The sequence below is a fragment of the Diplotaxodon limnothrissa genome, linkage group LG18, assembly GCF_057381915.1.
Source record: "Diplotaxodon limnothrissa isolate DT_005_m linkage group LG18, D_limnothrissa_male_GT1.1, whole genome shotgun sequence".
Classification (NCBI taxonomy): domain Eukaryota; kingdom Metazoa; phylum Chordata; class Actinopteri; order Cichliformes; family Cichlidae; genus Diplotaxodon; species Diplotaxodon limnothrissa.
This window is the reverse complement of record NC_140613.1, coordinates 25,065,573-25,126,340: the sequence shown is the minus strand read 5'-3', so window position 1 is coordinate 25,126,340 and position 60,768 is coordinate 25,065,573. Positions and strand designations below refer to the sequence as shown.

Below are 60,768 nucleotides of genomic sequence, written 5' to 3'. Positions count from 1 at the left end.
GGTAAAGTCAGAGAAAGAGAATGAGACTGAGAAAAGGGCGCAGCGTAGCGGTCCTGTAAGCACCGCATCCACAACTACACTCCGGGGAGGATCTGGGGAGCTGGGTGAATGCAAACATACCTCTTGTTCTTTTGAGGATTTGGGTTGAATGGGGCGGCGAGAGCCCTCATCACAGCTGAAGACATGAGAATGTGGAGGGGAACAAAAAGCTCGGCTGCGGTGCTCCGTGGTTGAGTCTCCATCCATCCATCCATCCATCCACTCCACTCCACTCCAGGTCTACACACCTTTATTCATGTTGCAAAAGCCTGGTTTATGACAATGGATTACTTGCTGTGGGTGTGCAGCCTCGTTGTCCCTGTGGTCCTGGCTGTAGAAGGTAGGTCGTTTGATATTTTTCATCACTACTTTTTTGCTCCCCGCGGATGAACAATGGGCTGTTTGTAGGCGCTATAAACTGACAGCGAACCATGTTATTGTCAGGCAGAGGGATACAAAAATCAAAAACATACAATTACACACACTGTGCCTCCTTTTCATGACAGTGTGAATCACGCTGAGGTCAGTTTGAACACCACATCAGTGATGCACGCTGTCTACACCGAAGAGATTACATGCAACACGGCATCCGTGTGTTCCGTAATTACGGCTGTAAATATAAGGCGGGCTCCTGGGCTGAGCGTCAGTCTGCAATTCATGCACACATGCATCAGAACGCCCCAGTCCGTGTGTGTGTGTGTGTGTGTGTGTGTGTGTGTGTGTGTGTGTGTATTTGTGTATGATTACTCCCCTGTGTTTCCATTGCGGCTGAAGGACTGCCCTGTTGCTATTGTCCTTGTTATCACACCCACGAGCCCGGTGAGGATGCCCACCTGCCCCACCTTTCTTCCCCCCCCCACAGCTCCACAGAGGTTAGAGACGGACTCCACGGAGGAGAAAAAGAAAGGGCTCCTCCTGTGATGCGTGCGAGAGGTGCAGACATGCTGTGGGTCCTGTTAAGCGGGGCTGCTTTAACAAGTCCCGGTGTGGCTCAATCTCTGGCCCCCGGACAATGCCGCTGGGACGCTCATGTGAAACGTTTTCAGATGACAAGTGTGAGTTAAAGGTCAGCGGCTTAACAAGTGCGCTGCGAGCCCACCCCGGAGCCCCACCTCCCCCGGGGGGAGAAGCCCACCATCGCCCACATCCCTTGCTCCCTCGCCCGTGGGCTCTTCTCTCCGAGCTGTAGCTACATTTCTCTGCTCTGCCTCGCCTCCCTCTCTCCCCTCCCCGTCCAATCTGCCTCTCCTGGACCGTGGCCAGCCCCTGATCCCTCATCAATTCTGGTGTCAGCAAGTAAATCAATGCAGCGGCAGCAGCACTCCCCGAGTCCCAGTGGGCTCTGACGCCAAAGGTGATCAGCCCCGCTTTCCCCCCTCAGCCCGACCACTAAGTGTTACTCAAAGCACGGGGGTTAACTAATGTTTGTCCTCTGAGGGTAAACATGAAGGGCAGATCATCACTCGGGTTTAAATGAGAAGTCGTGGTGATGATGGTGTGGGCGGGATTACATGTGCCTTGAACAGTGGGTCTCTTGTTGTTGTTGGATCCACCTTGGCAACTTGAAAGTGTGCGCTTTAATTGCCAAAGTGATCAGGATGACTTATCTCCGGTTCGCGCCAGCAGATTGCAGTAAAAGCCTGGGCCAGCTGTGACGTTTTTACGTTCTAATGCTCTCATTTACAGTCGGCGTTTACTGTACTCTTTTTAAAAAAAACTCGTAAACGAGATGGATGAGCGCTCAGAAAGCGTTTTACAAACGCGCCCTGCAAGACTGCGGTGCAAAACGCTCGAAGGGAGGACCGGGGGGGGGGGGGATTTTCATATTAAAAGCGAGCCTCATTCACATTTGTTTTTCCTTCCCTACTTCCTACACACACGAATGTCAACAAGAATCGTTATTTGTTGACCTGTAAAAGCAGCTGCATGTGTTTAAATTAGGTCAGCAGCACAAAAAGGTGCTCATCATCAGGCGTCAAACTGAGCGTCGCACTCAGCTGTGAGCCTGTAGAGAGAGAGAGAGAGAGAGAGGTGCACTGTGAGTGAAGTTCTTATTATTAACACCTGCAGCATTTACAGATCTTCACGGCGACGACGACGATGATGATGTTTTGGGCTTTTAATATTTCATGTGTTTGCTTGTCGGCAGTGTCTTGTGTAGTACAAGGGGGAGGGGGGGGGGGGGTCTCTTTCATGATGCGGCCGCTCGTACAAAGTGAATAAAACATCAGCGTGTGTGAGCTCCCAGAGCGCAGAGCTGTGTGGCATTTTGGCGATTATAAAAAATACAAAAAAAGGGAGAAAGAAAGAGCCTCAAATGCCACGGGGGTGGTGGTGCTCTAAAGTTCCCACTGCAGAGCATTGTTTTTTTTTTACCCCTGGGGGCAGAACGACTCCACTGCTGCTGTAGTTTTATGGGAGAGGTGGTGGTAACGGTGGTGGAGGGGAAGAGATTTCTGGATTTGAGTTATAGCAGTTAGGGGATCTCAGAGGCATTGTAAATTTAACGGGAGAAGGGGTGGGGTGAGGAGGGGCAAGAGGTGTGGAACAAATGGGATCTTTTTCAGCGGGTTTCTGGGAGTCAGTGGTTTGATGATGAGGAGGAGGAGGAGGACGTTGACACACTCCGGTGAGGAACGAAAACCGTGTTCACGCTGCAGCTTTACTGTTTCGAGCAGCACGTGAGCCCAGACTGCACAGGAGTCCACGTCTTTAAGATCTCGGTAGACATATTGTCTTCCTCCTGCTCCGCATGGAGGTCAAAGGTCCACCCACTCCCCTCTTAACCCCCCCTCCCTCACATCAGCTGGGTGCAGTCCTTGCCTTCACAGAGGGGGCTTTTACAGATATGAGCTGGTCACCTTGCTGCCCCTGCTTGTTGCGCCGTGTGAGGTGAAGCCTGTTTTAAAGAGGCATGAGCTCGAGGCTGTGGTTAGCTGAGGCTGAGCGGATCTGTCTCCTGTTGCCTCTGGGTACAGGGGATAGAGGGAAGGGGAGGTGTGGGGGGTGGATCAGACACTCTGGAGACGGGCCTGCATCCACGGATCAGCAGCGAGCCGTCCAGTGCTCACTTGGCTGTACGCCGCGAGGGCCCGCGTGTAGCCAAGCAAAGACAACAGGCGCTGATTTCACTGATTAGTCCCTCCTCTCTCTGGCTCGAGTCGTGCTAATCAGTAAAACAACCTTGTACACGAACGTGCATTCGGGCTCGACAAGTGAAGTTATTAACCGCTGTCGCTCATGCCCTTTCGCACGTAAAGCTCAGAAAACTGAGAATGCATTTGCCCTCTGCGCAAATGTTACCTATTAATTATCATGCCCAGGTAAATGGGATTTCTATTGTCAACACGCAGACACACAAAAATGGAAGCAGCCACTTATTCCTCCTTAAATTAAATGATTTTTTCTTTATTGCAGAACCACTCGTATGCTTATTCCAACCTAGCAGCCTACTTTTCATTTCTGAATGTACTGTACATTAAATAAATTCTGCTTAAGCACAAATCCCACACTTAAATGTGGCCTATTATGCTAATTTCCCGCACTTTGATTTTTATTCTTGGACTGGGTTGGAGTACTTCCTAGCTTTAAAAAATCCTAATTTTCCTCTTTCTGGGTCTTGGTCCAGCTCCTTATTTTCTCAGTCTGAAACAACATGCTTTAGCTCCTTGTCCTTTAAGCCAGCATGCCTCTGATTGGCTGCCTCTGGTATACAGAAGGTTTAATAACAAGGGGGTGGGGCTTTAGTGCTAACCATATTAGGGATATTCCTTCTTGCTGACATCACACAGAGCCAAGAACCAAAAAAAGCTATCTAAGTGATTGGTTCATATAGCTCAGAGGGATTTCCTGCACATGCTCACCTCACTGAACTTTGGCCGTGCTTAATGTGAGCATCTACCACTGTAACAGAATATAAAATTAAAAAAGGGTGTAAAGGAAAACATTTTAGTTCTTCTTCAGCTAATGCACGACGCACGACTCCTCTTGCTCTCCATTATTTCAAAATTATCAATTAATTATCATTATGAGTTTATGTGATTAGTGAATGCCTAATTAACCATCGTTTAGCGACGGCTAATGCACAGTTACGTCTTACATGTACACGGCTAGATTAGCTGGATCCCAGTCAGAAAGGGAAAAGCTGCTCCCATAAGTGTCTAAAATGCTGCTACGTGTCCCGAGGATCACAGATGGCGACTGATCAATCAGGGAGCATAAACTCATTACATAAACTCTTAGTGGCTGGATCCGATCACACGGGTGACCTACAGGAAATCGTGATGCATGGTTGCACTGAATCATCATGAATCATGCTTTAGATCAAACTGAGACACAGCACACCCACCCCGGTTTCAAGCTTTATGTTAAACTTGCGTGCTTCATCTTCACTGACTTTTTGCAGTCTCAAGCATTTTATTAGTGAAGCCTTATAGGATTTAACTCTCAGTTTATCGCTGCACATCAAGCGGCTGTTATCATTTACACACACATCCAACGTTACCTAGCATAAAAACGCCACATCGGGATGTCTGTTTGCTTCCCTTTAACCACGATGTGAACGTAACTGTATGAAAGAGATCAGTGCAGGGGCGGATCTACAGGGGGGGCAAGGGGGGGCAAGTGTCCCCCTGCTGTGGAGCCTTCTATTAGTCCTGTACAGTAATTTAAGTTGTTTTCTGTATTTATTTATTTATGTATTTATACTGGAGAACCTTTTTGCGTCTCATTTATTGTCTCTTTGTTTTCTTAGAAGAGATAATGATACAAAAGTAGTTTTAAAGCGTTTTTTGTTGGCTTCATTAACATATAGGGGATTTTCAAATACCTTTTTAAAGAGAAATGTGCCACCCTGCCTAAACCCCCACCCCCAGGTAAAATTTCCTATATCCACCAATCACTGTGTGTCTTTCATTCTGAAGTTAGAATGAAAACTAGTGTAATCTTGCATCTCCACTGGCACACTATTGACCACCACTGAAAAGTAATCCATCCCCGTGCATGTATAGATCTATGTCCATTATCTCCCATGCTCTGAAAAAGAAGAAGAAGAAGAAGAAAAGCCGCTGTGGTTTTGCCTGAATAACACACATCGCTCATATCAGCAGCCACAGATGGACGACCGATTTAGACACCCAAATGCAACTTATTTTAGTTAGTGATACTCAAAAGCCAAGGACACACTGTGGTGTAACCACTGTCTTCAGCGGGCTCCACCGGAACAAAGCCACCAAGTGCTACTGTTGCTCCACACAGGACACGCTATTTGTTTTAGCCTCTCACACCCTTCTCCGGCGCTGTTATCAACAACTTGTGAGCAAATGGTGCACAGCGGGAGTTGTGTCATTGAGTCTCCGTGAAGAAAAGTGTAATTGTTTCAGTAATTAGCAGCAGGGGAACAATGGGAGCCTGCACGGCCACACAGCTGTAAGAGTGAGTGAGGTATCAGATGAACTCAGCAGATCACCCCCACTCAGGTAAACGTGTGATTGACAGCCAGACGACAGAGCTCATTGATCCTGCTGTTTATTCTCAACTTCTCCTCCCCCCCCCCCCCCCCCCCCCCTAAAAGATTGTCGACTTGGCTCTCACCAAAGTTGTAAACAGCCAGGTGACGTAAGCATCTGCTCACCTGAGAGAGGTCACAGTTTTTTGTGTTTTTGCCTCAGAGAACAATATATTCCTGCTCATGTGACCCCCCCCCCCCCCCCCCCCCCTTCAATTCCCCTGGGATATTTCCCCTCTGACGAAAACCCTGAACAGGCTTTGTTCTTTTAGTCCACAAGTGAATATTTGAAAGAAGTGCATCTGTGGGTGCCAAACGCAGAGAAAGCCTTAATTAGGCAGCAGCACAGATATGCCACGATTGTCAGAGCTTTCAAAAAACTGAACGCATGTGGGTGGAGGTTATGGAGCGAGGGGTGTGTGTGTCATTTTTACCTGCATCCGTTTCTGGAGAACAGAGAACTGTGTGTGTGTGTGTGTGTGTGTGTGTGGTCTTTAAAGTGTTGCAACACTTTTTGTTTTGTTTTTATCCTTCTTCACACCATTTAATTCCCAGTTTGTGAACCTTACTCCTACTCTTAATTTGCAGAAACCCTTATGGACAGTCGGTGGGCTACCACAGAGCTGGCTTGGACCACATTCCCAGAGAGTGGGGTGAGTTTGCGCATGTGTTTAGCTTAGTTGTGTTTTTTTCTCCTGGCTTTTTAACAGCATTTGTTCCATTTGCTTGTTAATAGAGCCCAGTCTGACTTGAACAGCACACCTCCTGCTGCTTTATGGCTTTGTTTTTGCAGTGTATGTTTGCTTTCTCGGATTCTATAAAGCAAATGAGAAGCACACTGTGAGACATTGTGTGGAGGATATCAAAGATTTTCAGACCACATGAAAAGATCAGCAAAGGAATATCTTTTTTGTGCTTTTTGTGCATATTGCACTTTAAACATACTAATGAGCAAGCGCACAAACAGGAGTCAAATCCCCGCCACGTTTAAGGACTATTAGCTAGACTTTACCTTGAATGTCTCCCTAGGATAGAGTAGCCTGATAACTGAAAGCATGTGTCTTTTATAATGTGGGCCCAAGAGCGCATTACAGACAGAAATTAAGGTTTTCAGCTGATACCCCCTATAGGAATTGTGAGAAAATAAAACAACATGAATTTGACCCCAGGGCTAACAGCCTGACAGACCTCCCCCACACTCGGCCAGTGTAATTTGTCTTCGCTACATGAGCGCAAAGTCAGTCAATGGAAATGGTGGGTTTCCATGGAAACGATCTCCGGCAGCCCCGGCTCCCTTCTTCCCCCCCCAACCAAACAAGGGCCGGCTCTGAAATGTCCCAGCATCCATGAAGTCATATGTCACGACTGGCGAGGCAGCCCCTCTCCTCACGCCTGACAAGCCCATACGTTCAAGGAGGCCCGGCAATTATCATATTTGTCAGGTAGTGCATCAGCGGAGTTGCCGGTGATTTACGACGCCTAATGCTGACTCTTGGGCTCATCGTTTGGGGATAAATTGCACGCGGGGAGCTCAGAGACGTGAGATGAGTTATGCATTATTTTCCTCCGGTTGAAATAATCAATTTCTGGAACGCTCATTTGTTATGGAAACGAAGCATTCAGTCCGACGTGGAATTAGAGGGTGGGGCGGCGGTGGTGGGGAATCAAAACAATTGACTTCTCACAAGGTTATTTCCTAATGGACTAAATTTATTGACCCACCGATACATTTATCATAGCTGCTAATGTTAGTTACCATATAGAGACGCAACTGTTAACAACACATAAAGCCATAGATGGTGCCCGTGTCACACCGGGCCCCTAAATCACTATTTCTACAGCAAGACATCAGACTCGCAGGGACACAAACCGAAGCAGATGCAAATATGTGCTCCTGTATTGTGTGTGTAGGCATAAGAGGATATATATGAGTCCATGTAACCTGAAATGCTCCAGAGTGCTGCCATAGTGCAATCACACTGAAAGCATTGCATTTAGATGGCCGTTTTAATAAATAACTCACTGTTTGCATTATACATATATGGAGGAGAGGAGGTGGTGGTGGTCGGGGGGGGGGGGGGGGGGGTTACAGAAACCGAGTCTTCCTTCGGGGCTGTTTCGATTGCAGCGCAACAGACATCAATGCGAGCGCTGCCTTCTATAGGTGTGTCTGCACCTTGTTTAATAGCTACTGAAGTTGAGCTTTGACGGAGCCCCGCAAGTGACTGATTTGCTGATGATGATCTGAGCTGCGACACACGATCGGTATCAGAACTCGTCAAACAGCCATAATGTGTGAAATTTGTTTTAATGGGAAAATGTTTTCTATTGAAAGTCCATAATAATTAGAATTTTCTGAATGATTCATGCAATTAGAAGCTTTTTAGCTGCAAATTATTCTGCACAGGCCATGTGTACGCGCACACGCACGTCGTGGGAATGTGTGTTGGTGTGCACGTGTTGTATATTCGTGCAACCATGTTTATGCCAGACATCACTTAGCTGTTTTCAACATTCTCTATGGGTGAACAGTTTGCATTAGGATGCACTGCATTTAACACTATTTAATATAAATTATCAGCGTATTAAAAATTGAGCTTCTGCCGCAGCTCGGTCGGTGCTGAGCGAGAAATGGAACTGTTTTTGCGTTGAGAGAAAGCATTAGATAATCACGGGGATTTTTTTCTCCTCATTTAATTCTTAAAGCCGTTCTGCTCCTTTCTGCACAGTATTTACAGTCATTACCTCCCCTCATCGCAGTGTCTCCGTGTTGTCTCCACAGTGGGAGGAGGTCAGCGGATACGATGACTCCATGAGCCCAATCAGAACCTACCAGGTGTGCAATGTCAAACAGCCCAGCCAGAACAACTGGCTGAGGACGGACTATATACCCCGCAAGGGCGTGCTTCGCGTCTACGTGGAGCTCAAGTTCTCCGTCCGCGATTGTGCAAGCATCCCCAACATCCCAGGCTCCTGCAAAGAGACCTTTAATCTGTTTTACTATGAGTCAGATGGGGACATGGCCACGGACACCAGCCCTCTGTGGAGGGAGAACCCCTACGTGAAGGTGGATACTATTGCCCCAGATGAGAGTTTCTCTCTGCTGGAAGCGGGAAGGATCAACACCAAAGTGCGCAGCTTTGGCCCCCTCTCCAAGGCAGGCTTCTACCTGGCCTTCCAGGACCTGGGAGCCTGCATGTCTCTAATCTCAGTCAGGGTTTTCTTCAAGAAGTGCTCCACCACCATTGCCAACTTTGCCGTCTTCCCCGAGACCGCTACGGGAGCAGAAGCCACCTCCTTGGTGATTGCCCCGGGGGCCTGCGTGAACAACGCCATGGAGCTGTCCGTGCCGCTGAAGCTGTACTGCAACGGGGACGGCGAGTGGATGGTTCCCGTGGGCTCGTGCACCTGCAACGCCGGCTTTGAACCTTCCGCAGACAGCACTCAGTGCCAGGGTACGTGTATTTAACAGACATTTCGACTTTTATTTAACCAAAGCTCCTTTATATGCTCGGCGCAAGTCACCTCAGTCTGTGCCCTCTTCCCTGCATTTATTGTGTGGCTCCTGAAAGGAGGGGGTGGGTGAAGGAGGGTGGAGGAGAGTATGAATTAATGAGCTGTTGTAGAGAGGAGCCGCATACAAATATTGTGCGGGCAGGACAGGAGGGAGAGAAAGATAGCGGGAAGGCACAGAAACAGAAAGGCAAGGAAAATGCGCATAATAGAGGCGGAGAGATATTAACAGAGAAAAGGGAGATAGCACGATGTACAGTAAAAAGGGTTGAATGTGCCCAAAAAAAGAAAACGGGACAGAAAATGAAAAGGGAGGGAAGGTGCAGAGAAGTCAAAGACAGACAAGCAAGGCTTCCTCTCACCTGGGTGTGAGAAATGTTGTCTAACATTGGCTGAGAGCTCATTCGTTGCCATTTGGCTGCTCAAGGTTAAAAGCTTGCCGCCAGCGCCTGATAAAAAGCTCTCCAGGGCCTCAGCCAGCGGTTGTGATGAGGAAGTGTAATTTCCTCCGCGGCCTCCTGTTAGTTAATCTACAGGCGGCCACACTCATTAACACCATTCAGACCAACGTGAGCCAACACTGCCACGCTAACATTAATCACTCAGACATTTCATTTCTTACCTCAGTCTTGCCTCTCGCTCACAGCCAAACACGGGATGAGATGGAGAGGAGGGGGAGGCGAAGAAGAGAAAAGAAGAGGGGGATGAGGCACAATAAGAGCGGGGAGAGGGAAACATTAAGTGTATCAAAAACTGGAAAATCATGGTGCCCTCCAAAGAGGTTAATGGATTGGAGAAAAGAGCGCCGGGTGATTCAGCACCCTCTCGAAAAGGAGTGGGGGAAAACAAACAAATAAGAGAAGATGACAATGCAGCCCTTAACACGAAAAAGAATAAATCAGATCACAGACTGTAGAGCCTTAAGGTCTCTTCGGATTGTGAAAGTGTAAAAAAAACACACATTTTCGTCTCGTCTTTGGCTTTTTATTGCACAGCGCCGTTGCGGTGTCATTAGCTGCGCTGATTTTTCCTAAAAGTGTCATTGTTGGGGAATTAGGGTGGAACTTGAGTTCAAAACGAGAGACCACTTAACCCAACTAGTTAATCACAGACTCTCCCTCCTGTCGGAGCCCTCATGCTGACACGACAGATGTTTGCCAGAGACCGCCACTTTTACAGCACCGGTTAGGAATGTGGCAAACAGTAAAACAAGGGGGGCTGATATATCCGGACCTTTTGCTGCTAATCCCCTTTATCTGAATCCTTCTTTAGTCTCGGCTTATGCTGGTTTTATCCTTAAGACTTGATATCACGCAACCTTCAGCGTGACGCTCTGGAATTCAAACGAATCGCTTTGGACACATCGTGTGAGATAACCGTACTTTTCGTATGCTTTCCTAATAACTCCGCTCGGCTAATTCGCGTCTGCTCTGATCATTCTGATTGATTTATTGGCTTATTACGGAGCCTTTTCACATGCGCGTGGAGGCCTTGTTTGTATTCCGCGGCGCGGATTCGGAGAACCGAGGACTGAGCAGACACTGATTGATGGGTTTAGGGTGTATCCCTTTTCTCAGAAGCATTCTCCATCCCCGTTTGTCTGACAACAGCAATCTCCTGTCAGCAGTCGGTCTTCATCTTTATCCTCCTTTTTCCTTCTCTTCAACATGAAACTTTGCTGTCATCCCGACTCTCTTTTTAGGGAGATTAATGTCACCTAGCCGAGAGAGTGAAAATGAAAGAGCAGATGCAAATGTATAGATAAGCCCTCGTGCTTAAGTGTTCGTCATTTCTCACGTACGTATCAGCGCTTCCTCCATAAATATTGAGCTTTGCTGCTACTTCACAGGTACTTTGTTCTCTGACAGATGTGACAGCCCCTGGTCTTGTAGATAAGTGACAGCCCAGCATGTTTATTTTGTTTTTTTTGTTCCTTTATTTACTTATTTAGATAGATCTATATATATTTTTTTGCTTTTGTTCTTATTGTCCTTTTCATTTTTCTCGCCCACTCATCCAGCGTGCATCCCCGGGACCTTCAAATCCAAATTCGGAGAGGGATTTTGCGCTCCCTGCCCAGCCAACAGTCGCACCAGTGCACGAGGAGCCAGTATCTGTCCGTGCCAGAATGGCTTCTACCGCGCTGACAGTGACCCCCCTGACTCCGCCTGCACCAGTAAGTCACTCTCCGCTGCACAGACTGGAAAAATAGTCTGAATTTGGAATATCTTTGGTGCTCGTTGTGACTTGTTTGTAGGGGCTTCATTTTAATCTGTTCATACCAAAAAGAGAAGTAGTGATTGTGCCCAATACACTAGTGCTCCCTGTGGGGTGTAAATCTTTCACTCTGATGAAAGTGTCACTTCATCGGAACAATGTATGTAAATAGGCTTAAAGCCAGCTTGGGGGAAGATGCTAGGATGTTGCCGTTTTCGCTGCTGTGTGCTTCTGCACACTCTGTCACTTTTTAGATTGATGCTGCTTGAAATGATTACATTTTTGGGTTCTGTTTTAGCAGAACGGCACACGAAACTGCACAGCTTGTCTGCACACTTCAGTGTCGATTTGTCATGATTGTAGGAGTGGACTATGTTAACATGTTTTTTTCTCAAATCACGTGATTGTGTTTGGTTTTAGTTGGTGGTTATCACCACAGCAGAAAGAGAAATGGTGAAGCCAGTTAAAGGTTTTGCCAGTTTCCTGCAGCCAAACCTGATCAAGCTGCAGGTTGTTTGCAGACAACTCGGGGTCTCCCATGATAACCACTTCCGGTTGCAGCACTGGTTTCACTTAGCAGCAGCCAGCAACCTCCAGCAAACACTTTGGCAACCTGTCGGGTTGCATTTTTCCTTAACCGAACCGCCTCTATCACCCAGTGCTAGGGCTTGTTCTGCCTTCACGACAAATCCCAGTGCTGGGTTTCAAACATGATTACATCAAGAGACCCAGTTACAGCGCAACACCCTGCTTTGTGACAAGATTTTTAAAAATCTGAGAAACATATTCTTTGTTTTTTAAATCTTCCACTGGCATGGAAAGAGGACTTTAATTGCTGCTGAACTGCAGTGTGTTCAGATTTCTCGTGACGCAGGAGTTGTCCACTGTGCTGTGCACGATACAACCACCAGTCAGGAGAAGAAAAACGTATATTTAATGACCGATAGTGAAGTGGTTTCTGGATGCTGCTGGCAGTCGATGAGTAAAATTGCAAGTTGCAAACATTGATGCTGCACCAAAAACCTCCTTATGCTTGCTGAAGTCAGTCGCCAGCAGCTCGCTCCTAGTTTACATGGAAGGCATTGAAAAGTTCAGTGTTAACCAGAAACAGAAGAACGTTCATCATCATCATCAAAGTAAAAGTTGTGCTCAGCGTTGCAGCTGAGGCCTTTTAAAAGGTGCAACTTTTACTTTGAAGGTAAACAGCTTCTGTTTCACGTTGCATTTGTCACCGTTTTAAATGCTGCTTTGGAAATAGGAGACAAGTTGGCGTCCTCTATGCAAACTAAAGGTGACTGCAGCAGTCTGCTAGTGACCAAAGCATTCGCCTAGAGGTTTTCGCCAGCTGCTTGAGGAAGACATTTTTCCTAGTGATCAATGGTTCAGGGGGTCATTGAACAGTCTCTAATCCCGTGTGACTGAGACGTTATCAGTTTCACAGCGCCTTCCAGCAACCATTCGCCAAGATGGTTGCTGGTTTAATAGGAATGTTAGACTGGGTTTTTCACATGTCTTAAATGGCAGATGATTTATCGCATGGTTAGCAGTCATGTGACCACAAAGTCTTCATAGTTGGAGTGGGAACATAAGGGCGGAGCCATTGGGGGAAACACAAATGGAACAAGAGCTGGGTTACTTTTGGGGCTCTTCTTTATGCACCAGGCAAGCAATATGTATTCAAGTTAGTGGGGATGATCTTTATTCAGTTCTCCCTCAATAAAATTGAAATAGTAACAGGACCAACTCACTTTCTGAGTGGAAAGTAGCAGCAGGTGGGCCTACCTTGGTAGGGATGTAGTAGAATAGTAAAGCAACATAATGTTACGTGCTGAAATTATGAAAAAAGAATGTGTCAACAACGTACAGGTCGATAAAAAGCTCCACTTGGTAACGCGTCAGTAAAATCGTCAGGGCTCTCAAATGTCAAACATTTTCTCTTTCTAGGCTCTGAAGCCGAATACACAATGCTCAAAACTCAGTTTGACATTAAAATGGCAAACACGCGTCTGTCAGCGTTTCAAATTTAACGGTAGTTTGGTGGTAAGTAATCGGGTCTGGTGCTGACCGCGGTGTCGGTGCCTGTTCTGCATGGAAGGGCCTCGGAGAGGAGCCGCAGCCCCAGTCGTGCTAATGGAGAGCGACATGTGCTGCCTTGACCGTGTAAAGTCAGGCCCCAGGGGCCTTTCGCTACGTTAAGTGACACACACGGCTCGCAACTGTCTCCCCCAGATCCTCGTCACAGGAACACTGTGGACTCTGACACCGACCAGTGTGTGCAGACAGGCGGGCAGGGACACAAACACCGCCTTCGACTAAACATGCAAACACACACAAACACACAGGCCTGACAGTTCTGTCCCTGCGGTCTGTCAGGGCTTGTGCCAGGCAGCCTGCGCTTTGTGTTGGAAGCTGTGTGCGTTGCACAAGAGAGGCTCAGCCAGTCAATGGCCGGCAGCTTGGACTCAGCGTGTGTTTTAGATGGGTGTCCAATTAAAAGAGCCTCCACTCTGAACTGTGCCTGCCTAATTAGAAAGGACAGGGTGAGTGAAACCCAGCTCAGGGCGAGCTGGCTGAGCTGAAGTCCGTGAACAGGCGGTTTCAGAGCTGATAGCTTGAGAGAGCCCCCCCCCCCTTCGCTCTCTTTCTGCTGTGAGACAGGTTAGACTTTCTTCTGCTGGAAGCTTAGAGGCAGAGAGCTTCTCTTCTCTCCCTGTAACAGGATGAAAAGCACGTCTGTTGAACCAATCTGTGTTGCCTCCCTCCTGGTTTATCATACTTTATCCAGGTTTTAAAGGCTCTTGACTCAAAAACGTAGCACTGCTTATTGAATTGCGGTGGCCTTGGGTCATACTGGCACGAGAACATGAATTTCTATCAAGAGTAGATTAGCTAAGTTCCATAAGCACCGAGAGTGTGGTTATACATAGGAATGGACTACAGGGCTGCTGGTTTTCTGTTTGTGTTCTCTTAACATGTTGTCTGTTTCAGTACACTTAGCAGCACATCTTCTTCCTGAGATATTAAAGGATTTTTACACCACTGGGGAGGATAATGCCAGCATTGCATAGGGAGCATGACTAAAGCCTCACTGTGTGTTTTTATTCTCTGCCTGCCCACCTGTTTTAACACCTACGTGCGCGTCTGTGTTTGTGCAGCGATCCCCTCGGCGCCTCGCAACGTCATATCCAGCGTGAACGAGACCTCTCTGTCCTTGGAGTGGGAGGAGCCCGAGGACACGGGTGGGCGGAGTGACCTCGTCTATAACGTCGTGTGCAAGAAATGCCTCCGAGACCGGAGCCCGTGCACGCGCTGCGATGACAACGTGGACATCGCTCCACGCCGGCTGGGGCTGAGGCAGAGGAAGGTGGTGGTGAGGAACCTGCAGGCTCACACCCGCTACAGCTTCGAGGTGCAAGCTGTCAACGGGGTTTCCGGGAAAAACACAACCCCACCCAGATACTCCATAGTCAACATCACCACCAACCAAGCCGGTTAGTAGAACATCTGTCAGTGACACTGGATGTTTCCACAAGTTCATTCATAGAGTAGCTCCAATCAATACCACTTAGCATCACGATGAAACAGGCTGGTTAGTGAATCCCACGTTCAGTCAATGTCTATGAGTGTCTTAATGAGCTTTTAGGATACAGAGCGGTGCTAACACCAAGAGTAAACATTGCTGAACAAGCTCATTGAAAGCGACAGATGGACAGACTGAGCAGGAGCTCAGCCTTTCTGAGGGGGTTACAGGAAAAGGCAGATAAAATGTAAAATGTACACTATAACGCCAGTGTCAGCATTCAGCCCACTGTCAACCAGGCGTCTTACGTTACATCACTGCCAATGTCACCTTTCAGCATCTCCACTTAATATTTGCAGTGTCATCATCAACCAAACTGCTGAGCGCTTTTCACACGCTGTAATTACTTTCCCAGTTAACCTGCGCTTAATCCACCTTACTGCAGTTTATGGGCCCAGGACAATGGCTGTCAGTTGAGTCTTCTTCAGGCCTCACAAATCAATAAACTGCAGAGCGGTGAAGGTGAATTGCGTCCCACTGTTCTTTAACCATTCAGGTTGAAGAATTTTGAATAATAATTATCTTACTTGGATGGTTTGTGACTTCAGAAGAGGAAAAATCTTGGCAACTTACTGTGAGGACCTGCCAACTTGGATATGAACACACTTTCCAGTACCAGTGTAATAATATACTGTTCTCTCTGATGTCCACCCACAGCACCTTCAGCAGTGCCAACTGTCCATCTAATGCGCTCCACCTCAGACACGCTCAGCCTGTCGTGGCTGCCCCCGGAGAAACCCAATGGAGTCATCCTGGACTATGAGATTAAATACCACGAGAGGGTAAGCTCTGCCTTTATAGCTGCTGCCTTATGTAGGTCATAGTGGGTGTCTTATTTACTCTGACCAAGATTATATTTTGGACACTGGTGTAATGCTGCGATGGAGGTGGACGTTTATATTATAAGCGTTTATGCAAACTCAGCAACTGGTTGTGGAGATGCTGCATCGCTTGCATTGATCAAATTCCCTAGGGCCATTTTATAAACTCGGATGGCTAAACATCCGAGTATACTGCCACCCCTATATTAAAAGAATAAAGCTCTGCAATGGCTCTGCTAAGTCCAGCGTTTGGTACCAGGCCCATTATTTTTTAAAGCTTTACAGGCAAAAACACCACGGAGCGTTTCTAAGCCTGACAGGGAGAATTTCATGAATATTTCACAGCAGCATCATCTCTCTGTCGTTTAAACCTCCATCTCTGCAATTGTCATGCAAATGTTAGAATTACTCCATTCATGTACACAAAGTGATTTGCATGCATTTGATTAGCTTTGCTGGATGACTTCACATTCAATTGTGGGAAAAGTTGAGGCAGGTCCAATATTTTTCTGGACGGCTCTGAATGTAGAAATGATTGAGCTTCAGAACTTTAATATGCATAGGAATAAATCTTTAGTTAAAAAAAGGATCCAGTAGGTGCTAGGAGTGTTAGCCATAGTTAGCATATTACTTAGTGAGCCGCTGTGCATCAATAAACTAAATCTGTGATTTAAAAGTGTCATTTCTAAAGTGCAGCTTTTATTTTTTTTCTGTGCTAATGCTGAACACTGCCTTCGCCCTTCAGTTAGAGTAAATACTAAACTGTATTGTAACAGAAGCTCAGTTAGAGCTGTGAACTTCATCTGTGGCGTTTGCTAGCAATAGCTAGTTTGCTAATAGTAGCACCATTAGCCACAGTAGCAGGTTTTTTTGGTTAAACTGGAAAATTTCAAACAATGAATTAAAGATGTGTGCTGCCTGTTATTTTTTGTTCAGCAAGATAATCTGTATAAATGAACACACCTTTTATTATTTTTTTAAGCAAAAATTGAATTAGTTAATGTTATAAACATACTACCACTAATCTCCTGTGTTAAAACATTTCGAGTTTCACTTGTTGGTAGATGTTTACTCTCAGATATGTCATGGGTGTAGCACCGTGATGTTACTTGTTTGTCTTGTGCTCCACTACAGGTTACAGAATACATGCCCCAGAATGTATTTTGTAACGTATTCCGTTACGTTCCTCAATGAAAGTAACGTATTCTGAATACTTTGGATTACTTTATATATTATCAAACTTTTTACAACTACATGAATGTACTATTGCTGTGTGATTTATTACTATTACTGAAGGTTACTTGCCATACCAATACCAACTAGATTTTTAAATCGTGATATAAAATGAGTAACAGTAGGGTGGACATTAGGTAAGGCTGCACTTTTTGCTGCGATCTTGTATTGAAAACTATTCCACGCGTATATAAAAAAAGTCCGCGGCTCCGAACCGTAGTAAAGGCACCTCTGGCTAATACTTCGGATTCCGTGTCGGGCTCGTAGCCGAGAAATAGCTTTACTTTGTTGTCCGGATATACTTTCTAGCAAGAGAGAGGCGTTGCAAGGCTGCTCCAACGGAATTTATTGTTTCGCAGAAAAACACGAACACAGTGTACATTCGAGTCTTAATAGCTTACTTACAACTGGGTTACACTGCCCATGAGGCTACATTCTTTAGGGCTATGCCTGTAACACTCTGCCTATTGCCTTCATGTTAAATAATTTTTTGAACAATAATTTTTAAAAATATTTTTTTTAACATCATTATGCGGGCTGCAAGTAGAGGTGACATGTGCTGCGAGATTGATTCCCAGGCATTAGAGCCTCTGCGTGTTTTGTTTGGGTTTTCATCGGCGTGAAATGACCAGAAATAGAGAGAGGGGACAAAAACAGAGAGAGGACAGCCTAACATATGAAACAAGAAAAGACCGCAGTTTAATCCATTTACTTCAACAAAGTAACTGTATTCTGAATACCACCTTTTTAAACGGTAACTGTAACGGAATACAGTTACTCATATTTTGTATTATACTTTATGCCGGTACATGTATTCCGTTGTTGGGGTAGTAGTGTATTACTCATGACTCATTACATTTCTTAAAAGTAATGCTTTGTGCTATCTAATTACTTGTTGGAGAAAGTAATTTGTTACACTACTTAAACCTGCTACATTAATCCATGTAATAACTTAAAATGCATTATCACATAATTACCACATAAAAACCCGAGGCTACACCTCCATACAGCAACACAAATCCCCATCCTAATGAAGAGACATTAACTTTCTATTAGTTTTTATGTATGAACAAGAAACTAACACCACAAAGCAAAGTTGAAACCTAACCCTAAGAGACTTTAAAGGGATCTCCACAATTGCTACTTTAGAATTATCTATAAGGAGATATCAAGGCTAGAGTGCTGGAAACCTGAATGCTCATCACCGCCTTTGTTACCTGTTGAAGTTCAGGGTCTGGCTGCTGGGCTGTGATCAGCACTTACTCAGCTTTAACATCATTATGGGTTCTTGGCTAGCTTTGTGTTAGCTTACTCTCTGTGCACACACTTCCAAGGAGTCGATGTTATGTTAGCGTTTGTTGCTGTCTGGGTTACAGTTTGCATTTCACCATCACGATGTTGTCGCTTCATGCAATAAAAAATTTAATTAAAAAATTAATGCCCATACAGGGAGTGCAGAATTATTAGGCAAGTTGTATTTTTGAGGAATAATGTTATTATTGAACAACAACCATGTTCTCAATGAACCCAAAAAACTCATTAATATCAAAGCTGAATGTTTTTGGAAGTAGTTTTTAGTTTGTTTTTAATTGTAGCTATTTTAGGGGGATATCTGTGTGTGCAGGTGACTATTACTGTGCATAATTATTAGGCAACTTAACAAAAAACAAATATATACCCATTTCAATTATTTATTTTTACCAGTGACACCAATATAACATCTCCACATTCACAAATATACATTTCTGACATTCAAAAACAAATCAGCGACCAATATAGCCACCTTTCTTTGCAAGGACACTCAAAAGCCTGCCATCCATGGATTCTGTCAGTGTTTTGATCTGTTCACCATCAACATTGCGTGCAGCAGCAACCACAGCCTCCCAGACACTGTTCAGAGAGGTGTACTGTTTTCCCTCCTTGTAAATCTCACATTTGATGATGGACCACAGGTTCTCAATGGGGTTCAGATCAGGTGAACAAGGAGGCCATGTCATTAGTTTTTCTTCTTTTATACCCTTTCTTGCCAGCCACGCTGTGGAGTACTTGGACGCGTGTGATGGAGCATTGTCCTGCTTGAAAATCATGTTTTTCTTGAAGGATGCAGACTTCTTCCTGTACCACTGCTTGAAGAAGGTGTCTTCCAGAAACTGGCAGTAGGACTGGGAGTTGAGCTTGACTCCATCCTCAACCCGAAAAGGCCCCACAAGCTCATCTTTGATGATACCAGCCCAAACCAGTACTCCACCTCCACCTTGCTGGCGTCTGAGTCGGACTGGAGCTCTCTGCCCTTTACCAATCCAGCCACGGGCCCATCCATCTGGCCCATCAAGACTCACTCTCATGTCATCAGTCCATAAAACCTTAGAAAAACCAGTCTTGAGATATTTCTTGGCCCAGTCTTGACGTTTCAGCTTGTGTGTCTTGTTCAGTGGTGGTCGTCTTTCAGCCTTTCTTACCTTGGCCATGTCTCTGAGTATTGCACACCTTGTGCTTTTGGGCACTCCAGTGATGTTGCAGCTCTGAAATATGGCCAAACTGGTGGCAAGTGGCATCTTGGCAGCTGCACGCTTGACTTTTCTCAGTTCATGGGCAGTTATTTTGCGCCTTGGTTTTTCCACACGCTTCTTGCGACCCTGTTGACTATTTTGAATGAAACGCTTGATTGGCCGATGATCACGCTTCAGAAGCTTTGCAATTTTGAGACTGCTGCATCCCTCTGCAAGATATCTCACTATTTTTGACTTTTCTGAGCCTGTCAAGTCCTTCTTTTGACCCATTTTGCCAAAGGAAAGGACGTTGCCTAATAATTATGCACACCTGATATAGGGTGTTGATGTCATTAGACCACACCCCTTCTCATTACAGAGATGCACATCACCTAATATGCTTAATTGGTAGTAGGCTTTCGAGCCTATACAGCTTGGAGTAAGACAACATGCATGAAGAGGATGATGTGGACAAAATACTCATTTGCCTAATAATTCTGCACTCCCTGTATGTTCAGTCCTCAAAAGCTGTAAACCGCTAGTTACCTCTTCTCTTAACAGTAACTGACGTAGATTTCTTACTGAAACATAGTCTTTCCGGGCAGCTTTGACCTGCCATGTAGTTAAATTTCTTGGGAGAAAAGATATGTGGAAGGTTAAGTGTTAAGAGGGACTTCCAGTCATGTTGTAAGATAGGATGAAGATTTCCCACAGAAGTCTAAATCAAGCTTAAAGTATTACTTTCCAATGCGTCACACCCAAACCCTGGATGTGATACAACAACCAAAAAAATATATGGAAAAATATGCCAGGGCCTTCCTGGACAGACAGGAGAATTGTGGGGGGATGACCAGTGCCCCCCCTGAAACCACCCTTGGTGGCGCCCCTGTCCTGAAGGTTGAAATCGATTGAAAAGAAGATACTTCACAAAAAATTTTCTAGCAATTGCTTTAATCATTAACAGCAGCAGTAAAACAAGAAAAGTCACGATGCAAATCACAAAACATTTTTCACTTTTTAGGTAAAAGCTTCATCAGTGCAGCCTGCAATTTGCATTTTTTGCTGTCTATATGTTGTGTTGCTCTTTTCACAGTCTCACTACAGCTCAGAGTGTAGTTGGACAGTGTTTTTACACATGTCTGTCGCTTCAATTTCTAACTACGACTGCAGCAACATAGTAGTGGCCAAAGAAATCGCAAGGAGGCTTTTTCCACCCAGTCATACACAAGTGTTTGTCATTGACCAGCCTGTAGGCCTGCGTGACTGGAACTTGTTCGCTTGACCCTGCATTGTCCAAATGACAGTCAGGTTAGTCAAGTAGTTAGAGGTCATGTGTCTCCAAAATCTCACTATTTTGATGCCATAGTTCGAACAGTGCTAACAGTGCAAACACTAACAAGCTTGTTCAGCAGCTGCTTCTATAAACTGTATTAATGCAACTCCAGTATTCGGTGGATACAGTTATAACAAAGAGGGAAACTATCCACAGAGGCCCAAACTGTTTTGTTTTTTTAATGCCAGGCTGTAAACATGTGTTTTTAATGCTGTAAAGTTGGACATTTTAACATGGGTGTCTATGGAGATTGAGTCACTTTTAGAGCAAGCCTCAAGTGGCCATTAAAGAAGCTGTAGTTTTTTTGGCTCCTCTGTGTTGGCTTGGGTTGGTTACAGTTTCAGAATACACAAGAGGGGTATTAACTTGGATTTTTCTATGTTGTAGTACAAAACGTGACTACCACTAAAGCTTGCATTAACTGCAGACCGTATTTCAGTCGTCTCACAGAAAAAGCCCAATAAAAAAAAAAATCTGCTGACTTTCAGATAAAGGAGCCAGGGGAGTAAAATGCTAAGTCATTTTAAAATTTTAAGACCTACTCCTGCTACACTGAATATCAGCACAGGTTTGATTCTTTCTTTATGAGTTCATCTTCAGCTGTATTTGTTTTAAAGAACACTTATCGTCTGAATTTAAAACATAACAGCAATTTTTGTTAAACACCAAGTACTGTGGTCACAAGTGACACTTCCAGGATAATGTTATATACTAAAAAGAACTACAGACTCTTTTACTGCCTACGTAATCACTGTTTACAAACTGTAAAAGGGTCTATAACACTAAAGCTAGAAGAAAATTGCCAATCTTCAGCTAGCAATGGCTCATTTATTAGTAATAAAAAACCAGCTGGTCAGACCAGGGATGTCAAACTCATTTTACAAGCCATGAAATGTATGAGTCAAAAGTCCACAATGTGTATGTCCTCCTTCACATTCTCCAGCGGACTGGATGAGAGTCTTCGCCAGGCCAATTCTGGCCCCCGTGCCGTATGTTTGCCACGCCTGTAATAGACTAAAGAAAGCAGCAAGAGCAAAACTTATTAGTCTGTTAGAATAAAAAGAAGGACTGGCACATCCACGAATAATGAATTCATCCTTTAATCCCTAAGAAGAAGATTATGACACGACATTTTTTCAAAGTATGATATTAGTTTGTGAAGCTAAGCGAGGATAGAAAGATGGAGACACATAACCCTGCTGCACTAATATTTAATATTTATGTTTTTCCTTCAGGGCCAGGCAATGTCACACACTGTAACTTCCCAGCACAGCTCAGCCAAGGTGGAGGGGCTGCGGGCTGCCACGCCCTACGTGGTGCAGGTCAGAGCACGCACCGTTGCTGGGTATGGACGCTACAGCAACCCCATGGACTTCAGCACCAGCCTCCACAGTACGGACTCGTTCTCTCCCACTTTACCGTCTGTTCCTGATGATCTGCTGCAGCGGTTCTCTTAATGAGGGTTCAGACTTGATAGTTTTTATGGCTGCCCTAATTGGTAGCCATTATGCATGCAGCGCGAGCCACCCTTTAATCTCTCTGCTGTTATGCATTCATTTGTGTGTCTCCGTGGCCCAGGTGACCCTCAGAAGTCCGTGCAGGACCAGCTGCCTCTCATCATCGGCTCGGCGTCCGCGGGTCTGGTGGTCATTGTTGCCTTGGTGGTTATCGCTGTTGTCTGCCTTAAGTAAGTGTTTGATTTTCATTACCGACAGGCTGAACTACATGTTTTCACTTTGTCCGTTAGACTTTGAACAAAGACGCTCATTAAATTTTAACATGCTCTCAGAGGATGTAAACTGTTAGCCGCTACAAATCAGCTCCAAAAGAGGGGAAACAAAGAAAGGAAAAAGCAGATGTGCTGCCAGGAGTTTCGTCCTCAGCCTGTGATTATCTGATAGCGCAGTTAGACGTTAGCTTGATTCACTGTACCTGGAAAGCTGGCCAGGGCTGATTATGTCAATGTGACTTTTCTCATGTGCTTCTTGTTTACAGGAAGCAGCGCAGCGGGTCAGAGCTGGAGTACACTGAGAAACTGCAGCAATACAGTAAGTTTATGTGCTGAGCTTGGAAACCGTCTCCTCTGTGCTACTTTTGCTCATGCCAGCACAGTTAGCCCACTGATTCAATCAATTATCCAATCACCTGTTTGAGGCAGGAAAACATTTCCCTGTTGTCTCGGAGGAGGTCCGAGCACACAGATCATCTGAGTTGAAGTAGATACGTGCGCAGCGGGAAATAATTCCACACTGGACGAGGAGGGGCTGCCCACACACTGAAATGTAAAATATTTGTTAATGCAACCTTTTTCCGAGGTCTTTGCTTGATGAAATTTCAGTCTGCGGAAAGTCATTTGTTTGGTTTCTATTTTTTCCCCCTGAAACACACATGGCATGAATTGCAAGCTCCCCAATGTCATTCAAGTTCTCCACTTTTCTGTCTGCCTGTGGACGGGATGCTGTCATTTGAAGGCCAAAAATAAAGCAAAATGAATTGTTTGTTAACTATATTTTGTTTTGATAGGTTTGATAGATTCTAATGCAAAACATCAGCCTCGCTGCACAGATCTTAATCAAGGCGCTATCAGTAGGAGAACAGGACTAAGAATCTACTGCTGTGCTGTGAGTCTCTGTCTGAGCACAATAGTGTCACTTGCAGTTATTATAAACTAAACTCAGTGATTCAATTTTACCAAATCACAACAGCAGTCGCCTCAAGGTGCTTTATATTATAAATTAAAGACCCCCCAAATCATACGATGCCCTATGAGCCAGCACTTGGCAACTGCGGGAAGGGAAAACTCCCTTTTAAAAGGAAGAAAATGTCCGGCATACATCTGCCATGACCAGTTGGGAATGAGTGGAGGAAAACAGGATAAAAGACACGCTGTGGAAGAGAGCCAGAGATGAATAACAGCTAATTATTAAATGCTGAGTGGTGGATGCGGTGGCGGTGGCTCTGCCTCCCAGTCTTCTTTTAAATACCGTAGGGACCACAAGCAAACCTTCAGTCTGAGAGAGAAGTGCTCTCAGGATGGCACTATAAGGTCTCTGAAAATAACATGTGGTGTGATTATTAAAACCTTGTATGTGTTGAGAAGGAAATTACACGATTAGGCCTTAAATTTTGACCTGATCCTGGGATTAACTCACATGTGGGCAGATGCCTACAATTTCCTACATCAGTGTAAATGTTCATGTAGGAATTAAGTGGATTTTTCCGTGTTTTATATCTTATGTTCTGTTTTTGTATGTTAGAAATCTTCTCACTGCAGCCATATTTCGATTCACTTATTCAATATGTGGCCACTCTGTAAAAAATGTCCACTCGTGCATCAGAAGAAAAGTCAGACCGATCTTTAGGATTAGGATTTATCCTTTTCATTACACGAATGCTGAATCTCATAGCAGTTCGCCACAAAGTTGTTGAGATGAATCAGTGTGGATTCATCGTCTGGCTTTGCTATCCGTGGATCAAACACAGCATAGCTAGGAACATGTCTTATTTATACTGCAGCATTGATTTCACTCATATTATTCAGCCGTTGCCGTATTCAAAGCTTTGCTTTTAACAGATGAACTCATATGAACGACATTAAAGATGCAGATTTTTTCCATTTTTCTCTATTTTTTAGTTTCTCCGGGGGTCAAAGTGTACATCGACCCTTTCACCTACGAGGACCCCAATGACGCAGTCCACGAGTTTGCCAAAGAAATAGACATCTCCTGTGTAAAAATAGAAGAAGTCATCGGCGCAGGTAAAGAACCCTGATGTTTTTTGTCCAAGTGGACAGAATAATTTACCTTTATTAAACATTTATTTGAGCAAGAGTATGCCATCAAGGCCGGGCGCTGCTCTGTTAGAGAGTCCTCTGTGGGAGAGCAAGGTTAGGATTCAGAGTGCACATGAGAGCTGTGGGTGGGAAGGACTTCTCTGTAGCTCTCCGCCCCTCCTTCCTTTATTTCTTTCTTTCTTGTCTTTCCAGCAGCATGTTGTGTCCTAACTTCACCTCAAATGACAGTCTGCTCCCGCTCGTTCAACCTTCCTGTCTTCTCTGTCTTTCCTTCCCTTGTAAACATTCGTACTCAGGCACCAAATGCAAAACCCTCAAGTACCTCGCCCACCCTCTGTCTCCCTGCACCCCTCCCAGGTTGCACACTCGATCTATACCAGTCACTCCCTCTCTCCCCAACATCTTCGACCCCTGACCCCACTAGCGACCCCCGTCTTCTCTTTTCTAATTCTCTCCCACAGTCGAAGTCGACCCTCAACTCACTCCCGAGTCCGACCAGTAACGCTTCCTCTCCCCGCACTCTCCCTGACGCTCTCTTTCCCGCCACCCCTCCTCCCCGTTCATTCCTCTGCTCACTCAACCCCTGCCCACCTCCATCACCCCCCACCCCTCCTCTCGCCACCTCGTTCTCCTCGCTCCAGGTGAATTTGGCGAGGTGTGCCGCGGGCGTCTCAAGCAGGCCGGGCGCAGGGAGATGGTGGTGGCGATCAAGACGCTGAAAGCCGGCTACACCGAGCGTCAGAGGCGGGACTTCCTCGCCGAGGCCTCCATCATGGGTCAGTTCGACCACCCCAACGTGATCCGTCTGGAGGGCGTCCTGACGCGAAGCTGCCCCGTCCTCATCATCACCGAATTCATGGAGAACGGAGCGCTCGATTCCTTCCTCAGGGTAAGCTTGGCGGGAGGCGTGCGCCGCCCAACACCTCTGACAGAAAAAAGATTGCTTTCTGTTTGCATCAAAGCTGAGAGGAACACACACACACACACACACAGTCATTCACGATACCTCTGGGTTATCAGAATGTTTTACTCTCTGTAAAACACCCCGAGGCTCTTTACTTGCTGAGTGATAGAGATTAAATGCGCAATATAACGCCTGGAGACAAGCATAGTGTCTCTGCTTGACGTGACTGAGTGATGCTGACAGGCTCTTCCCGTGCACAAACTCCTGGTGGAAAACTGTCACACACGCAGACCTTTGGATAGGTTTGCTTCAGTGTATTAGAGAGTCTTTGTACCACCGCAGAATACATTAGTGATCAGAGTTTTTGGTTCAGACCACCTACACAAAACGCTGAACAAAGGCGGGATGAGAAATGAGGTATCACAAGGTACATTTCCAGCTGCGTGGGGACTATTACATGTCATTTACATCCAATAAAATGTGTTTTCTTGCGTGGCTGTACTGTGAAGAAGACTACTGCAGCTTTTTGACTAAATGACAATTCTTCATGCTTGCGATGAATAAATGCTCTGATGCTGGTATTAATAGCAGTTTTCGGGGGATATTGTTAATGATATTGAAGAAAGGCGACACTGACCAGCTTGTCGAGCTGGTTTCGGTGGGTTTGATGCCTGGTGTGATGTCGGTTCTCTCTTAAAGAGAATTCGTCACACAGTTTAAAAAAGTATTGCTCAGTACTTTGTTGAAGCTGCTCAAGGCCACTCTTGGCTGTGTGCTCAGGGTTGTTGTTGTGTTGGAACATGAGCCTTTGCTCCACGCTAAGATCCAGAGCGCTCTGGAGCAGGTTATCATCTAGGCTGCATATCTCTGCATTCATCTTACCCTTGATCCTAACTAGTTTGCCACTTCCTGCTTCTGAAAACCTTCCCTACAGCACGCCACCATGCTTCACTGTAGGGATGGTATTAGCCAGGTGATGCTTAGTTTCCTCCAGATGTGATGCTTGGCATTCAAGCCAGGGGTTCGATGTTTGATTCATCAGACCAGAGTATTTTGATTCTCATGGTCTTAAAGCCCTTCGGGTAACCTTCAGTCTCGCCACTCTACCAAACAGGCCTGATTGGTGGAGTGCTGCAGAAAAGGTCCTTCTACCCCAATCGCTCGGACTGGTCAAGTGGCCAGATCTAAGAAGAATTTCAAACTTCTCAATACTTATCAATGCAGTACTTTTAATACTTATGTACATGTTAATATTGTGCATTTCAAACAAAATAAAATAATCAAAAATTTCACTTTTTTCAGTTTTCAGGATGTTAATTGTTAAGCACAATTTGATCTCTTTTTAAAAATCGTTCTCAATTCAAAGCCTTTTGGACTTTAGAGTGCTAATATATTTGTTTTAAAAAGAAGCGGTTTGACGTGGTCCTCTCTGACTCTGTGAAAGATCTATCGGAGTTTACAAGGATTCATTAATTACCTGAAAACCAGCTGATTTATCAGCAATAAGAATAATAGCTGCAGCTCCACACGAGAGCCCTCACTTCCTTTTCTCGATCAGCGGGGAATTAATCAGTTTTGATAATTATTTGTCGAGATGGAATAAATGATAAATATTCATCAGTCGTAGCTTCTGAGATTTAATCACTCAAAATCTTGTTCCTTTTTTACGTTTAGTCGCTGTGTAACTAATTAATAACATTTATAAATGTTGTCTGAATAAGTAGCTTTACAGAAACCGCTGACATGAGGGGCAAGTTTACCGTCGTATTGGCGATGAACGGCTGGCTCTAGTTGATTTCCACGCTTTTCTCCAACCAGTCGGTAGAGACCGACTTATTCATCTGAACTTAACATGTTTGGTGACACTTTAACGGTTCTTTAAGAGTGGGTTACTGAGCTCAGCTAACCTCGGCAGTGCCAGAAATTAGCGAGCGGGGGCTAGCTGGTTTACATTTCGATACAGGGAAGGGAGCATTGGGCGGTGACAGCCACACTCCAATATGATTGTGACACCACGAATGCTATCAGACCAGAGTGCTGTTAAGCTTGCATTACCCAACATCTAGATCGGACTGATAACACTGATATGATATAAATATGCTGATTTTAGATTGTAAATCTACTAATATATGATGCTGTGTTATTATATATAAAGCATTTCAGCAGGGTATCGGTGATTAAACTCCTGTCCAGCTGCCACATTAAACCGATGTGCACATTAATGAGTCAATAATTTAGGCAAATCATTAAAATACTTTAGATTTACTTTGTGCAGCAGCACTTTTTAAGTACATGAACCTGAAAATAGTGACAAATATCTTCTAAACCTCTTGATGCATGCTCAATCATCCAGGAAAGTAAATCTCCAAAAAGTTGATTCTGTTCATCTGGACGTAGCGTTTTGTGGGAGAAACGTTTCATCACTCATCTGAGTGACTTCTTCAGTCTCAGCTGACTGCAGGTTTCCCCAATCTTATAAACAGTACATTTGCATAATGACTGAAACCAGTCCACTGAAGGAACAATGGGCTGGGAGGTCAGTTCCTTGATCTTAATTATGCAAATTCTCATGACCATTGATCAACAACCACTGATCAGTGGTCATGAGTACCATTCACAGAGAGTTGGGGAATTAAGGAACTGACCTCCCAGCCCATTGTTCCTCAGTGGGCTGTTTATAAGATTGGGGAAACCTGCAGTCAGCTGAGACTGAAGAAGTCACTCAGATGAGTGACGAAACGTTTCTCCCACAAAACGCTACGTCCAGATGAACAGAATCAACTTTTTGGAGATCTTCTAAACCTGTTCTTTACAGTCTGTTTTTCAGAATCAAAGGCTCTGATTTCTTTTCTTTCTCTCAGTTGCTCAGTTAAAATAACATTTGTTGGTTCTAATCTTAGTTATCAAGTAATCATCTGTATCATTACTGCGGACGATTTCAGATGTTTTTATGTATAAAATCTTTGGGTTTTAGGATATATGTTTTTATTGTATTTCGTCATTTTTATTCGTTTGTCAATCATCAAGCCAACTCGCCGTCTCCTTTCTAAGCATTTTGGACACTTTCACAATTTTCAAGTTAATTTTCAATTTATAAATAATGAACTGATAACGCCAACACTCATTATTTGCAGCTCCACATCTGATAGTGCAGCCTGAGCTTTTTTTTTCCCTCCTTCTCACCCACTCCTCTCAGCCAGCTGTCCTACAGATAACAGAAAAAGTGCTCTCTCGCCAGTGTCACACTGCCTGTGACTCAGAGGAACTCAGAGTCCTGCTCTAACAAGGAAACTATTGAGTTAATGCACACACACACATGTGCACGCACACATGCACAAACTGTCCAAGCGTGTCACCCGCAGTGGAGCTTCAGACTCCCCCCCGGACATGTGGACATATGCACATGTAGAAAACTTTATAGAAACACAGAAATAACACACATGCACTCATGCCACCGTGGCTTTGAAGGCCTGCTATGAATCACGGCTGTTTACACATCCATCCATCCCGGCTTGTTTGCCTGTCAGACTTCATTTGAGTGTGCAGACTACAAGGCAGGATGTTTATGGGTTTGCGATGGCACGTCCTGTGTTCTTTGCTTTCTCATCGCGGAGCCAAAGAAGGAATTGATTATGTCGAGAAAAAAATTCTTATTTTCCCCACCCCTGTGACTCCCTTCGCTCGGATTAGATATTCAGGTCATGAGAGAAAACCTCCCACCGTAGCTTCGTTCAATTTTGCAGAAATTTCAGATCATTTTTTAACTGGTTAATTGATTAGTTTTAGTTCAGCTCCCACACATCAGGGTACACGCGCCTTCGCGAGTCAGGAGCGCTGATTTATTGCGATCTCGAGTATGTGACACGCGTCACAAATGCGGAGAATTGTAAATTAAACCCTGAAAGCCCTCATCTAAGATTACTTCCATGCTTCTCAAATGTTGCACGAGAGGGCAAATCTCTGCTTCTCGAGGACTTTGCTCTTTTTACAAATGATCTTTGAGCAACATGACATAGTGATTTTGTTGACGGGCTGATTTTATTCTCATGTCAACAGGAAGAAGAAAAAGCAAAGCCATGTTCAGCCTTTAACTGCTACTAGTTTGTCAGTCAGTGAATGAGGGGAAAATACCTGCAGTGGTCTGGTTTTGATTGCAGTGTTTTGGCTCCCATTATTATATTGTTTTGTTGAGTCAATGGCGAGCCATACCAGCTTTAGTATGACAGTAAAGACTCTAATTAATCAGCTAATTGGACAGCATGCATGAAAAGGTCAGCTGTCAGTGACTGTCAGCGGGAGCCATGAAGCACTATGACAGATGTCATGTTTACGTGGCCTCGGTGACTGATCTCCTGCCTCTGGTTCTCCTCTTATCTCCCGTACTCGCCCCTATCATCTGTTTCAACACATCTTTTCTCTTTCTCATTTTCCACTCCCTGTTCATTAACCGCCTCCTCTGCTGCACCCTCCCCGCTTCTCCCCCTCTATCTCTGACTGTGTGCATGTGTGTTTTTTTTTCCTTGCTTGCAGCTGAACGACGGGCGCTTCACAATGACACAGCTGGTCGGGATGCTGCGCGGCATCGCTGCAGGCATGAAGTATCTGTCAGACATGAACTATGTTCACCGAGACCTCGCCGCCCGAAATATCCTGGTCAACAGCAACTTGGTCTGCAAGGTCTCCGACTTTGGCCTGTCGCGCTTTCTGGACGACACCTCCGCTGACCCCACTTACACAAGCTCTCTGGTTGGTCAAATACGCGTGAATGTGTGTGCCGCTGTGCGTTTGTGTACACTGTGCTTGTTTAATTGGGCGTCTTAATTCGATCCCCACTCACTTGTTTCACATGTACACATAAATGCATGTGTGACTGTTCACGTGTGCCAATATTTACGTTGGCGCACGACACCATCTGTGAAATTTGCATTTGCTGTTTTTTTTTTTTGCATTTGTGTGCTGCTGCTTGTGCCTGCGCTTATAGGATTGGAGTATCTTTCAGAGTGCTGATACCATCCCCCTCTGTCTGTGTGTGCAGGGCGGTAAGATTCCCATTCGGTGGACAGCACCAGAGGCCATTGCCTTCAGGAAGTTCACCTCTGCCAGTGACGTATGGAGCTACGGCATCGTCATGTGGGAGGTGGTCTCCTATGGAGAGCGGCCATACTGGGACATGAGCAACCAGGATGTAAGTCAGCACAAGAGTCTCACGAGAAAACGTATATCTATAGCCTGAAAGCTCATGGAAGGAGTTTCATGTCTAAGTTTAGGGCCGGCTGAGAGTTTCTCCAGGCTGCTGTGGCTTTGATTTCCAGCGTGACATGTTGGACTCGGGCCTGTTCTGCTGTCTTTATCTCCTCACTGCAGATGCTGGTTGCAGCTGCGTGCCTATGTTCTAGTTTTTACCACCTTATTTACGGCCCTGGCCTGCCCACCCCCCTACAAATCCATACTGCAAAGCCTCCCTCCTCACACTTACAAAGGCATACTCAGGATTGGCTTTTTCTCTCCTTCTTCTTTACGTGTGTTGGTACCTGTAGGCTATCTGCACTGCACAGACATTGTAACTGCAGCAGTGAGCTCGAAGGAAAGAAAAAATAAATCTCTTGGTTCCTCCTCCCTGAACAAAGTACTGAAGCAATGTGTACACCTCCACTTCACTCTCTGAGGAATATCTGCTCTGTACTGAGCTTCAAAAAAACGACTTATAACGCTGATACCAATAAAGCAAAGGAGAAAAAAAAGGATCAGAAATGAAAAATGGCAGTAATGTATGTATAACTTTCACAACAGAACCCACATGCAGTAATGAAAGCATCAAAGTAGAAGCCCACTATTGTTCCCAATAGCCTTTGTGCCACAGTCATCGCTCAATAAGCAACAGAGTCAACAAATACGAGATATAAACAGAAGTACTCGCAGACTAGAAGCACGACATAAAAATCAAAGAACAAGCGGCGGGAGACGAGAAGCGCTGCAGAAATGTTTTATTGTTCCCAAATGGAATTTTTTTATTGTTGTGGGGAGTTAAAACCCATACGCAGCTTACGGAGGCAAATGCAGTTGCTAGGCGAACTCGCATCCGTGAGCCAACGTGTTCTTCCTCCAGTTTATTGTTTCTCCCATCAATCATGCCAGTTCTGAAGTGACAAATTTGAGAATATTGTTTTTATAGTTTTGTTAAGACGCTGAAAGAAAGATTGGAATGTGTGACAGCACGAGCTGAGGAACTGTCTAATGCAGGAGATAATACAGGAACTGCCGATTATTCTCACACCACAACAACAAAGGCCAAACAGAATGAGCATAATACGAATGATTCAGAGCCAAATGGTAACACTCTGTAGAGGCGCCACATGAAATTTGCCTAAATCCTTATGCACAGTCTTCTGGGTTGATATTTATTTAGCATAGCAAATTTCAAATGTAATCTTCATTTGAATGTGTTTGTGGCGGAAATGATTATGGACCAGAGTGAGACAGGTTTACAATTATCAGAAAGCTTGCCATAAAATGTGTCCAAATGTATTGGTGTTCTTTGTCTTCAAAGGAAATTTAATGATTTCAGAGACCCCTCAACTTTATCCCTTAATGCAATAATTTCTGAAAACTCTAAGATAGGTTTCCATTAAAATTTCTTACAAGTATACAAAGGATGAAGAGTAATAGCTGAAACAAGTTTCAGATTTCTTTAGCAAATGATCAAAAACTTGCAAAACAAATGGTATTCTCCTCTTAAAATGCTAACAGCCTAAACATTTTAAACATTATTATGGTGTATTCTTTCAGTTATCTCTTGTAGTACACTTCTGCATAGTACAAAATACTTTTTGCATAGTACATGAACAGGGTAGTGTTGTTTCAAATCCAAAGACGGCTAGTAATGCGCTTGTTGAAAATGGCGATTGTAGCTAATGACCATTATCAACATTAGCTGCTTCATTTTGCAGAACTTTACAACTCGTCAAGCCTCCGACCCTTTTTTACATCAAAGACCTAATCAAGACACTTCAGCATCCACAAACATCAAATCATGCCACAAGTATAACATTAATACCTGACAAAAACAAAAACAAACCAATGTTAGCTAGCTTGCTAGCTAGCGTTGGCACTAACTAGCTAGCTAACTTTAGCGATGTCGGTGTACCCTCCCACTGGCTGAAAACTGGTTGATGGTCACATTTCTCCTACCTTGGAGACAGCTTGGCAAGCACTGAGGATGAAACATGTTTACACCTTAGTTTTTTACACCATCTTACACTTGTAATAAAACCCTTGTCAGTGTTGACATCAAATATACTATATTATTGCTTTTAGCTTCATTCAGTATTTAGTGGAGACTCAAACAAAATTACCTTACAGATACAAATTTTTGTGACCGTTAAGTTACGTGCACGGTTAAAATTATTTAAGTGCCAGACTTAGACAGACAATTCCAGTATAAACTTTTCTCAACTTAGAGCTGAGTGATTGAAGCGACTCAGAGTGCAGCATACTGGATATTGTAAATAAATGAGAGGATTACCATTCATCAGTCAGGAGTAAACTGTCAGCTTCAAACTCCCAACTCCCAACTCTTGATCGTGGCTCAAGAGTTGGGAGTTCGCCTTGTAATCAGAAGGTTGCCGGTTCGAGCCCCGGCTTGGACAGTCTCGGTCGTTGTGTCCTTGGGCAAGACACTTCACCCGTTGCCTACTGGTGGTGGTCAGAGGGCCCGGTGGCGCCAGTGTCCGGCAGCCTCGCCTCTGTCAGTGCGCCCCAGGGCAGCTGTGGCTACAATGTAGCTTGCCATCACCAGTGTGTGAATGTGTGTGTGAATGGGTGGATGACTGGATATGTAAAGCGCTTTGGGGTCCTTAGGGACTAGTAAAGCGCTATATAAATACAGGCCATTTACCAAAGTGATGCACAACAAGTGAAACACTCCCTGTGTGGACAAGCCAGTTGTTAAGATTGACTTCCTTTGCCTTCAGGTGATGACAGCAGTAGAGCAGGACTACCGGCTGCCCCCACCCATGGACTGTCCCATGGTGCTGCACCAGCTGATGTTGGAGTGCTGGATGAAGGAGAGAAACCTGAGGCCCAAATTCTCCCGAATCGTCAGCACTTTGGACAAGCTGCTTCGCAACGCCGCAAGCCTCAAGGTGGTGACCAGCACCTACTCAGGGTGAGTCTACAGTTAGGTCCTTGATTTGTTGCAGTGCATATTAAGTTGCATATTAAGGCAAACAGTCAATTCATCTTGGTTTGATTTGTCCAAAGATTTTTTTTTCAGAACTGTGCAGGTTGTTTTAGATTTTTCCCTTACAAAGTTTAATCTGGCCTTCTTGTTTCTTGTGTGTAACCAGTGGTTTGCACTTTGTGAATCCTCTATAGTGATTGAAAAAACTAGTTCAAGGTTGTTGTTTTTTTTTCCTTTTTTCTTTTTGATTTGTTTAGATGTTTTGAAGATGTTTCTGTTAACCATGTAAATAACTCTGCGATCATCCGCTTTAGTTCACTTTTGGTCTTGCTGAGCTGACCAGTCTCTTCTTTTCTTTTTAAGAAAGTACCAGATTGTTTTTCAGTGAACTGATGGCTTCCCTCTCTTCCCTCTTAATGAACTTTGTTTATTATGTTTTCTTCATTTACCGTGAAATAACAAGGAGGGAACCGGTCTCACCCGCCTATTAAAACTGATTGCCAGTCAAACGTCCAATTAAAAATGTGGGGCTATGTATAAAAATGGCTGCAATTCCTGAACAGTTCATTCAAATATTTAGTAAAAACCTCTTGAATTAAATCTGAAAGTTTGCTCTTCAAATCTAACTGTATATGCAGGATAAATTTAAAGTAGATGTCCATGTGACATGTCAGAGTCGGGCTGATTTCAGTATGGTTTTTCTGTCGGTTATAGGAAGACAAGTAAGTTCGGTTAAATTTTCTCTTCCATCCAGAGATGGTATAGATCTGTTAGAATCACAGACTTTGATTACCTTGCTGGAAGGCTGGAGGTTTCAGACACTTTCCCACCACCCAGCAAGCACTTTGAGACAGAGTTTTCTCTTTTTCTAGCTAAAGATCAATGTTGAAGTTGAAGTTAATGTTAAAGTAGATGAAGAGAAGTTGCAAAGTGGATGGAGAGTGTTGCTTTTAGAAAAGTGTTGCGTCTCAGTCCTTTGTGGAAAGAGCAAAGCGCTTCACTGTCACCACCTTGGCAAGTTTGCCGCGAGATTTTGCAACTCTTCAGAGAAACTCGCTGAATTTACTTTTCTTGGTAGCTGCTACAGAAAAAATAAATAAAATATCAGTGGATTTCCATGCACAGGAAGTTCTAAACGAGTGTTTGGGGCTGCAAATTTAGAATCCAGCTCGTGTCCGTTTTGAGGATTCCTGGGTCACAGCAGCAGCAGCCAGAGTTTACAGTAAATGCAGAAGCATGGACTCTAATTAGAAATAATACCAGCTGTGTTGTGGCAGACTTGGCACCTGATGTATAACCGAGGCATAAAATGCTTTTGAGGTCTTTCTGCAATAAGAGCAGAAATAGTGCAAACACAAGGAAGCAGTGATGCAATTCCTTCTCTTTCACCTTGTGCGAAATTGTCCTCTGTATTGCATATGACGGCTGTGAAGTGCAGGATGAAGACTGGTGCAGGGACGAGCAGCGCCGCGCCTCTGGGTTGTGGGAATGAGATCTCACAGTAAAGAAAATTATGGCTGGCCTAAGGAAAGGCACAACAGGGTTCATGCTTGTTGGCTTCGGTTTTGTTTTATGCTTTTGGGGGACTTGGAGGATGCCTCTTTGAGCTGAAGGCCTTTGCGAGCAAACAGCGGACTCTGACATTTCCCGTGGACGTGTAAAGATTTCGCTTACTCGTAGGCGCCCGTCTTCGATTTCGAGCTTGTTCTCACTGTTGAATTTTAATGATTAGTACTTCTTTTAAGACGTACCAGATCCCTACATCTTAACCGATGCGTAACGAAACGAGCACACGTCCTCGAGCCCCTGCCTCTGACGTCGGCGATGGCACCCTGTTTCAGAGTCACATGAGGCAGAAATTGTACGCAGAGGATCCGGGTCTGATGCCAGCTTCTTGGCTCACAATTTCACTCTAACACTGAGCCCCAAGGGCGATTCTTATGCCAGGATTTGGGCTCGGCGAAGCTAATTGTGTGTGGAAATGTAATGGCTGACCTCAGTTTAATTCCCCCTATACTTGGCTGGTGTCACAGGCTGGGTCTCCGACCCAGCACTCTGAGTTTTCTTTGTATTTTTTGATATGTTATTAGTTTGTGTTATTTCCTATTTGCCTTTAGTTTAGGCAGTTATTGTTCCTGGGTTTTCTATGTTTTGGGGTTTTCTATTTATTTCATCACGTATTAGGTCTGTTAAGTTGTGTTGTCATTTCCTGTTTTATTCTGACAATGTCATGTGTTCTTTGTTCATTGTATTTAGCTTTCCTCTCCTGGTCCTGTCATTAGGTTTATGTCTGTCAGCTGTTTTCCCCCATGTGTCGCCACTTCCCCTGATCACCTCATGTCTGTATTTAAGCCTTTTGTTTTCTTCATGCCATTGTCAGTTCGTCTGTTTATCTCACCAGAGTTACAGTCATAGTCTTAGCCTGTTTATTTTCCACCTCAGTCATAGTTATAGTTTTTGGTCTTAGTACCTTTAGTGTTTTGTTTCTTAGTGTTTTGCCAGCTTAGTGTTTTGTTTCTTAGTGTTTTGCCTGTTTGCTTTGGTCTCTTGGTTCATTTCCTGCCGTCATCGCAATAAAGGTTCACTTTTCTGTTAATCATTACTATTCCTCGTCATCATCTGCTTTTGGGTCCTGTTTCCGCACACATCGGCGCACCCCGCCGTGACAGCTGGATGCTGGAATGTAGGTGATAGGACAGACAGCAGCCAGAGCTGCTGATGTGGAAAAGCAGGAGGTGATGAAGTGTGAGTAATAAGGGAGATTGAGGAGAAGCTAAAAGAGAGGAATGTGTTTAATTAGGTTGCTAATGAGCTTTTTAATGCATCAGGGGAGGGTGCACCCAATGCTGTGATGAGCAAATAGGAAGGCAATGGGTGTGTGTGTGTGTGTGTGTGTGTGTGTATGCATGTTGTGCTGTTGTTGTGTTCCGATGACATGCCAATGATTAATTTATGGCCTCATCTGTATGCAGCAGCTAGAGATATAGATGGAGAAGGAGCAGGAGGAAGAGGAGGAGAGGGAACGGATCATGTTGTCAGAGCATGATTTAGAGAGCGTCTCCCGTGTTTGCGCGTGCGCGCGCGAGCCGTCGGAACGCTCGCTGCTGCTCACCTGCCATTGGCTGCTCAGTGATGTCGGGGCAGATAACGGAGGGAGAGAGAGGATATGAGATGCGGCGCTATCTGTGGAGTATCTTGTGCCACGAGGGCCTTAAAAACAAGGACACTGGCCGAGGAACAAAGGACACTCGGAGGCTCGCGGGGCTTTTTCCAAGATAGCCGAGAAATGTGTTGAACTTTTATTAAAACTGGAAACGCGATGAATAGATTCAGGCTTGGCATTTGAGTTGGATGCTGTTTATAGCAGATGAATCTCCGGATCAGCAATTTTGAGCTCATTCTCCTGGCGCTGTATTTTTTCATTGTCCATAACCAGGAGATTTAAGTGTATAGACTCTGCAGAATTTAGCTACGCTTGACACCAAGATGGATTAGGCCTTTATCCACCTTCAGCGAGAGCACTTAGTGGCGCGATAATGAGTTGCACCTTTTGTTTAAAGTGGCCGTGAACTTGGCGCTGACCTGTGTGGCTTTGTGTTGGCAGGGACCTGCTGCGGCTGGGAGGAACGCTGCCGGGACACAACAGGAAGAGTCCGGACAACAGTCAGGAAATCATTCGGCAACAGATGAGCCAAACTCTCCCGATCAGGGTGTGAGCTGGAAGGACTAGCTAAAAACTACCTAAAAACTCTTGAGACGAAGAACTGATGTAAAATAAATTTAAAAAAAGAAGAAGAAGTAAATGAAAAGGATGGAAGCTCCGGCGACACAGCGAAAGAGGACCAATCTGGAGATTTCTTTCCCACTGGAGACTCAGTGTCTGTTTAAAGAGAACTCTCCATTCCAGTGTGTGTGTTCATTACTTGACACTTGTGGATTTGTGACTGTTGACATAAAGCCAGACTTCTTATTGCTCCCTCTCAGGTTGTGTTTGCATGTCTGCATGTGTTTTCTGCTGGTTGGGGAATCAGTCTTTTCCTTCTCTTCACCCTCCGACTGAGGACAGGGCGGGCAATTTCACGCAGATGATGCAACAGTGCCAAGATAAAGCAATCGTTTGCTTAAAACCAGCTCAAAGACAGCTGTGGACCATCTCTCCAATCAGCGATTCCTTTTCTTTTTAAAAGAAAAAAAACCCAACCAAATATGTTCATTCATTTTGCAAATTTTATTATTCTTATTTTTTCCTGTAAAACAAGAAAAAAGAACTACACACTTTTCATCCGCTTCCTCTTAAAAACCGTCTTCCGTGTGTAACGGGAGACGTTACAAAACCTGTACAAAGCATCCGAGTCTTCACACCGTCTCTCTCTCGGTCCGAGGGGAGGCGTAGCTGACACTGTGCGGGACACGTCATGTGCATGCCAAAGTGGAAACGTCTTCACGAGAAAAGGATGAATAACGGTCCTCCTTAACTGTTGCTTTGTCGGCATCTTGCTGGATGGGCTTTAATGTCCACGTTTTTTCTTAATCTTGTTTGACTCACGGACGCATTGTTTTGAATGCTAACTTATTATCTGGCGAAGAGGTGATTCCTACCTGGACTTACCTTCTTTTTTTTTAATCACTTGTTTTCTGACATAAACAAAGCAGACAGACATGAATGGGTGAATTAGGAATCAATAGTTCTGCTCACACAGAGTACATTACCTTTAAACCCACTGAGCAGACATGTTCAAGGGCCTGTCTTTTCATTTTGTTTTTGGTTGTTGTTGGATTTGGGGATTTTTTTTTTCCTCAAATTAAAAGCGCCTGTGGTAATGCTGTGTTGTACATTAAACTCTGGTGTTGCAGGTCAGTGTGAATCTAAAAGGTCGTTATCCAGATGATAGCTTGGTGACCTTAATAGCGACCAGACCTACAAACACGGATGTAAAATCGACCGCTCACTGGTTCATCTCTCCTCACGTGTTTTCTCCAGCGCAGTTTCCTATTAAAACGACTGCCTGTATATAACACTATATTTGTATTAGACCAACCTGCTCGGCATTTACAACTATCTGACCTGACTTTGGCCTCTCTATGACCCTCGTTTATATGCTTGTTTGTTTAATGTTGAGGAGCAGACAAATAGAGGAAAATTACAGTTAAATGGTCATTAAATATCTGAAACTATATGTCACGCTGAAAGAAAATGTGTCTGTTAGGGCAGACTCTTTTTTTTTTTTTTTCCTGTGCAAGTAAAGGTGTATTAGATTGTAAAGAAGAAAAAAATTTGCCAGAAAAACTAGAACAAAAATAAGCATTTCTCTTTCAGTATTTTTACGATAATCATATGCAAATAAATTATTAAATGGATCTCTGGTATTCTCTTTGATTTCTCCGTGGGTTCACTAGGCCGAAGTTCCCGGCCTCCTCTCATCCAGCCGTGGGATGAAACTAGGCGAGAAGCGAGCGTGTTTTACCTCCTCGGTCGGAATATCACAGCGGCTTTGGATGAACTCATTAAGATTTAAGATTAATCAAAGCCCCGTCCGCACAGCTCGCCAATTAGCGAGACCACAGGACTATTCTGGGGATTTTGCAGTCTCTGTTGCTGCTGGAGAGGCTTCAAGGAGGCAAAGTTAATCTGGCTTCACACCAAATGTCAGCGTTATTTGGCTTTAATCTGTCTGCCAGGACACAAACCAGGTCCCTGCGTACTGCCGCGGTTGAGTGAAGCTGTCACCCACTGTTTTTATTGACTGAGAGGAAGCTCGACTGTCGGGGGGTTCATACTTAACCATCTCTGACTCACAGCTCAGGCTGCTGCTGTATGATCAGCCACCAAAGGGAAGACTGCTGCCGTGTTCTCCACATGTTCTCTAATCATCTCTGCAGCTCCCACAGGATGTGCACACAGCAGTCAACACACAGCCCCGTGGCATTTATCAAGTGTGTCAGATTCTCAGGTAGATAAGGTAGATAGATGCTTTGTGGTGGGGTTTTTATGGATACATCAAAAAAGGAAAACAAAGAAATAGAAATGCCCGACCTTGGGGAGCAGTGTTCTGCACACGGGCCTGCAGAGGAGGAAGTCTGTCGGGGGGAAGCTGCATTTGGGGGGGGCCTTGCTTTTAATCACGGTCTCTTGGTTTTCACCGCTACATCTGAGATCTGACACGGTGTCAAAAGTGAGAATTTGCATCCTGTTTATCATCAAAACCTTTGAAGCGTTTCCAGTTTTTGCAGGCCGCTTCAGCCTGCTGCTCACTATAAACCAGCCTTCACGTCCCTTCCAATCACAGCAGAGCTGCTGCGGGGCCCTGATAGACGACGCAGGACGGCAGCAAACCTAAAGGAAAATATCTGGATTTGTTGTACCATCAGCTGAAACGCTTCCTCACAGAGATTTTAATGAGCGTGCTCCGTGGAGGGGAGGGGGGGGGAGCCGAGGAAGCGGTGGCAGGATGACAGGCAGGTTTTTATTTCGCAGGCTGCTCGCTGCTCATCACTAACCCCGACCGTCTGCGGTTCAACATCAAATCGCTGCGTCGCCGCAGCGATCCCAACGATTACTGAAAGATTAACACCAGCCCAGCCGTTATACTGGATGTATATAATCACACGAGAACACCAGCCAAGACAGGACCCACAGAAGACATGAAAATAACACACACACACACAAACACACAGGCTCACTACAAACACGCCCGCGTCGCTCACGCTCAGATCTGCTGGATTGGCAGCGATTAGTCAGATTTAGCTGCATCTACTGCTGTAGCCCTTCTGAATGCAGCAGTCAGTTCTCTTCCAAGCTCAAAGCACTCATTTGCCATCCTGTCCAAAGCAAGTTTAATGCCTCCAATTACAGGGGGTCTGCAAGCAGGCAGATTTGGAGCGAGGCGGCTTGGCAGGAGTGTTTGCTACGCATCAGGGCCTTTTAACAGAGCAGTGATTTGCTGTTGCTTGCTGCTGCTGCTGCTGCTGCTGCTGCTGGTGGTGGTGAAGCCGCCTGCGCCGGCTCATCAATGGAAAACTACCCTCTTTATGGTGAAGCGCATGCAGCACTAAGCCAAAACTGTGAGGAGACACACACACGCACACAAAGGACAAAAAAAGAAGACGAAATCTCGGGCTTTTTAACGAGTTGTTGCTGGCTGTTTCTTCACACTCTCTGCGTGGAGGAATTTCTGCATCTCTGCACCGCAAGCACAAACGGAAATCAAAGTCTTTTCAGCAGCCATTTGGATGTAAAACGGGCTCTATTTTAATTGATACTGTACAGCAGAGTGTCAAGGGTGTAAAGCGAGCGAAATGAAGGAATGGGTGCAAGAGGATAAGATAGTTGGCGTAAGACTGACACGAAGCACGGGATGTGCTGCATTAATTATATATGATAGTCAAGGAAAAAAAGAACTTTTCATCTCCCCAAAATGTATATATATATATTCTTTATACTAAAACTGGCTTTGATTTGATTTTTTCAAATTATATAGTTAAACGGATTAGCTATATCCTGTTTGTATGTACATATATATATCATGCAGTAGTAGATTTGACTAATCCATGTCCATATTATTAATGTGCACCACCATCTGCAATAAAAAATTCAAGGGGGCCTATTATGAAGAGCTTTACATGATTTACAGAGCAAAATCTCATATCTCTTATCTCACACTGAGTCTTGGTGACTTTCAGACTTGCCTCTGATTGACTGCTCCTAGTAAACAAAACAGAACTGGAGGTGGGCGGGGCTTCTGATATGACCATATAAGGGATATGTGCTCTTACTGACATCATACAGATCCAAAAGTAGAAAAAAATGTCTGAGATGGCACAATTAGAGCTTTCATTCACAGCGATTACTTGTACACATGCTAAGATCATTATGTCAAGCTCTGGATATTTTTATCATGAACATCAACTATTCTAAGATTATAGCAGCCATGTGAAAAGGGAAGTTTTCACAGCAGCAGTTTTTTTTGTATTACTTTCTTAGTGTCACACATCTTTGGAATTTGCATTTATTCATGCACTGCTCTCTTAAAGTTCCACTGCAGCATTTCAGACAGGTTAAAGTCTGGAGTTTGACTGGGCTGTTGCAGATTTGCTGCTGTGCTTGGGACTATTGTCCTGATGCATGACCCACTTGCAGTCAAGCTTTATCTGTCGAGCAGATGGCCTCACATACTTTGGTATTGAAGTTTCTCACGTTACGTCATGCGCTTGTTGCTCAAGAGTCATCACCCATACTAGACGTAATACAAGGACCGGTTGCTAGGGAAAAATATGTATTTCCCGACTTCCTGGCGGTGGTTTCTTGAGGTTTCTGACTGTCGGTGAGTGAAATTGGTTGCAAAAAAAGGTGCTGCACTAAAAACCTCCTGCTTATTGACTTGGTTGCTAGCAGTTTGCAATGGCTGCCTGTAATATCCCTGTAATTTGTCATGATTGTCTGCAAATGCTTGCTAACTACTAGCCGAGCAATAGCAAAGCTTGAAAAACCCCAACACAGACCAGAAATTGAGGTTTGTCTTTAAAGTGTTTTAAAAATGTGTTGAAGGCAAATGCTCTCCACAGTTTCACTGCACCTCGAAGAGCAGCTGGATGTTTGTAGATAAGACTCACTACCATTCAAACTATGACCACAGCAATATGCTAGCAACTAAACCCAAGACAGATTTTACCACCCAGCTGGAGAATACATATTTTTTTCCCAGCAACATGTGGTTGCCAGATAGTCATGGACTGGTCACAAGGCCTGCGTGACAGAAGTTAGTCTCATGTGGTTAGCAGCCACGTGTCTGCAAAACATCAGCACAGAGGAGTGCATGCAATTGCTGCAAGGTGCCCATGTCCTGTGGCTGCAAGACAAACTCCATCACTCCTCCCCCACCGTGCATGATAGTTGGCATGAGACCATTGTGCTGATATGATGTGTTTGGCTTTCTCTAAATATGGTGCTATACATACAAATGGTGCTATGGTGCTATACATATCTCCACTTTGGTCTTCTCTGTCTGAAAGATATTCTTTCAGAAGTCTTGTGGGGGGGTTTTCAGATGTGACTTTGCAAACCTAAGCTGTGCTGCCATGTTCTTTTAGAGACAAGATGTTTTTTCCTGGCAGCCTTTTCAAACAAGCTGTACACATTCAGCGTTTTTCTAATTGTACTGTCATGAACTTTAACATTCAACATGCTAACTGAGGCCTGGAAAGTCTGAGATGTTACTCTGGGTTTTGCTGGGAATTTGCTGGGATGTCTGCTCCGGCAAAGATTGTGACCTTACAAACCTGAATGCTCCAGACCACACAACTTTTGCTTTTATTGAGGTGTTCACAGTAGCAGCACCTGGCTGCTACTTACCATCTTAATTCCTATGAAAGCAGTCGGGTGTAGTTAGTTTTTCACTTCATAGAGTCTTGTGAAGGACTTTCTTTTTCACTTGACTGTGTATGACAGAAAATAAGAAAAATCCTTAAAGGTCTGTTTGATAGCTGCAGTTATATTTTATTATTAAAATGAAAAAATGCCTCGGCAACACATTCCGTATTTCAACAGTATTACTAGGCATGAAATTTTCCGTACTGATAGACACTAATTCATCATTAAGAACCTTTAGAAAATGAACAGAATTTCCCAATCTGCCCACAATTTAACACTGAAATCTGAAACTCATTATAAAGCTATAAAGTTATGTGACATTCGTCTTCTTTTAATCCAAATTAATGGATTACGTTTAACATTTCTTGTAACCAGATTATTGTAATCTTGTTAAAGATAATCCCTCACCCTGGTCTTCAAGTAGCCCATTATATCTGAACATTTCTGCAAAGCAGCTGGCGCTAAATGCAACTGTAATCTGAGCTGCAGCCTCGCACCTAATGAAAACTATATGGGGAGCTGCAGAATATCTCATTACAGAAATATTCAATTTTCCCCTCAAATGATTTGTTCACATTTAATTAAAAAAGAGCTACACAGAAACTCTCACACGTACACACACATGCACATCTGGGATAGTAAATAATGCTTTCCAATTTCGCCTTTACCTCCCAGCACTTTCCCTATAAAAGCCCTCAGTGTTGCAGGGACGGGTGATTAGCATGACAGTGCATTTTGTGCACAGAAAGGCTTCCCCACCTCTGCCAGTCTCTGGCTCTATCTCTGCAGTGTGAGCCATTAAATGGCCTCTGAAGCCCCAGCCATTGATTAACGGGTGTCAGTACCCTGTTGGGTTTGAAGGACGGGATGCATGTGCATTAGAAAAGTGCCTGCTAGCTGCTAACCCCCCCTCCCATTCTCTCGCCACCTCCACAATCACCACCCCCGTTCCACTACTGTTGCTGCCAGGGCTGCTGATCTCTGGGCCACAGCCGCCACAGTTTGAAGGGAATCAGAGCTGGCGAACGAGGTCAGGAGGAGGAAGGGAGTGAGGGAAGACTTAGGAGCGGAGGAAATGTAAAGGATGAGGAGGGATTGGGGATAAATCGCTGCAGTTTAAAGCTGCGCCGTATTAAACATTTTCAGACTCACGCTTATTCACTCTCTAGCAGAAAGTTGATTGTGTCTGTTACGTGTGACGCTTTATTCACCCTAGCTTGGCAGGAAAACTAGATACTTCAATTGCCACACAATATTCTGCATGCACAGTAAAAAACGAGTGCATGCTGTTTTAAGTGCAGCTACATGTTGAAGTCAAGTATCTTTTCCATCTGGCAAGATAAACAAATAAGGCTCCTATTATGTTACTTATTTCTTCGTAAGCCCGGAAGGTTACCATTATGTGTGCATGTGCAGAGGAGGGATAGTGGACATACTGGGCAAAGGATGTTGAAGCTGCCGGGCATACTAGAAATTGGAAAGTAAAAGACAGAACCATGCTTTATCATTTTTTAAAGACTTTCAAAATAAATGTTAAATTACAGGTGACATATAGGTTCTAAAACCTAAAAATAACACAACTTTAACTGCGTTTAACTGTAAAAGTAAAGGTTCCTGTTACATTACATGAATAAAAATATAATCAGTAGATGTTTTATGACTTTTTGATATACTTTATATAAGACATTGACAATACAATGCCACTGTAATATAACCCACTTGGTTTTAGAGTCCACAAGCTAGCAGGCTAAAGTGATTCATCCACTCATAATGCAACACAATAACTGTTGTGTTCACTTAACAACACTCCCTGCCCAGTATTATTGCAGCTCTCTTGGATTGGTTTCTTCCTGTTTAAAGGGAGTTTTTCCTTCCCACTGTTGCCAAGTGCTTTCTGATAAGGAGTAGTATCTGGGTTTTCTCTGTATAATTGTTGGGTCTTTACCTTACAATATAAAGTGACTGTTGTGAATTGGCGCTATACGAAATGAATTGAACTGAACAGCAAAGTCGTGCGGCTTCCCAGCTTGAGAGAGCCTTCTAGCTAAAAGAAAATCTGACTTGGAACTCAAGATTTCCGACTTCCCACTTCAAAAGGAACACGGCATGTTGACAATTTTAACCCTCCATTTTTTGGACTGGGCTGTAAACATGTTTTTTAATGCTGCTAACTTGTAAATGGGACTCACTTCTAGAGGAAGTGCAGCAAAACTCTGGGACTTAATTTTTTAGCTCCAGGCGTTGCTGCTTGGTTTTTATGCAGGCCTACATGGATGACAAGCTTCTCCATCTAAGCACAAAAACAAATAACTGTATTTCCTAAATTGTTAGCTGCTATCTGTGATGGATAAGGATCTAACATTTAACAGCTCAGTTGTGTGTTTGACTGAGAGGCCGTGACTGCGCTGTCACGTTGCCATGAGATGAAACATCACAGGGAACACTGTAACAAATCTCCATTGTCCAGCATAAAGAAAACAAAAACACAAACAAAACCAAGCCCGATGCAGCATGTGAAAGACCACATCTGACTGCCAGGGCGTGTGTGTTTCAAAGCCCTGAAGCAGTGAGCTCTGTGTGAAAAGAGAGGCCAGCAGAGATCATTAGCATGCATGTGAATGGATGGAAAGAAAGAGCAGATTATGCATTTGTATGTTTGCCGATGAGATAGAGGGGTTTAGGTCCCTTAACCCAGTTTGAATCACAAATCCCCCACCAGGGGAGGAGAGGGGCTATGGATAGAGAGAGCAGGAAGAGACCGACTTTAGGCTTTTGAGTAAACGTAGAGGGGGTGTGCAGTGCTGTGGTCTCAGAGCAGATGTCCCAAATTGGCAAAGAAAAGAAAAGAAGACCAAAAGGGATTGGTGGTTCCCGAGCTTAACTCCTATCTCAGTGAATCTGCAAAGTGTCTGCGCGGAGCATCAGGGCGGATCGCATCACCAGGCTGCCAGTCAAAAGTTTTGAGAGCTTGTTTTCAGAGCTGCTTTTGTTGTGGCCTGTGGGGCGTGTTAGCAACAAGGCCGAGAGTGAGAAGGCCGAGAGGCCGACTGGCTCCGGGGACTCTTCCCCCTACATGTGGACGACTTTACAGTTCGCTGCAAAGATGAGGAGAGACAAGGAGCAAAAACACTTCCTCGCAATCCGCGCAGAGAGCGGCGACGAGCCAGTGCGTCACACTGTCTCGTCCCGTTACCGGGGTCAGCGGTGCCGATGCTGACAGTGATGGGTGTCACTGCGGGTTTGTAATTAAATGGCAAGAGGCTGTTTGAAATTCAGTGCCATTTCTTTCTTCTTCTTTTTTTGCCTATATCACAAAGAGACACAAACACACACACACACACACACAGGCTGATTCTTATCGCCCGAAACTACCTGTATATTCGAAATAAATGGCCTGCCAAGCAGTTGATGGGTTGGCTAGAAATCCCAAATGCTTATACTGCCTTGGCTGCTTTCAAGTAATCATCCCCATGGTAACACCTGACACCAGCTATTCATCATGCAGCCCATATAAACTCCAGCATATTCACAACAACAAGTCAGAGTCAACTTTTTATACCAGCCGCTGACAAGTAGCCACACAAAACATGTCAGCGCATGATGACGCGTTCAAAATCTAACGATCTGCCGCGCACGCGTGTCGCCTTGCATCATGCTCTTCCCTCGGCATTAATTGTCAGTCGTTAGAGCTAACGTGACAGGGGGAAAGTGAATTTGTTAAGATGGAGCTGACTCTCATGTGCCGCCACGGTTCACATCAGTCAGCGGGGGATACCGAGGAAGCAGGCCTTCATTTAGCATTTATACAAACAGAAATGGAAATTCTTTGGCTTTAAATTAAACAGGATGAGGATGCGCGCACGGCACAAATAGTCAGACTGTATGAAGATGTTATTTTTTTTCCCTCCCTCACTCTTGCTGTGCTTCTACCATCTGTCAGAGATATTGATGTTTCTCACAAAGGGCTAAGGGGTGCGGGATGAAGGAAAGGAGCGAGCGTGAGGAAATATTTGTGGGATGTAGACATACACATCTTCTCGTCACTCCTGGGGACAGATGTAGAGACCTGGAGGGTTTATGTCGACGCTGGACCGCGCTCGCTCAGTTTTAGTCAGCGGTGAATTGATCTGATACCAAGTAATTATACGTCCAGTTTTGCAGATACTTTCAACTAAAAGGCAGCTTATGTAGGGGAGAGCAGTGTGTCATGATTTATGAGATGACTTTGCAATTTCCACAATAATTACTTAATACGACATAAAACACCTTTCAGCTTTTCATGTATTTTGAAACATGGGTGTTATTAGAGACCTGGAGGGCAAAAATGTGCCTGTCTGTAAAGAATTTTGGGTCAACTTCTGTGGTTTGAAAGTGCTGTAGGCTATAAATTAAAATAGAGGTGACAGTCAACACAAAAGGGTTCAGACGTTTTTCATTATGCATGCTTGAGGTATATCGTTTCATTTCCAAAAAATAATTTATTTTAAAGGGTTCAGTGGGCTGTATGCTGAAGCTTGGAGGATAGAAACAAAGTATCGATCATATCGCCCTAGTAACAATCCGATATTAGTACCAGTGTCGGTATCGATCAGCCCTCCTATAGTTCCTGCATAAGAGCAGAGGAGTTTGTGCAGACGTGTCTCCCTTCTGATGAACAGGAACAGCATATTGAAGCCGATACCAATACCAACGATGCATCGATACTATCCATACTTGGATCGATCCGCCCACCCCTCGTCATGGGTGTTGCGTGTTAATTTCCACTCCTCGTTAGCATTGCAAGCGGTGCAGTTTTAAGAAATATGCAATGCCTGCCTTCGGTCAACCACTTTGGTTCGGGCTGAAATATATAAACACTAAACATGTGGACAGGGGATCAAGCCGTTTCAGTCAACAAAGCCTCAGCTCACCCGCACTGCAGCATCCGCAAACACAGATTTTTCTCCATCCATGGCGGCACATAGATGCTCCTTGTGGTTCAGATCTCGTTTCTGGCCTAAATCCCATAGCTCGAATTTCTCTCGGAAGGGAAAATATTCTTTCAGCGTGTGGCTGCTATCCTTAAACACTTCAGAGTTTATGCTTCCATCTATAAATACAAGTTCACCTAAACCGCTGTAAGAAAAACAGCACCAGACTTTGTTGTTCCCACCTTCTTCCACCACTATACCCTTAGTGCAGGCTGGTTGGAGCTCGCGCTTCACAGAAACTTTCTGCCTACAGATCAGTCTAGGTGGGATTTGGTCTCATCTCAAAATAACTCATGTTCACATGCTGCTATTGTGCAGTTTTTGTGTTTTTGTGCTTATGAAATAGGCTTCCTTTGCTAATAGCTTTAACTGTCCATCTATGTTTTTTGGGGGGAGAAACAAATGATCTTATAGTGGAGAAATGGATGAGTTTCAGCTCTGTTTGATGCAGATATTCATGTTCCTCTAAGGGTGTTTTCACACCAGTCCCATTTAATCTGTTTAAGTCAAGCTCTGGTTTGTTTTCCCCCTTGGTGCAGTTCATTTGTGCAGATGCTTGGACCAGAGGAAATGGACTATTGGTGTGAAAATACCCTAAAGGTGAGCTATCATTAATTGCTGGTTCAATCCCCGGCCTCTTTCACATACTGAAATGGAGGAGAATGACACTGAACCCAAAGTTGCTGCTTCTTTGCCGTGCCATTTCTGCCACCATTGTCATGAGAACATACACTGTATATAAAATATGGGCATAATCACCACTGTCTGAAAGCAGACGTCACTGGCTTGAGACTCAGGCTCGGGGAGAATGTGCTCCGCGCAGAAAATCTATTTAATCTATTTAATATGAGGCAACAGTGTTTGAACAAGTACATGATGAAGTTATCTCTCAGCTCTCTGTTGTAGAGTTAACTAGCACATTAACACATCATCTAAATCAAGGATGGGTCATTAATTTTCCAAACGGGGCACAATTAGTGCCTGGCTGTGCTGTCTTCTGTTACCGGTAGCAGTTTATAAAGAGATTAAATTAATATTGAAGAAAGTTGATGGACGGACGAGACCAACTGGAGTCAAGCGGTTGTCCGGTTCTCTCCCGTGCACGAGTAACATGAAGAACTTTGCCTATTTGTGTCTTGCTTAGCAGTGTAATTATATTGTCTTAACGTTCCAGCGAATAGGTTTATGCTACAAACCTAACAGTTGAGTTCAGCTTATTGGTGCAGTTCTAGTTCAAACCAGTTCTAGTTTCTCACGTGGCCTCCTTGGTAAAATTAATTTCCCACCCTGCTCTGAGTCCAACATGTAAACACAATCATTTTGCACATGTTAGCATGGATGCTAATAATAGCATTAAATAGTAAACGGACTGAGTCTTATAGCGCTTTTCTACTCGACTACTACAGTACAGCTTCCCTCATTCACCCAGATGTACAAGCACTTTTTAACCATCTTCACCCTCCGATGGATGCACCAGAGTTCAACTTGGGGTCAGTATCTTGCCCAAGGATATTTGGCATGCAGACTGGAGCAGCCCGGGATCGAACTACCAACCTTCCCGCTCTGCCTCCTGAGCTGCAGCCACACATATTAGCAGTTCATCATCAGATGGCGAGTGCAAAGATCTGCGTGGACAGTTGCTTGCCTTCCAGTTTTTTGCGGCCGTGCAGACTCCTCCGCGAGGTCACATCATCAGGAGGGAACCAGGAGTGGGCGAACACACCACTTTCTCACTTTCCTCACTTCAGCTTTTTTTTTGTTGTTGTTGTTTGTTTGTTTGGGCCAAATACAAGAAACAAAGCGGCTCTTCTTTCTCGTGCATGGATGTCGCCAACTGACCCGAGAAGCAGACAATGACAGCGGTGAGCAAGGTTGGAGGTTTTATTTACAAAAGCAGAAACTTTAGAAATCAAGGTAGAGGGAACGGAGCAGGAACTAAAATCTAGGCTGGTGGTCGGGGAGGGTCTGTGGAGATGGGAGAGACATGGTTAGAGAGGGTGGATGGACAGGGGCCATATGGATAGGTGTGGGTTGAGTGGATGTCTTACTTGCAGTCCAGGGAAAGGTACTTGAGAGAGGGGTGGTCAGAGGGCAGGCTGTTATCCGGTGGTACCTTGGAATGAGCAGGCAGGTTATAATCCAGAGAGAGGTGTTTACCAGAGTGAGGTGGCTGGCTGGGTGGACGAGTGGAGTTGGATCCATCTCAGCATAGAAACCAGAAAAAACCCACAGCCTGCCCGGACCCTGACAAAATCCTTTGCTTGGACTTTTGCAGGTCTTTGTGACTGCGTCCATGTAATTGTTCCTTTATGCTGCAGACTCTTAGTATTGTGTAGCTAATAGATATTCATTGTTCAGTCAGTGAATATACAGACAAGCTTTAAATGTTATCATACTCTGGCTGATGATAAAGTACCTGCAAAAATGACTTTCCAGTCAATCTCAGCTAAACTTTAGTGTTAGTGCGCAGCAATTAGCAAGCAAGCCTTTAACTCAAAGAGCCCCACAGCCTCGTCAAGCTGCTAGCGTGGCTTCAAACTCTTTAGCCCTTTTTCCATCTGGATATTTTTTTTTTCCTTTTCATAGCCTGCAAAGTATTTTAAATAAATTATTTGGCACAAAAGAGAGCTTTCTTTGCACGGGGTTCGTCAGGCTGAAATTGTGGAGTTCATTGTTTTGGGTTTTTTTCCTTTTTTTTTTTTTTGCTCTAGCTTCAAAGAGCGGAGCAGAAGAAAGCCGGGCTTCTAACTGCTAGAGGTTCCCTATCTGTGGACTGCAGATAATGAGGTGGTTGGTATCTGTTAGCTTGAAGAGAGCAGCCTAGCCGGACCGGAGCATCTGTCCGCAGAGAATTGACTTCTCGTCCGGTCACAACGGTAGCGCGAGGTTTTGTTAGGTATATCCTGAATTCCTCCAGGTTTAATGTCTCCATCAAAAGGAGATCAAAAGGATGGGATTAGAGCTGCATAACAGAGGTAAGTGCGGAGAGGAGTCTTCACTAAACTCCGGCGCGCTTTTGATACCACTCATCCCTGCCAAAACCGTAGCCATGGCAACAGTGGAGAGGGAAAGTGTGCAGCATTGATAAGAGTGCGACAGGGGATGAAGGGGTTGACAGATCATTTTGGAGGAGTCTGACCCTTCCGCGGAAGGACCGTCGTCTTGTCTGGGAAATTAATACCATACGCAGATGGTGTGTAGAGATTGACAGTCTTGGACCCAGTTCTCTCTGTGAGAGCAATTTAACACATATCATACTACAAAGTGTTAACTTCAGACACTAGTGAGGGTATTTTCACACTGTAAATGCCTGTGACTGTGGGTCTCTTCTTCAAGTCCTTTAGGATTTATCTGCTGTGCCGAGCTTACTCTGCCTCTCATTGTTAGGAAAATATGCACATAACTCCGCTGCCATGCCTTTAGCTGGGCTTTAGCACGCTGCCACGGTAACGAACGTCACGCGGAAACGGATGTTCGGCTTCTAGTTTAAACGGGATCAGGTAAAGAGACAAATTAAACATCAACGCTTTTTCCTTTCACCTAATTTTTTTTCCTTTTAAACTTACTAAGTTTGAGTTTGTGTCAACAAGGCCGGTACATGTATATGTGTATGTACCAGCTCTGGAAAACCGCGGGGAATTCTTCATTTCTTCTCTTCTTCTCTGAACACATGAAGACAGATAAAAAAGAAAAAACAAGAAGAAGAGAAAGAGCAATGTACAGTATAAGGGCCTCCAGCCTGCCTCAGGGGCAGCAAGCCGGATACAGCCTATGATTTGACAAACAACGTTTTTGCACCACTGATTCAGACGGAGTGTACTTAATTAGCAAAAATGGACACTAATTGAGCCCCAGCTGTATGTGTGGGGGGAGAAAAAGGAAAAAAAAAAGATGTGAATCTCTAAGCACACACCAACCCAAGAGCTCCAAGTCTCTCTGATCCTCTTCTCCCCCCCTGAGCTCCGTCTGTTCACTCAGATTTGTAAGGATAATGAAAAGTCGAGAGAAAAGCATGAAGAAGAGGGACTTCAGGATTTGTTCTTTGCTAAACAACACCTTGTCCTGCAAGTCTTGACAAAGCGCTAAAGAAAGAAAGAAAGAAAGAAAGAAAGCCTTCATTTTTCACTACCACTCTAGTGGATGATTTAATCCCAAATGTTTAGCCCTTTATATTGCAATAAAGCGTGGTATTGCATTGAGCATTTCATAACACGCGCAGAGATTGTTTTGCTGCATCATTTGCACAATTTTTTTTCCTCTGTGAAGGAGTGTCCGACTGTAAATGCGATTCCCGAATCTCAGCCAGACTGACTCGGGCGCTGCGGATAAATGAACGAGCACAACAAACTCAAAAGCAGACTTCACTAAAACATGTAAATGAGCTTTTCACTATGCTAATGAATATGTAAATTTCCCACCCTTAAAAAATTAACTATACAGCCAGAAGGCAAAGTGGAAAGAGTAAAATACAATAAATTTGTCCTTCTTCTTCTTGGGAATCCACAGGGGCAGGATTCATGTTTTTACACAAATCCCTGGAAATTATTTAAATCAGCTCCTGCTTCGCTCTAGCATGTAGTGCATGTTTGTTTTCACTTGACAGTGGGCTATACGTTTTAGGCTGGCAGATGTCGTCATGTTCACGCAGACTAATCATGATGATCTTTGCATTTGTGCCACAGCTGCTTGGTATTTTTCAGTCTTCTGTTTGTTGTGATCATGCACTACATAGCCTTATGTGTCCCTTTAGAGGCACAAACCAACAAGCAAATATATTATTACAGCATACACTTTGGACCAGGAAGAAAATACCAACAATACGACCAGTTCAAGACGTTTTGAGCCACCATTCATTTCTCCATATTTTCCTGCCAAGGAGCCAGACTTTCTTGTCTTGAGCAGTAGTTCTCCAGGATGCCTGAAGGTCTTTCAATGTTATTATTTGGACATTGGCTGCTTTTTCACTCATTTTCAGTGCACTCCTTCTGCCTGACCATGTTAAGAGGAATGTTTCGATATTTTTTAACCTATTTAACTCTGACCTATCACTCATCCAAGCATAAAAAGGCACCTAACTAAAAGTTTGAACCAGTTTTATGTACACACTTGGCAAAGAACCCGTTTTAAATAGTATCTTTAGGTGCTTTCTTAGCAGCCTGTTGTAAAAAGACATCATTTGTTCCCATTTGTTTTGTTGAATCTATGAGAAATGCCAAAGACAGCACAGTTTGACGGGCATAAAATGGCATTTTTGCACCAACAAGGTGATTCTCAAAGAGATGAAAACTCCTATACCTCTGCGTGGTGTGCAGTGTGTCCTAAAACAACATCTAGAGCTCATAAAAAGTCTCTGAAAGTCATAGTGGCTGTCAAGAAGATGTTCTTTAAGAAGGAAAGCAAAGAGAAAACGCTGAGGTATGCCAAATTACAGAAATAGTGGACTGCATTGTCAACATGTATGATGGAGGTCAAGAAACAGTACAACAGCGAGTGTCTAAAGCAGGGGTGGGGAACTCCAGGCCTCAAGGGCTGGTGTCCTGCAGGCTTTAGATACCATCCTGGGTCAGCACACCTGAATGAAATGATTAGTTCATTACCAGACCTCTGGAGAACTTCAAGACCTGTTGAGGACATAATTTAGTCATTTAAATGATCTATGTTCGATCAAGGACACATCTAAAACCTGCAGGACACCGGCCCTTGAGGCCTGGAGTTCCCCCATCCTTGGTCTACAGCAATCTGTAAAACACTGAGAAGCTTCTGGTTTGGATCTGCATTTCAGCCAGTGCTGCTGGAGAAACTCATGGAATTGTGAACATAAAATTCAATTCAATTCAATTTTATTTATATAGCACCAAATCACAACAACAGTTGCCTCAAGGCGCTTTATATTATAAGGTAGACCCTACAATAATACATACAGAGAAAAACCCAACAATCATATGACCCCCTATGAGCAAGCACTTCGGCGACAGTGGGAAGGAAAAACTCTCTTTTAACAGGAAGAAACCTCCGGCAGAACCAGGCTCAGGGAGGGGCGGGGCCATCTGCTGCGACCGGTTGGGGTGAGAGAAGGAAGACAGGATAGAAGACTTGCTGTGGAAGAGAGACAGGGGTTAATAACAGGTATGATTCAATGCATAAAAAAGTACCATCAAAATTTTGATTGACCATGTAATACATCTGGTCCAGATGAACAGAATCAACCTTTTGGGACTTACTTACCTGGATGATTGAACATGCATCAAGACCTAGTCATAGATTGGCCTCCCCAAAACCCAAACCTCAACAATACTGAAGCAGTGTGAGATCATCTTCACAGAGAACAGAACAAAAAGCAGCCAACGTCCAAAGAAGAGCTTTAAATGTCCTTGAAGAAGCCTGGAGGAGTATTCCTGAAGACTACTGGAAGAAATGACAAGAAAGCTGCCTGAGAGAGTTCAGGCTGTGTTGAAGTATAAAGGTGATGATACCAAATATTGACTCTCAAGTTTGTTGGAATGGCAAACTCTGTTTTTCTTTATATATTATATGTTTGCACAGATTTATTGCACCTCTTTCACGTTCTTTTAGCGAAACACAGAGGAATGAGGAGCGGCTCGAGACTTTTGCACAGACGCCGTAGTCTTAAAAGAGCCATCTCTTTAAAAATCATCGTACAGATGTGTGCGTGTATAGGTCAACTAACTAATCTAATCAGTCCTAATAAGTTAAAAAGCATAATGCAAGACATGCTCACAGTTAATGATGTATTTTTTTGTTATTAAAGGAAAGTCCAATTAGTAATATCCCAGAAAACCTGTTAAATCTGTCTCAGTGAACCCAATTAAACTAATTCACATCTTTAAAATGAAATATTTATGGCAGATATTCAGTCCAGTAGCAGCGCCTGCTGTTTATTCTTTCAGTTTACTGAATGAAATATATCAGCAATGGCCAGTCTGGAGGACATCTTGATGCTAACTGTTGATAGCTTACAAGTTTCTCTCAACAATGCTGCAAAAGCAGACACTGTCTGTTTCCCCCCCATAAGAGTCTAAAAAACCATGTTTTCTTGTCTTCTTGTCATCAAAGTATTGGCAGGAATACAGACTCTGTAATCAGATTTTAGGAGGCCAGGAGAAGCGGAGACTTTCCTGCTGGTTTTGGTATAAACAATCAGAAGGAGAAACAGTAACTGAGACAACACAAGCCAGACAGCCTGTGCGTACAGACATGTGTTGGAGGAGGTAAAGATGCTTTTCATATGTGAAGATTTTGAGAAATTGTTAACATTTGGAGCTCTGTAGACACATTTTTTTTTAAAATACCTTGTTATATTCATCTTGATAAATGGTAAATGCTGATTAGGAACTAGGCAAGATTTCTATTTTAACTTCAACTTTATGTAGTAAATGTCACTCGACGGTGTACTGGCTATAAATTAATAACATCTATAAGCCTCCTTTTAACTATTCACTTGTCTTTCTAACGGGCACTGAAGTCTCCTGAGATAATGAAGGCTTTATTGTGCTACCTGAACAGGAAGAGGAAAGCGCTTCTGTTTTGCCCAGCAGCCATTTATATCTTTCCCCAGATAGCTGAAACCGTGGACAGCAAAACAACTGGGGTACCCGTGGAAACACTGCCTGGAAAAAAAGAAAAGAAATCCATTGTCGGTGTGCCAAAAAAGGTGAGAGAAACTGAAGGTAAAACAAGAGTGAACTTCAGAGAGCTCAAGGACCTGTGAGGGCTCAGAAGCAGCTTTCAGTCAGCAATATTCCTCTCAGTAACAACACAAAGCTTTGTAGTCTTTGCAACAGGGTCAGTGGGGGGAACGATGTCAATCTACTAATCACAGAACAAGCCGGTGCCACTGATCTTGGAGGTCACTGCAAGTAACTGTACGCTGGAATCTGCCACTTGTATCTACATCATCTGGTTGGACATTAAGCTTTTCATATTTGATTCAGTGGGCTGATGCTTTTATCCAGACCAAGAGACAAGAACTGAAAAATAAACCCAAAGCTTGAGGCTGTCTCCTAAAAAAGAGTCACTCCCAATAGACTCCCATGTTAAAATGTCCAACTTTTAACCATTAAAAGCATTTTTACAGCGTAGATCTCCATGGATAGCTTCCCCTTCATAACAACTATGAGTGCGGTGATTTTCTTTCTTTTATTCTTCTTTTTAACTCCTCCACCTGGATTATTGATTTAGTGGGCGTGGCTGCATTGACCGACAGAACACAGGCAGCGGGAATCGACTGGTGTGCTCCACCACATCCATTAAAATAGATCGCTTCACTGTGCGACTAATGTTGTAGCTCGTTGGGTTGTGCTTCAGTTTTGGGGGGTAAAATTCTAATATCTTATCAGTCTTAGCACTAATAGCTGATATGTGTGTTTGTGTGTGTGTGCATTGCACCCATGCAGTTCATGGACGTATATCGCTAACCATGCAGGAGAGCGTTGGCTGATGAGTCACGACTAAAAACTTCGAGCTCTAAAAAGCATCACGTTGGTGGTCAAAAATGTGAAGTTCAAAACCAGTTAGGTGGCATCATAGTGGCTACATCTGCCTTTCTAAATCATCAATTTTAGAGTAAAACATACTGTAGTGTTTAAGATGACTCAGGATTGCACTTCTCCTTATTCGTCTCCAAATGTATGAGGTTAAATATGTGCCAAAATTATGTTCCCATGGACACTGGACCGTCTCACTGCAGCATTAAAAGCTACATTTTAGCTATTAGCAGTGGCTCATGGTCAAAGTAGCCATTCGTTTTACTTAAATCCCCTCTCTTCCTTATGATATCACTCCATCTATTATCCTACCCCCATCTCTTCCTTGCAGCTAACTGTAACAACAGCAGCCTCCTGTGACTGCAGGGCCTGTTTCTAGTTGTTTCTGGTAGTACTGTTGACGGCGCAGCAGCTGCAGCCCCAACAGCTATCAATGCAGGTTCATTTGAAACATTTTGCTGCATCTATTTTTAGTTTAGTTTATCTCTTTGCTTTTCAGCTCCACCTTTTTTGCTGTTGTTTGTCTATATTTATCAACCACCTCTTCTACTCTGTTCCATTAGGTGCATGAGTGCGGTAAAGGTAGGGGAGGGGCCAGCTCGTTAAGAGATTTGATTGGCCAATCCAGTGCCAGTAATGAAAATGAACGAATGGGCTATTATCAGTGCATACAAGGCCAGCGCATAGTGGCCCTTCAATTGATCAATGGTCCTAAAAGTGCATCGGCCCACCAGGCAAATGCCAGATCACCAGTCCAGCCCTATCCCCATGTATCACCTGACTTATGTTTGCATTGGTCTCGATATTCGGCACTTATTCTTGAGTAGTTGATGTAATCGACTGTACCGTAGCAGTTGTACTAATTTGTGAATGATACCTGGCATCATGTTCATTCTATTGATCATTTCATACTATTTGTAAGATGTTATAACTAATCTAATATTCTTATTTCTGCCTGATCCATTGTGAGGTGTTGATTTTTGCGATGATGGTTTTTGTAGTTATGAAGAAGATTTTTAAACTTGTATAAATGTGACTCACAATTACTCACATTGATGTTTCTGCTAATATCATCACCCGACTAATCACATCACATGATGTTTATTGGGTTTATTAGGCAGTAACCTCTAACTGGATGATTGAAGGTTTTCCGGTGGATGTGTGGGAATACACAGATATTCCCATTATGCCCGATGAAGGTCAGTAGGAACAAAACATTTTAATTTAATAAATGTATTAGCAGGCTGTAGGAGTTACATTGAAATGCAGGGGTTTTTTTCTGCAAATATGAGACACATGAGCACAACCTGCAGAGCAGCAAAGAAACAGTCAAACAACAGGAAGTGGAAGAAGACGACTCAAGTACTGACACAAAAGTGTTGTAAAGAATAGACAGTCTGGTAGTCATGAGTGAAAACGTACAGCTAAACATTAAAAATAAAAAGGTTTGACAAAATTAAGTAAATCAGAATCCCATTAAAAATTGTAACATTGTGTTCATTTATTCCCTGTCATCTTCTGTCTGGGTGTAAAATAACGTGAACTACATTTCCCACGTATAATCCAGCCTTGAACGCCGGATTCGTCACTTTGAGCGCTAGAACTGTTTGACAGCTTACGTAGATGATTGGAGACTTGATGAATGACTGACTTCCATATCCTCAGACTGAACACAAAGATAAACGCATGAGAAACACATGTTAAAGCAGCATTTCTGACTGTTATCAGAGATACATGATGAACACCTGCCACAGAGGGATGTTTTCTACAACCTGGAAACTTCTTCTCACTGATTGCCTGTAACAGATGGATAAATAATTAGTTAGTGTTTTAAATAAAACCAGGCTTTAGATGCTTAATTATAGCAACACTCCTCATAGGCAGATGTGCTGCTTATTAGAGGACAGAACTTTGATTAAATGCTCTAAATAACATTTTAATGTTCTCCTTTTAATGACTTTTCATAATGTGACGCTCTATATTTTCTAGAAGAGAATGAGGATCAATCTAGCATTTCCCTCCTTGCACAAAAAAGTGAAAACACGATTAATTAACTTGTTTTTAAGCCTTTCTGAGATTAGCTGGCTACGTTTATTTTATTTTATTTGAAGTCTGCATCTCATTGCCGCAGTTGCCAGTCTGAGGCCTCAGAGTAGTGGACCTTCTGTCTGCATCAAACCGAACCTTTCGCTCGAGTGATTTCCATTTAAGGACGCTGATGAAAACTGCGAGAAGCAGAGTTTAATCTAATTCAGGGACTTTATTTTTCAGACATCCTGTGCAGGTTACCAGCGGCCACCACGGGATCAAAACAAGATCTGGAAGTTTAGTGAAGTGAAGAGTACGCTTGATTTAATTAGAAGGGAGATTTTTTTTTCTTCTGTTGCTGGCTTGTTTCTCCTCTGCTGCGCCTTCCCATTATTCGCCAACATACAGTAATGAAAGTCTGTGCTGATTGCAACCACATTGGTGGATCCTTTTGCTCGTTTTAACACATTAACATAGTTTGCAACAACTAGATGAGCTCTTGATGAAAGCGATTTGATTAGAAAATGCTGGATGGTTATGAAACGGAGGCCGAAACACCTCAGTTAATTCAGCTTTGAAGTGTTTTATTTGACAGTCACTGATTGCACTCATCTTAAAAAAAGGACCCTTTAACACAGACAAATTCTCTCTTATTATTCACATTACTCGCAAGTTACCTAAAAAAAAAACACACACACATAGCAAATGTTGGTTTTAACAACATGAGCACCAAGCCAGATTTCCAGGAATTGTTTCTGATATAATTAGTGCCATTTCATGAGGAAAATAACATTTGGGTATTATCGCAGCAGAGACCTGATAACTGTTCTGTCCTGAGCTTTTGTTTCTTATAGCACCCACTTGACCACACCACCAGAGGGTAATTGCAAATGTTCGAGGGAGGAATATCACCAGAAGTGGGAAAAGTAAACCTCAGGTGGGTTGACAACACCATAAATGTCACTTATGGCCAAATTTCTAAAATTTTGACACCAAGGGCAGAGTTTCTATAAACTGTTTGGCAGATGTCCACTTGAAACTGCCAGTCATAGGCAAAATACAGCAGTCCAGAAAGTTGAAATAGACGGTCCACATTAGACACTTTTAATCCTACACAGAATTCTCCAACATTTAGAGACAGAGAGGAGTTCTAGATAAATATAATTTAGCAAACCCCATAGGGATTGGGGGGGTTCGAATCTATAATATTTTGAAATAACACCCAATAAAAATGTTGACCATGTTGATTATGTTCATTCTAATGTGCAGAGATTGGCTAACCTGACCAGGGAGTGCAATAAACAGGACTGTCAGAACAGTCGGCGTTAAAGTCACTTTTGACAGTCCACAAATCCTTAATCACGGCAGCACATCAGTACATTTAGGCACGAGACAGGGTCAAGATGACCCGCTGAAGTTCAAATCTCACAAATCCCGATCTTGAAATCAAATCTTTAGAGGAAGAAAGGGGATTTAACTAATTTTGAACGCACAACTATCTCCACGGTTTAGAGAGAATAGTCCAAAAAAAGATCAGATACCCGTGAATGTAATGTTAATGTGGGAGCAGAATGGAAAGATGTTTTTGAGCTAACAGGAAGGCAGCAGTAACTCAAATAACTACTCGTTGCAACTAAGGTATGCAGAAGAGCATAGCAGATGGGCTACAGCAGCAGAAGACCACACAGAAATCTGAGGCTCTAATTCACAACTGGTCATTAAAGATTGGAAAACTGTTGCCTGGTTTGATGCGACTTGATTTCTTACACTTTTGGATGGCAGGTTCAAACTTTAGTCTAAACAACATGAAAGCATGCTGCTGGTGTGATAGTGTGGAGGATATCTTCTTGACATACCTGAGCATTGTTGCTGTCTGCAGTTTGTGTTTGTGACCACAATTTACCCATCTTATGGGCACACTTGTGGGTACACTGAGTACTTCCAGCACGATAATGCACCATGTCAAAAAGTAATCATCTCAAACTGCTTTCTTGAACATGACAATGGGTTCACTGTAGTCAGATGGTCTTCACAGGCACCAGATATCAGACCAATAGAGCAGCTTTGGGATGTGACGAAACAGGAGATTCACTTCATGTTTCTCCAGCTGACAAATCTGCAGCAACTGTGTGATGGTATCAGGTCAATGTGGACCAAAATCTGTGAGGAGTGAAGTGACCTGTGAGTGGAAATGATCAGCATGGCCCACAAGGGATGCAGCTAATGTAAATTACAATTGCTTTTTCCACGCTTCCATTTTTCACACACTATAACGTGCTTGTTATAAAGCCT

At 43.9% G+C, this 60,768-nt stretch overlaps 1 protein-coding gene across 1 annotated transcript; it reads left to right on the top strand.

Moving 5' to 3' along the window:
* Positions 1-315: 315 nt before the first annotated feature.
* On the top strand, positions 316-37,323 carry ephb3a (eph receptor B3a). The gene is made up of 15 exons (XM_085377779.1): positions 316-379; positions 6,134-6,198; positions 8,328-9,000; positions 11,079-11,234; positions 14,431-14,766; positions 15,513-15,637; positions 21,967-22,123; positions 22,310-22,418; positions 22,727-22,779; positions 24,366-24,488; positions 25,166-25,413; positions 29,959-30,174; positions 30,464-30,613; positions 33,399-33,592; positions 37,212-37,323. The coding sequence occupies exons 1-15, from the start codon at positions 316-318 to the stop codon at positions 37,321-37,323; spliced, it is 2,781 nt and encodes a 926-aa protein (XP_085233905.1).
* The last annotated feature ends 23,445 nt before the right edge of the window (positions 37,324-60,768 follow it).

Coding starts and splice junctions, on each gene's coding strand:
- ephb3a (XM_085377779.1), top strand. CDS start 316: ATGACAATGGATTACTTGCTGTGGGTGTGCAGCCTCGTTGTCCCTGTG. Junction 6,199..8,327: donor CCACATTCCCAGAGAGTGGG/GTGAGTTTGCGC, acceptor TTGTCTCCACAG/TGGGAGGAGGTCAGCGGATA. Junction 30,175..30,463: donor CCACTTACACAAGCTCTCTG/GTTGGTCAAATA, acceptor CTGTGTGTGCAG/GGCGGTAAGATTCCCATTCG.